Source organism: Arachis ipaensis, chromosome B3, assembly GCF_059453495.1.
Source record: "Arachis ipaensis isolate K30076 ecotype BB chromosome B3, ASM5945349v1, whole genome shotgun sequence".
In the NCBI taxonomy this organism is placed as follows: domain Eukaryota; kingdom Viridiplantae; phylum Streptophyta; class Magnoliopsida; order Fabales; family Fabaceae; genus Arachis; species Arachis ipaensis.
The window spans coordinates 33,182,436-33,239,642 of record NC_142438.1 but is presented as its reverse complement, the minus strand read 5'-3'; the positions used below and the strand labels follow the sequence as shown (position 1 = coordinate 33,239,642).

Below are 57,207 nucleotides of genomic sequence, written 5' to 3'. Positions count from 1 at the left end.
ATTTCACTCCCACGCACAAGGCCCCAATATGGAGTTTTAAATTGGGTAAATTACATAAATAAATAAATAAAGTGAATGCTAAAATTATTCAATTATAAAATTTTTAAAATGGTTACATTTTTATAATATACTTACTCTATATAAAATGTTATAGAGAGTAGAGATTTATGTGAAAATTGATTAAGATCATAAATCGTTAAAGGTAGTAGCGATTTATAAAAAAACAACTTCAACACATAAATCACGACAGACTATAACAGTTTATGAAAATATTTAAATTTTATATCCAGATCTACTAAATAAATACATAAACTAAATAAATAATTTTAACTAGTAAAATCTAAATATTAAAAAATTTATTTAAATTTTAAAATATAATGTTTTAAAGTAATGGATAAATAATACCTATTTTTTTCTTATCCAACTTTATTCAATTGATTTGTCATTGGCTTAAAAAAAGTTGTAACATTTCTTATTCCACTATAAGCTAATTGAACTTTAATTAATTACACTTCAATTTAAAATCTTACATTTTAAAAATATTTTAGTTTTTCTAATATTGAGATTTTAATATCTGAATTATTTTTTATAAAACTAGGAATATGATATAAATTCTTGCCAACCTATATACTCTCTTAACATGTATCAATAAATAATTTTTAAATTTATAAGAATTATAAGGAGTTATATTGTTATCAAATTTAGGGTGCAAAAGAAAAAGATAATTTTATAGTTAATGTTCATGAATAGATACAAACACATCATGCTATGCCTCACCATACATGTCAATTTACACAAAATATAATGTAAAATTTATCCATATATCTTAATCTTAATTTTTTTAAAATTAATATAATTTAGATAAAAATAAATTTTAATATTAATTTAAACATTTTGAAAATCACTTATATATATATTTTTTAAACCACATAATAATATTTATTTCTTAATATTTTGTAAAGTTTTGTACATAAATCATATATATGATTTTTTAAGCCAATATCAATTAATTGGATAAAGTTAGATAAAAAAAATTATATATTATTTACACTTTAATTTAAAAATAAATTTTAAAATTTAAATATATTTTTTGAATATTTAAATTTTAATATTTAAAATTATTATTTAATTTATGTATGTATTTAGTAGATTTAGATATAAAATTTAAATATTTTTGTGAATAACTGCAGTTTATTATCGTAATAACATAATTAATGTGTTGAAATTATTTTTTTATAAATCGTTACTGTCTCTTGTAATTTATGACCTTGGTTAAATTTTACGTAAACTTTTTATATTCTATAACATTTTATGTATAAATTTTAAAATTTTTATATCCTATAACAGTTTATATGAAATAAGCACATAATCGAAATATAACTATTTTAAAATATCGTAATTGAGTAATTTTCACCCACATGTCAGTGATTTGTGTAAATAACCCATTAATTAAGGTTTGGTTTGCTTGAATGGAGCCCGAATTAAGCAAAAGTACAGTTTGAACCGACATATTATTTCTAACAAGTGTCGTGCCACTGCCAACTCCCAACCGTATGAAGCATTTATTACTATAAACGAAAACATTATGATTTAGGTACATCTCCCTCCAGATGTGCCAAGTTTAGCCTTGGAATGCGTATCGCAATTCTATTCTATTCTATTCAATAATATCATTATAAGTTTCTCCTCTCCAAATGCTGTTCAGTAATTGTGTGTAGTCAAGTGTTGGGAGGTATCATATTGGTGGGGAGCTGACAGACGATACTAACTAACTTCAACATTTAATGCTTTTTGATTCATTTAGCCTTATTATAAATCTACATGTTAGGAAGAAGGTGGAAGAAGAGAACACGGGTAATTAAGTCAAGAGGTTGATTGTATTATTAGAAAACGATACTACCTATTACTCTTTCATAGGCCAGTTTCTTTAACCCATTGCTTTCCTGCTTTTTTGGGACTCTCTCTCTCTCTCTCTCCCTTTCGCTTCCTCTTTTTTTCTCTACTTGATCACTTGAATACAATAGGATCTACTGCAGTGTCGACATTTTACAAGGAGATTCCAAAGGAGAAACAGATAATTAAAGGGATATAAACATATACTTTCATGGGTGCTCCATTAACAGCTTGGCCGTGGGAGAATTTGGGGGTACTCAAGGTATGCTATGCTCTTTTTTTTTATCACATTTTTTAAATAAACTACCATTATAATTTATCAACGATGCACAAGAAATCAAATAAACCACCAAATTAGTCATCGGTACAGAATATATATTGAAATATGAAATAAATATTGAAAATGATTCAAATTATAATGTATTTATATAAAAATATATGATCACTAATTTGATAGTTGACAAATCTAGCAACTTTGGAACTGATTTTTTATTATTTTTGTTTGATGGACAGTATGTGTTATACGGGCCATTTGTGGCAAAAGTAGTGTACGAAAGATTTTACGAGGAAAAGGAATCCATCCCCAACATGAGCTGGTGCCTTCACTTGCTCATACTGTGTGGTCTTAGGGGTTTGCTTCATGTCTTCTGGAATTCTTATTCCAACATGCTGTTTCTCACACGGAATCGCAGAATTATCCAACAGGGCATTGATTTCAAGCAGATTGACAAAGAATGGGACTGGTATTTATAAAATGGGCTCTTATTATTATGTGCTATATTTTTATTATTTCTATTGATGATTACTTTAAATGTGTGTTTGACAGGGATAACTTCTTGATTCTCCAAGCACTAATTGGCTCCTTATGCTATTATATATTTCCCTTCTTTCAAAATCTTCCTGTATTGAATGTGAAAGGCCTTGTTACTGCTTTGATTCTTCATGTGGGAATATCAGAGCCACTTTATTATTGGGTGCATAGAAAGTTTCATGGGGAGAATCTTTTCAATCGCTTCCATTCACTTCACCATTCATCTCCTGTACTACAGTGCTTGACCGGTATTAATTAAGAACCACAAAATAAACATTTCTTGAAACATTTTGTTAATATCTTAGATTTATTGTTTATTATTTTGTGTTGCTTCTTGCTGCAGCTGGACATGCAACAGTTCTTGAGCATCTTGTGTTGGCGATAGTGATTGGAATACCGATCCTTGGGGCTTCTATGATGGGATATGGGTCAGCATGTTTGATATATGGTTACATTCTGGTTTTTGATTTTCTCAGATGTATGGGCCATTCCAATGTTGAAATTGTTCCACATCAGCTGTTTCAGACACTACCATTTATGAAATATCTCATATACACACCAACGTAAGTTACTATATTAATTAATTTGGAGTTTGATGTCCTATAAGTCTCAACATATTAATTGTTAGACTTCACATAAGTAATCCGCATTGGGGTTGCTGAATTGGTTAGCAACTTTGCATATTTGGTGAAGATAAGGGTGGAAATAAAGGAAATTAAATGAAATATTTTAATGCGGTTATATAAAATGAATTGTGATGGTTACACTCACCCTTTACTCATTTTCTACATTTTAAACCACCAAACTAATTTAGTGAAACTCATCAATTCTCCAATTGTATTCCCTTTCACAGTGCCCCTAAACGTTCAAACACTGTGAGTGATCGTAAATAGGGGCATGAGGTTTGGTATGTGTTAAGTCAACGTGTTGTAAAAAGAAAAGCAGAAGTGCAGAACACGAAAGCCATGTGGGTCACAGTCTCACAATAATTTATGGAAAGATAACTTGTGTAATTTTAAAAAAAATATATTTTTAATGTTTAATTTTATTTATTTTTTTAATATTTAAGATTTATTTAATTTTATCTTTAATATTTTAAATAGAATTAATATCCAAGAATTCTTAATTTTAACCTAAATAAAAAATATTAAAAATAAATATTAAATATATATTTTTTTAAAAATTATAAATATTAGAGATAAAAAGTATGTCTTACTTTCCAAGATCCAAATATAACTAGGAAAAAAAATAAACCAAGGTGAAGGCCTAATTTACATTCAAAAACAAAACAATGGCTAAAGAAGATTTCTTTGTCACAAGTCTTCTTTTCGTTTATTACTTATTTATTTTTACTTTTTTACTTTCTTTTTATAGTTTCATTTTTATTTGAATACAAAATTGACTTGAAGTATGATTATTTATTATTCATTTCATCCAAACTTTATTTCATATCTAAATTCCATTTTTCCCAAGCTCCAATAACTACCGAAAAAGAAGTACGGAATGGACAAGCATTTTTCTATGTAGTTCCTATGCGAGCAACAAAATCAATTCATATATATTTTTTTTTTGTTCTGTATCTTAGTGTTTTTTTACCCAGTTTAATTTGCGTTGTGTGCAGATATCACAGCCTACACCACACTGATAAGGACTCTAATTTCTGCCTCTTCATGCCTCTGTTCGATGCACTAGGAAACACGCTTAACACCAAATCTTGGCAATTACACAAAACAACAAGTTCAGGTCAAGATGAATTAATATGACACTGTAATTGCTGTTTCAGGACAGCTTTATACAAAGGCAACATTATTATATATAAGACTAAATTGTGTAGTACAAAATTTGCATGTGGTTTTGCAGGAAAAAGTAGTAGAGTACCGGATTTCGTTTTCCTAGCACACATAGTGGACATCACATCTGCTATGCATGTTCCATTCTGTCTAAGATCCTTCAGTTCTTTGGCATTCAGAACAAGGTTCTTCTTGATCCCATTTTGGCCACTTGCAGTGGTGGTTGTGCTATCAATGTGGCTTTGGTCCAAGACCTTTCTACTCTCATTTTACTACCTAAGGGGTAGGCTGCATCAAACATGGGTTGTTCCACGCTGTGGTTTCCAGGTCCGTGTCAATACTAAATAATAATGGTACCCTCCAACATGCTTCCATTTCTTTCTACATAGTAGGAAACATTTTAATTCGTTTTAAAAGCATCGGATTTTAAATCCCATATTTCAGCCGCTAATATATTTTTATTATTTAGATTTAAGAATTGTTTTTATTAGATAAATTAATCTTTTTGTTGGTTTTTAGATAAATTAATTTATTTTATAATAATATTTTTTTAGGTTTAACTATTTTATAATAATTTTTTTAAAATTTATTTGTTTAATATACATAATAAAAATTTTATTAATAATAACAAAAAACTAAGAGAAAAATGTCTGAGAAAAAAATAAATAACTTCCTATTTTTTAATTCAAAAATATATAAGTTATTGATTAATTAAAAATATAAAAATGTCTCTAATATTCTAAAATATGAGATATTTAAATTTTTTTATTCAAAATATATAAAGACATCGATTCCTGAAAGAAATTTAGATATATCATATTTTAAAAAGTAAAAAATATCTTTATATTTTTAATTAATCAAAAATTTATTTATCTTCGAAATAAAAAGTCAAACCTATCTTATCTAATTTATCCAATGGAATCAATTGTTGAGAATTTTAAAGTAGTAAAAATTTGTTAATAGCTAACATATTCGATCTAAAATTCATTAGGAACCAATTTTAGTATTTATTCTTAAAAAAGGTGTAGGATTAATGCTATTTCAACATTAAAATATTTAAAAGTTTGTGATCGTAATAAATACAACAACTTCTAGGAATAGAAAACACGAAGTTACGACGAGGTTACATCAAATTTAAAGGTAGGTTTGAAAAGTAGGTTTTAATTTAAAGTTCTGTACTTAGATGTTGAAAATCATTTTAGAAAATTAAAATATTTTAAATTAAGTTATAAAAATATGATATTTTAAAAATTTTATTAGTAGAACACAATATTTTCTAGATCGCTGTCATTACGTAATGCTTTTCTCAAGTAAGGTCTAATCTAGTGACAACTTTTTGTAAACAAATCACAACAGTTGTTATGTGGAAAATGATAATTAATATTATTTTGATAATTATAAGGGGAATGCTAATTAAACAATGATCATCTTGAACAACATAAAAATATATATCTTAATTTAATACTATTAATTAAATTTAAGATTAATTTACTTTTTTAACCCTATTAATTCACATTGTTCATATATTATTTAAAAATATTGTTGGTCCTATACTTTTCCTATATATATAATACAAGAAAGCTAAGTAAAGAGTGGCATTATCATTTGTTATTTTCATTTGATTGGAGCTGATTGAATTAAAATGTATATGATAAACGATTTGTTTTGAGATTCCGGAACATTTATGAATGATTAGGACATTAATCATGTTTATGTGGGTGGTGGTGACAGTACTTCTTGCCGTTTGCTGGTGATGGTATCAACAAGCATATTGAGCAAGCTATCCTCAGAGCAGACAAAATTGGTGTCAAAGTCATCAGCTTGGCTGCTTTGAATAAGGTAATTGGAACATTAAATGTCTTCATTCTGCTCTTTTCTGATTATGGTTGTTGTGGGTTTAAATGCCCTACATACTACACCTCCTACTGCTTCTTCATTGCCCTCTATTCCTTTCTTTCCATAATAATTGTTGTTTTTCTCTTTCATTAATCATTAATAATATAGCTATCTACCTGAGTAAAATTAGAATTTAATTAATATATGTTCTAAAAATATGAATTAAAATTATTAAGTTTTATTTTGTCTAAAAGTAAAAGCTTGATGATTTTATAAATGTGAAACAATTCTCATATTTTGAGTTAGTTTTTTATCTAAGTTAATATTTATTTAATTTTTTATATGGTATCAAAATCAAATTAAAAGTTATTATTGGGCAGACTATCTCACACCACAACGAATTCAAATTGTCTTTAAATTTTACGTTTTAAATATTTGTTTATTGTCTAAAATTAAAAGCCTAATAGTCTTTATAAATATAAAGTAACTCTTTTTTTTAAACTAATTTTTAGCCTAAGTTAGGCCTATTTAATTTTTTATAAAAATTATAAATTAAAAAATATTTTATAAAAAATATAAACAAATTAAATTTTTAATATATTTATTATATATTTATTGAAAAAAAATTAACTTTTATTTTAATAATTTCAACTTGGGTCGTTAGAAACATATTAGCTAAATAGCTATAGTTACATTAACTTGTGTTTACATAGATAAAAAACATTAATTCAAATGATAAAGGAGCTGAGTTAACATGTGAAAGGTTTCCATCATTAATAAATAAATCAATAAATAAGAAGTTAAAAACTTCAGCTTCAGTTTCTCTGGTACAAATTCTTTGTATTTCATACATTTCCAGGATTATTATTATTATTGAGAAATTCTACCTATATTTGCTAGATCGATCTAAGCGCCCATGTATTTAGAGTCATTCATTAGTCATTACTCATTACTGTAGCGACGACAGCTGCTGTTGTTTTTGTTAGATCAATAATTTAGTAATATTTATTTTCAATGTTTAAATTATTTGTCTTTTTCTAAAAATATTTAAATTCTTTTCTTGTCTTTTTAAATTAGTCTCTTTTTCTATGAATATATGTGTGTGTTAACTGTATATACGTACCTACATACATACAGAACGAATCACTAAATGGGGGAGGAAAACTGTTCGTGGACAAACACCCAGAGCTTAGAGTTAGGGTTGTGCATGGCAACACCTTAACTGCAGCTGTGATTCTTGATGAGATTCCAGAAGACGTTAAAGAAGTTTTCTTAACAGGTGCTACTTCCAAGCTCGGTAGAGCTATTGCGCTTTATCTCTGCCGAAAGAAAGTTAAAGTTCTGGTAATAAACTTTTTCATTTATTCTCAATCTGTTACTGCCTCACATCTTACAATTTTTATTATTAGTGTTTTAAATAAAGGCAAATTAAATTTCTAATATCAATATGCCATTAATTAGTTTTACTTCTTAGTAATCAAAATATGGTAATTAAATAAAATGAAGTTATTAACAAAAAAAAAATAAATACAATCCAAAATGCGTAAAGGTACACATGCAAAATTAGAAGGAAAAAAATATATCAAAATGTAAAACCTCCACATTCAAATTGTGAAAATCTAAAAGGTTATATTAGGTAACTAATAACTTTTTTGAATAACATGAATAACGGATCCTAAAATTAGCCCAATTCAAGTAAACACATACACTATACTCCTAAATTATTCATCTAAATCTTAATATTAGAATAACCATCCACACACATAGTGAAGTGAACATCTAATATATCCATTATTCACATTGTTTAATATTTTCGTTGTCTACCTATATTTTTTCAAATCTAAATTTGAAAAATAAATACATACCACAAATGATATCTCTTTTAAATTTGAAACATTTATTGTTCGGCATATGTTTTGGGAGTACTTTAGGCATTTATTTGCATTGGATGTATCCGGTTTGATGTGAGATGGATGTAACAATATAATGGGTGCCTAACGTGGTTTTATGTACGTCAGATATATATATTATATAGACATACATTCGCAAGAATTTGAGTATATATGTTTAGAGCAACGCTGATTGATTTTCATAATCATAATTCGTATCTAACATGGGGTCAGTTGTATTTATGGTTTGTGCTTTATTTATGATGTAGCTGCCAACCAAATGTAGTTGATAGTTGATACCTCCCATATGATTTATTTATTTAATTTCTTTGGCTCTTCTTAATTTTGGAGTGGTTGTTTGGTTGGACGGTGCTATTTTTGTATCTGAATGAAACACTAAAAGATGCAACGGCATCGTGAGTCTCTAATCTTATGATGCCATTAGTTAGAATTTTCTGTAGCTTATATGCAATTATTATCACTAGTAACTATAATGCGTAATTTGCAGATGTTAACTCTTTCGGCAGAGAGATTTCAGAGAATTCAAAAGGAAGCCCCGACAGAATACCAAAGCTATCTTGTCCAAGTGACAAAATATCAAGCAGCACAAAACTGCAAGGTACAATAATATTTCGGATTTCATTAGTTTGTTATTCAATTATTCCTCAATATCGGTAATATTAGGAAACAAAAAAAATTAAAATTTATTTTATTTATCATTTATTAATTATTATAATAATTAATAAATAATAAATAAAATAAATTTTGATTGTTTTTTACTAAAGTTTTTTGTTATCAAACATTTCCAATTTTTAAATAACTAACAAGAGATTTTAGTTATAATAAAAATATTTAAGAAAAAAAAATTATCTTTTTATTTTGTTAAAAAATATTTTTTCTTATATATGTTTTTTCGAAAATCTGTGACCACCTTGTTGATTAATTTCCTTTTTGTTTTGTTGGGAATTGATTTTTTAATATATATATAAATTGATGAAGATTATTTTATAGGAGTTTACTCCATTATATACGGTAAAACTTTTTTATTATGATTTCAAAGTTTAATAATTTATCTAAAAAATAAAAATAATTATTTGGATAATTTACTATAAAGTTTCTTAAACAAATTACAAAGAATATTTTTATATATTCATCTGGACATATTTTTATAAAAGAAGTCATGAAAATCAATATTCAAGAAAGAAACTGAAATATCTATTAATAAATAGGGTCATTCTAATATGATAATGTTATGGTGATTATAGTGATTATTTTTTAAAAAATGTTGCTAAAATTAAAGTAATATTATTTTTATTTTTAAACAATATTTTCTAAAAAGTATTATTTAAAAAAAATATTATCAAAATATAAAATAAAAGCATTATTTTAATAACACTTATATAATTACTATAACCATTATAGCATAATTATACTAAAATCTATCAAATAAATATTAGCAACTAAAATAATTAGATATATTATTGTCTTCTCACATACTTATATAATAGGCATTTGAGATTATTGGAGCATTCTAACATTTATATGTAGAAATATGTATAATTTTTAAAAAAAAAAAAAAAAGAAGTGATATTCTTTGTAATATAATTTTAAAAACCATAACACCAACAAACCCTTGATTGGTGTTATTGTAGGAAAGAAAATATACCGATTAAAACTCACATATAATTAATTTCACGTAAAATTAATAGTTAAGAGCCATTAGATTATTTAACTATTTTCAACCATCAAATATACCGCCATGAAATCTGGCATGTAATAAGATTTTGTGAATGCGATATTTTAATATATGTTAATACAGACCTGGATTGTTGGTAAGTGGATCACACCAAGAGAGCAAAACTGGGCACCACGCGGAACACATTTCCATCAATTCGTTGTTCCGCCAATCTTGCCATTTAGAAGAGACTGCACTTATGGTGATCTTGCAGCCATGCGGTTACCCGAAGATGTGCAAGGCCTTGGCAGCTGTGAGGTTAGCAATTCATTCTGTCTTTCTGTTACCATAGTTGTTGTACATTTTGTGGTCCACAATGCAATTGCAGTTACAATAATATATCATATATGTTTGTTTGACACAGTACACAATGGAGAGGGGAGTGGTTCATGCTTGCCACGCAGGAGGAGTAGTACACAGTCTTGAAGGGTGGACCCATCATGAAGTTGGGGCCATAGATGTTGATAAGATTGATGTTGTGTGGAAAGCTGCACTCAAACATGGTCTACGACCAGTGTCTTCCGGATCCACCATCAAAGCCAAAGGAAATTAAATTTGTAATCCAATTGATGTATCTGTTTTTCAATTGTTTTCTGCTCAAACAAAAACAATTGGAAACTTTAATTAACTTATTGAAAATTATACTAGATGTCAAACTTAAATTTGAGGGCAAATGGAAGAATTGTGCATCAAAGAAATTCAAAGACACAATGTGTGCATTTTAAGGGTTTTCTAGCTAATTTGTGTGTCATGTGGTATATAGTCTATAACGCTTTCATTTTTACGTTAGTGGTCATCATTGATAAAGCTAAGGTTAAATTCATAAAAAATTATATTTTTTTTTTATTTTATTGTGTACATATTTTTGTACACATTTTTTTATGCTATATATATATATATATTGGTGTTCTAGACTGATTTATTACATAAGATTAGACACAACATTTGTCACCCAATTTCATGGCCACATAGCAGGATTGTCAATTTCTATACCAGATACTTCTAGAGAATGACAGTTATGAAGATTGCAGGAATTTAATGAATAGTGGGATGTCCACTACCTAGGAAGGCCCAATAAGGACAACGGATATATAAGGCAAGGATCGACCTCCTAGCATGTGACATAATTTTACCCTAATATTTTTCATACTGTAGCCTAATTGCTAATTTGGGCGTTGGAGTGATTTTGCAACTATCATCCCTACCGGCTCGTAACCGATCTCCTCACTTAGCCAAGCTCACGTCTCTCGATTTTCCTCTCTCCCTCACAACACCTTCAGGTAACGACATAAGATTTGCATCATCTGTGGGGACTAAAATCGTGGCTGGCAATGGACGAACTCCAGAACTCTCCTGGTGAGTCTGCGGAGGAGAGAAATAATGACACGATAAGGGGTTGTTATGTCACTAAGGACGGCCATATAATGAGCATGGTGAATGCTATGTCCTCCCAAAGCCGACACCAGAGCCCCAAGGGATGAGCGACACTTGTTGGAGAGGTGCCCGTTCGGGGGCACTGGAAATGACAACGCTTGATTCAAGCAAGAACATAGATACCAAGTTTAGAATTTCGAAAGAGAACTGATTGCTTGAAACTGCTATAAACCTGAGTCAAGCTATGAAGCCCACTCCAAAATGGAGCCACAGGGAAGTGATCGCGAGGTCATGAATGCGAAGGAAGCATGAGAATAGGGACAATCATTGCATGACCATTCCTACTACGGGAATTACAGGCCATGAATCGATAGTGATAAGTGTTACTTCTTTTGATGCTAGGATCATCAAAGTATGGTTCACAAAAAATTTTGACAAACCTACACACATGAGGTACGATGGCATAAAGGGACTTGCAATAGCACATTACTAACTTCGATGCAAGGATGAACCTGGTGGGGGTAGCAGATGCAGTTCAATGTTATGCATTCCCGGTAATTCTAGCCAGAATTGTAATCCAGTGGTTCAACTTACTCTTTCAGAGGTCTATTTCGACCTTCTCAAACATCTCACAAAAATTTTTGACCTAATTCACCCCTTAGATAGTAAAATCTAAACATCTAATAAATCTTTTAGGGGTAACTCAACAAAGTGATGAATCTAGCTAGAAGTACTTAGACCATTTTAATGATGAATTCTTAAAATTGACGGCCTAATGAACTCTGTAGCCAGCCTCTACTTAACAAACACATTGATAAAAGAAGATTTTTGAAAGATTTAACCACAAAAATGGTATATAGATGATGCAAGAAATACAAAATGTGGCAAGAGTACATTAATGACGAAGAGGTTAGTATGGTGGTAACGACCAACAAGGGACACCCCACTAGCCAACCGCCTCACTAACCGATGATTACCCAGCTCGGCAAGAAAAGTTAAAAGGAACAGACAGAAAAATTATAACAACCTAACTTTCAGCACGTCATGACCAATGTTAATCATCAGGCATTACTATTCAGTCGACTTATGAGTTCTAGACTCGGAGTGTATTATATAAATTGAGCATGTTGTATGCATTGTAAGCGGCTTTGAATATCTTTATGGGTGAATGTGAGTTAGTAAAATAGATAAATTATGTGACAATCACAGACAAAGAGATGAATAGATTATACATAATGTTGCCAAGGCTTTCATATAGACATATAAAGGGTAATATAGTCACACAGGTCATAAATATCTTAACCTATACATGGACTCTATTTGTCATTAGTCTGGTGGTGGCGGCCAACAGGCAGCACTTCACCCGCCAACAACTGCCTCACCAATCGGTGAATACCCAGCCCGGCAAGAAAAGTTAAAAGGAATAGGCAGGTAAACTATAACAACCCAATTTTCAGCATGTCATGACCAATACTAATCATCAGGTGTTACCATTCAATCGACCTATGAGTTCTAGATTCAGAGTTTATTTATATAATATTGAGCCTGATGTATGCATTGTAAGCGACTTTAAATATCTTTATAGGTGAAAGTGTGTTAGTAAAACAGATAATTATGTAGCAATCACAATTCACACATATAAAGATGAACAGATTATACATAATGCTGCTAAGGCTTTCATATAGACATATAAAGGATAACATAGTCCCACAAATATATATATATATATATATACATTGTACAGACGGTTAAGAACTCTTGAGATTCCAGGTCTCGGCCAATTCAGGAATCCACTCTGGAACTTAGTACTAGCCTAAGATAGAGAAATCCTATCCCCCCAAAGATGTTAATATATAATCAAAGAAAAAATACTCTAAACTGCATAGTTTTATAGAGTGGCCTGTGTCCTCTAAAATGTTCATTGTACCTCGTGGTTTGGGTAACAACTTTAAGACTCTTGATTTTTTAAAATTAAATAATAAGTTATTTATGAACTATAATATTTATTAAAGATTATATTTTCATAAATTTTTATTATTAATTAGACAATTTTTGTATTCAAATTTTAATTTGAATATTTAAATTTTTAAATTTTATTTTATGAATAAAAGAAAATTAATTTCATTATCTCTAATTCTTGAATTAAAATATTTATTTGAGAATAAATTGTAATATGATGAATAAATTGTATTTTATTTAAAGATAATTTTGTTGAATTAAAATTAATTTTTAATTATTATATTATTCCTATTTCTATTAAAAATTACCAACTGATCCTTATCTTTTTTTCCAAATTAAAGGTTCTTTATTCTTTGGTTTAGGATTTTGCTACTGTTAGTGATACTCAAATCAAATTGTTGAATAATTGATTGTTGTACTATATTTTATTGCTTTTTTTTGTGCTATGCTGAAAAAAATGATGCAGAAAGAGTAAAACCTTGATAAACCTTATTAATCTCTGAAAAAGTTTATTAATCTTTGTTAAAATTATGTTAAAATTATGTTAAAATTGTGATCGATATATTGTGTGCTAAAAATATTGCTAATCTTTGTTAAAATTATGTTGAAGCATAAGTTTTTATTTGAAGATGATCAAATATTTATAATTGGTTTAGTTAATTTAATTTTTTTTTATTTCTTGGAATGATCTTAAAGAGTTCAATAGTAATGTAACGACTAATGAGTGATAAATTGTTAATAATTGATGAGTCAAAGGTTATATTAGATTTTAGTTGATATAATGCTTTAAATTTGAAATACATTTTAAAGTTTATATTAGACTATATTTATGTTTTAGAGTATTTATTAATAATTTATTTATTATTTTATTATAAAATAATTTTTTCGATTAGACCACAATATAATTGATTAAATCAATAAATCAATAAATTAATAATTAAAGTGGTCTAATAATCGATTCAGTTTTTAGAACCTTGCTCATAAGAGACCACCATTGATATATTAGACGAGAATGATGCCAAGTGTGGTTTAGCTCCATACGCTAAAGCCACACACGTGTTTCAATTTAGTTAAAAAAATAATTTAGGTATTTAATATATGTTTTATTATTTTAAATAATAATAATTTTTTAAAATTTATTTTTGAAAATAAATAAATTACTAAAATATCTTGTATTATTAATAAAAGTTGTAACATCCTACCACACTAAACTTTATACTTAAGTCGTAAAAAAGAAGTGGTGTAGAATTACGACCTCTAAAATAAAATGAGTTTATATAATAACAGAAGAATTATAATATGCTAGGAGCTTTGAAGAATAGAGGAAATAAAAAATCGCGAAATAAAAGCACAACGCTCAAGGAACGAGTTAACTTGCGTGCTAAGAAAACATTAACTTATTAAACATAAGATAACAGAAGTAGGAATAGAGTGCCAAAGATACAAAATAACAAGCTCCTAACTCAGCCGCGAAGTCAAGACTGGCCGGAGAATATTTACGCATATATACATACATATCCAAAACCCAAAAGTTCATATACACAGTCCTGGCTCTCCATAAACCTCTAAGAGAATAAAAAAGAACAAGTTATGCGGAGAGAGAACTAAGTACACATATATACATCACTGTATAGCAAAACTACCCAGTAACCACTCCGCTTCAAGAGTCCAGACGCCTAATGAGATGTCTCTCAACCTGCATCTGAAAAATAACAACATAGTATGGAATGAGAACCGGAGGTTCTCAGTATGGTAAAGGTGCCACACACATAATATATAAGGTCCTGGAAATGCCAGAGACAATCCTAGAACGCCGACACTCAGATTGTAGAGCTTAAAGTATTAAATAGAAGCCATAAGAGGTGGTTTTCTAAGAATATTTAAACCTAACTTAACTTAACCTTAAAATCTAAGTCACATACTGCCATTTCTCTGTACCTCCAATTTCATCATGCATTTTCACAGACAAACAAACAGATAAAGGCAAGCACAAGAAGGTTACAATTACTGCAGGTAACAAATACACATTTAACATGGCAAGTACATATAGGCACACCCAATTAAAGCACAAGCAAGTAATTCAAGTATTATGCATATGATGCATGCCTGTCCTATGGCTGATGAGGCTCATCTGTCGGTTATCCAGCCAATCCGACAAGTCTGAATTGTACTTAGACTGTCCCCCGACGTGCATTTCCAAGAGTCTATGCATAGCTTTATCTCAAATAATCAATATTGCTTAATGGGGTAACATTACCAGGAATTTATATAGTGCTCGGTCACACTTACGTCGTAGGATCAACAGAGTATCGAGTTTTCAACTTGGTACACGTGGTGGCAAGCCCCGGCACTTAATCCAGGGAATCTTGTATCTCAGATCATTCAAATTCATAAGCCATATAAATAATTCAATTATAATTCATCAACATCCACATCATTCTCAATCGCATCTCATTCATCATCATACATCAATCATATTCAATCCTTATCCTTCATTATCACACCTCCCATTCCATCCATCAATAGTTCCAATTCAAAACATAATTCATTCTTTTCTAAATGAATCAAACTTAAAACATACTCATTTTCTTAATAACTCAAAATCAAACCATATAACCTTTGAATCTAAATCTTTTTAAATAATCATATAGACAAAATCTCTAATTTTTATAAAATTTCGGTAGCATCTCCTCTAAAACTCGGATTTTGCCACCTTTTTCGGGTCCAAACCTGCATTCTTTTCAATTCAACATACCCTTCCTCATCATCATAACAATCACCATAAAAAATCTACCTCAGATCAACAATTATACTCATACAATATTCAAATCCAACAACCAAAATTCAACTAAGAATCATAGTTCACAAATCCTAGGCTTTTAACACAAAATACCTCATTTTTCATTCGAAATTTCCATTCCAATTATTTTCAAACCTATTACCACCAATCCAAATTGCCAACAATAATTCTCAACAAGCTCCATATCTTTTCATCAATCATCATTCAACCAAACCAAAATATAGCCATATAATCAACAATTCAATCACATATCCTTTCAAAGATCTAACTAGCAACCAATATCATCTTACAAACAAATCACCAAACCAAACCAAGCATATTCATCAATCCATTACTAACCATTAAATATACACCTGCATTCCAACTTATTCTATAGTCATCTAACCTAAGTTTTCACAGAACATTATATATTAAATGCAAGAAACCTAAACCATACCTTAAGCGATTCTTAAGTATTATTCCAAGACAATTTTTCTAAAGAACACAGCCCTCAAAACCTCAACTAATCAGCTTCCTCCAAGTTTCAGTATTCACAATTTCAAGTTCCAATTATTTATTCACAACCTAATACACATTTATAACACATATATATCCAATTTAATACTCAAAGTTCAAATTTAATGAAATTAAAATAGAATTATCGTATCCTCACCTTACCCAAGCTTCACATAAACAAGAGTGAACGTTTCTCTCAAGCTAATTGGATCCTAAAACATCAAAAATCAAAGAAATTCAACCTTCCTATTCATAATTCAAAAATTGGGGAAAAAGAGGACTGAGAGTGATTAAATAAGTTACTAGTGAAATTGTTCCGGTACAAATGTAGAGCTCGACGCGGTAAACGCGTGGTCGCAAACGGTGCGGCGATCGGAGCTCGGACGGAGAAGTTACAGCATTCGGGAGTTGATGCAGGGGTTTCGGCGTTCCTCTCTTCTCCCTGGTGCGCTGCTACTTCTGTTACGTTAATGAAGGGAAATGAACTTTTAGGCTCATTTAAATGCTGGTCGATTGGGCCCATGGGCTCGGTTCAATCGGTTCGGCCTGTTCGATCTAATTTTAGGTCAATTTCTTTGAAATTGGTGTCAAAATTCTCGTTTCGACGAGCTCTATCCTAATTTAATATTATTTTTGTATTTCTAATCTTCTTTATTAAAACTAATTTATCAACTAATTATTTACTATTTTAACGGGGTTTACAAAAGTAGCTTCTAAAAATATTTTTTATAACAAATATTTTTTGTATTCATCAAATTACTTATACATTTAGTCTAAATTATTGTTAGAATATGATAATATATATGTACGTAACTATTTAAAAGGTGAATACAAAATATTTTATCAAAATTTAATTACTAGATTTTTATATTTAAAAAAATATTTTTTATTATCGATAAAAAATTGTAAAAAGACTTATTTTGTATAAAATTCTTAAATTTTAAGAAGAAAATTCTCTCTTTTTTAATAATATTAAAAAAATGAACCGCTACAGTTATTATAAGGTTGAATATTTTACAATTGAATACTTTTATAGTATTTTATTATTAACAAATTTGGAAGATAGGCATATTGTAATAATTTAAAGAGAAAACCATAATTATCCAAACAAAATATTTAATCAAGTTTAATCAAATTGTTACAACTATTTTTTAAATCACGTACTTTTTTTTTCGTTCTTTTTTCTTTCTCCGTTTTCTCCTCCTCCTCCTTTTTCGCGCAAGTAGGTTCTTCTTTTGCTTCTCCTCCTCCTCGTTTCTCTTTTGTTATCGTCATCACCAACAACACCAATATTTTACTAACATCTTTATTGGTTCTAATTTTCTCTGGTATTATCATTAAATACTTTCGATTCATTTTTTAGTTTATCTTGGTTCCTTTGTGTGTTAATTGAGGTTCACTTGATACTACTGATAAGTATTGACTAAATTTTTTATTTTTTAAGCAATTTCGGTTCATTCCTTAGCTTAATTGAGGTTTATTTGGATCTAGAAATAAATTCGATGTGTGTTTTATTGATGATGGAGTCTTTTTAACTACTTGTTCAAAACTCAACTAATTTCAATTCATTTGTGTGTTAATTGAGGTTCACTTAATGCTACTGATAAGTATTAACCATAATTTTTTAATAAAGAAGAATGAAATTATTCATTATCACTTTATTCAATTGCATTAGATTCCACTCCATTCCATTCAATTAGTTCAATTTTAAACAAGCACTCAAAAAGACTCAATCATCAACAAAAACAATCAAATTCATTTCTGGATCCAAATGAATCGAAATTACTCAAGAAATAAAAAATTTGGTCAATACTTAACAACAGCATCAAGTGAACCTCAATTAACACACAAATGAATCGAAATTAGTTCAATTTTGAACAAGTAGTAAAAAAGACTCAATCATCAACAAAAGCACATCCAATCCATTTTTGGATCCAAATGAACTGCAATTAAACTAAGAAATGAACCGAAATTACTTAAGGAATAAAAAACTTGGTCAATACAATAGCAGCATCAGGTGAATCTCAATTAACACACAAATGGACCGAAATTAGTTCAGTTTCGAACAAGTAGTAAAAAAGACTCAATCATCAACAAAAACATCCAATCCATTTCTGGATCCAAACGAACCTCAATTAAACTAAGAAATGAACCGAAATTACTTAAGGAATAAAAAATTTAGTCAATATTTATCAACAGCATCAGGTGAATCTCAATTAACACACAAATGAGTCGAACTTAGTTCAGTTTTGAACAAGCAATTAAAAAGACTCAGTTATCAACAAAAATACATCGAATTCATTTATGAATCCATATGAACCTCAATTAAACTAAGGAGAAAAAGAAAAGACGCAGCAACAACAACAGTAATAAAAGAACAACGATCGAAAGAAAACACACGAAGAAGTAGAACGAATGCGACAAAGAAGAAAGAATAACGCTAAGAAGAAGAAGGAGGAATACAAAGACGAAGGAAGGAGGAATGCGAAGAATAAAAAAGAATAATGCGAAGAAGAAGAAAAAGAAACGCGAAAATAAAGAATAATATGTTTGCATTAGTGAAGTACGTGTGTACATGCTGATATAATGAAAGTAGTTTTTGTTAAATTTGGACAAACTTAATTGGACTTAATTGTCAAAAAGACTTAAATGTGTAACTGGATTAAAATGATAAATAGATCTTTAATTTTTTAATTTAAAAATAAATAAATTATTGACTAATTAAAAATATAAAATTATTCTTAATTTTCTAAAATACAAAATATCTATATTTTTTCATTCAAAATATATAAAGATAAATAAATTCTTAAAAAAATTTTAAAAAATTTTATATTTTAAAAAATAAAAAATATTTTTATATTTTTAATTACTCAAAGTAAAAAGTCAATTACACATTTATTTTTTTTCTCCACAAGAATTTTCCTACTCGAGTCCAGGAAAAGCCTAAAGCAAGCGGCAAAGCAACAAAAGACGCAAATCCTCTGTCGAAACCGACGACGGTAATGGCGCTTCTCAGAGCTTCTTTGCTGAAGATGACGTGTCACCGTAACGTTTGGCTTTCATCGGTCACACCATTTACCGTGTACCCAAACTCAAGCTTCCTCCCTCTCCAGCCTCCGATGTTCACTCTCTCAGCTTCCGAATCTCCATCCCCTTCCTCTTCCTCGCACGAGCCTCAATCTCGGTGGAAGCCCATGTGCTTGTACCACACACAGGGAAAGTGCAGCAAGGTACCAACTTCAACTCCTTCTTTCTCACTAACCCTTGCTAATCCCCAATTTCATCCCTTTAGTTAGTTACACTTCTTCAGTTCCGGTCATCATTTGCAAGCTATCGTTGGAATTTTACACATAGTAAATTAAGTTCTAACATTTTAAATTAGTGCAAGCTATGTAGCTAACCCCTAATGTTGTGTTTGTGAGTTGTGATATTAAAGGGCTCGGTTTAAACAGTGGAATGGAGTTCCTTTTATTCTTCAAGCTTTTCCATTCCCTCCTCTTCCAAAATCTCAACTCACAAACACACATGCTAAATAATCAGAGGAAATCGAAGAGACAAGGGTAATACGGTCATTTAGAGGGACTGATCCAGAAGTTACGAACGGGGTGGATACTATCTGCTATTACTTAAAATGTGTTCCTTAGTAACTGACAATTACACAACAATGTGCAACTATATCATTGTGAAAGAAACGTGGAAAAGAGAGGGTAGAAGGGTAGAGTTCGAATGTATAGGTTTTGATATGACATGACAATAACCGAGCACTCGCCACCATACTAATATACTTGATTTATTTGTATGCGAACATTAAATCTGTCCCTGATTATATGATCAATTTGCACATTCTCAAAAGTGAAATACTAAACTACAGATTGCCTTATATAGTTCATGAAGATGAAGTACTCGCCTTCCAATATGTGATTTAAATATTTCAAGATTAATCAATTTGTTCTGAGCATATTCTCTCTTTTACCTGCATATTGCTTAACAAATTCTCTCTAAAGGAATGCATGTAGTTTAATCACAAAACGTAGCAAATTGAGTACCAAAACAGACTACATAGCTGCTCCGGTTCCAGTACCAGCATTTTATTATTTTAGTGAGTATGGTTTTTTACTTTTTAGCACACATCAGAGTAGTGCTGCTTTGTCACCTCAGTAGATTTGAATGATTATATTTCATAGCCCACACTTGTTCAACCTGGTGCCATCACGTCATTATGGGCTTTCCCAAATGAAGTCTCCAATGCTGACATGACACCAGGATGAGGGATTTAATGGTTTAGGGATCTTGGTTCTTGATGCTTATTAAGAATAGGAATGTGGTGTTTGGATGTGATTTTTTTTGTGCCAAATAATCACTTTTTGGGCTGAAATTTTCAGCTTTCAGCTTTTTTAACTTTATAGAAAATTATGTTTGAGAATCACTGTTTCAGAAGTGAAAACAAGGTTACCCTGTCCCTAACAATGCAAAGTATCAGCTGAACTGTTATCAGTGTTCTTGTTCTGAATCATAAGAATTGCAGCTTAGAAGCTGAAAACATATGTCTATTGGATTGCTGTCAATTTTATGTGTGAGTAAAACATATGTAGTTTTGTTGATGTTTATGCTTCTCCAAATTTGCAGATGGATGATCCTGTCCACATTGAGAGGTTCAATCATGACTGCTCCAGGGAGCTTCAAGTGGCATCTGCTGAGCAGCACAAGATATGCTCTCAGAATTTTGACTTTTTCCTTGTGCTTGATTTAGAGGGTAGGGTTGAGATTCTTGAGTTTCCGGTTCTAATGATTAGTGCTAAAACAATGCAAGTTGAAGACATTTTCCACAGGTTTTGATCTGCCACTCTATAGTTATTCATTGAACAAAAATAGTACGTGCTTGAGCTTTCAATCCTCATGGGTAGCAACTGGTTTGTGCATCGTGCAACATATTTGAGTTTAGTATACTTTGACCTCTTAATTATTATATTCTGAATTTAAAAATTAAACTGTTACTATGTGTATATGAGGATTAACATTTTCAAGATTTGTTCTGTTTATAGTTTTACTTTTCCAATGTTCACTTAATAGGTTTGTGAGGCCCACAGAAATGAGTGAACAAAGAATAAATGAATACATTGAAGGGAAATATGGAAAATTTGGGGTTGACAGGTATGCAGTTTGTTTTCTGCCTGCCATCTCTTTTGTTGTTCAATTGTTCATGCTTGTCATCTGTGTAAAAGTCTTCTCAGTTTTTCTCATTTTCGTTTCTCCTATAAAAAGAAGTTTAAGAAGCAGGTAGAACAACTCTTCATGCAGTGCTGCTGCTTTCATACTATCATCTGTACATTATGGTTTCTTGTAAACATTTTAGGAGAGTAGTTTTTGCTATGATTTGATATTTGATTAACAGCAGATTAGATTTTTGAAATATGATCGACTGATTTTAATTTCAGGATGACTGATTGCAAAAAGTCATATCCTTAAGGTGCTTACCTAAGGATTAACGCTGTTGCTACTGCCCACATTGTGTGCCACACTAATACCTTTTTAATTTTTTCTAGGGTATGGCATGACACAGCGGTACCCTTCAAGGAAGTTATTCAACAATTTGAAGCTTGGTTGATGCAACGTCAATTGTGGAAAGGTGGGAGCCTTGTTGGTGCAGCATTTGTAACTTGGTAATATCTCAGTTCCAGAGTTTACCTCTTCCACTTCTTTTACATTTTCTCGTTTGTAGTGTCATTTCTTCTTATTAGTTTCAATGTGTTTCTTTTACTGCATCTCGAATTTAGCAGTAGATGTGTGTAGTATATGGTGGTTTCAGATTTAAACCCTTCATTTATAAGGAGAGACTGAGCTTGGAATTATTTCCTATCTTACATATCTTGAATAATTTGATTTGTTTTTGTATGGAATCCTTTTGCTTTTGCAGTGGAAATTGGGATTTGAAGACAAAGGTACCTCAGCAGTGTCAGGTGTCAAAACTAAAGCTTCCACCATATTTTATGGAGTGGATTAATCTAAAAGATGTATATCTCAACTTTTATAAAAGAAGGGTGAGTTCTTTTAATGTAAAAAGCTAAGGGTATGATTCTATGATATCAAATACTGTTTGCTTTTCCCATGATGACCCATAAAGTCTTGGGTACATGAATTGTATAGCGGAGTGACAACTTGATTTAATACCATTATACCAATATAAGGTTGCATTATCCTGTAGAAATTTGATTTAATCCTAAACCAATACACTACGGGTTTCATAACCTATGTCTTTTTAGAAAATTTAACATATTTCTCGAGATACATTATAAAACTGGAAAGAGAGTGTGACTTGACTCATTGATTTTGCAAGTTAGTTATTTAGTTGGTTATGCCAGCTCATTTAGTTAGAATGATAGCTAAATTAGTTATTCTTTCAGTAGCTTCCAGTAGAGTGTAGCTTGTGTAAATAGTAGCAATGTAACTAATTCGCAGTAGATGAGTTCATTCTCCCAATTTACATCAGCTTCATTCTTCTTTTCTTCCCTTTTTCTTCTCTCCATCAAATTCTCTCTGTTTCCCTTCACTCCATTTCTCATCCTTACACCATAGAGATTGATGAAAGCTCCATCTTCTTAGCATGCAGTTTCCACAGAGTTTATTGGCTTGGTTTTGTCTTAATCTTAGTGGTAAGGGTAGATCAAAGATAGGAGCATGAAAAATGTACGACAAACAAGACAAAAAATGGAAATACTATATAAAATTCATAAGCTTGAGCTTTTAGCAAGTTTCTTCCATTGACTGACTGACAGCATAAAATTATAGTGTAGTAAATATGCTATATATGAAATAGGCTATTTTTTAAAACTAGTTTTAGCATCTGATCCATTTGCACACTGATTTTCTTATGTTTTGTTTAATGCTAGTTTCTAAACTTAAAATGTTGTATCTTTTATAATGGATGGATTATAGGCCACAGGAATGATCACAATGATGAAGGAACTGCGAATACCATTGAGAGGAAGTCATCATCTTGGAATTGATGACACCAAGAACATAGCAAGAGTATTGCAGCACATGCTACTTGATGGTGCACTCATCCAGATTACTGCAAGGAGGAATCCGAAGACGCCAGCAGAGGTTAACTTTCTCTTCAACCACCGTATTAGATAGCGGCTTTGTCTTTTTCAATGTATTATGTAACTTCTATGTGATTTGTGTTTATGTTCTGCTGGGTTATCGAGTGTAATGATACTTGCATGAGTTGTCTACACTCTCAATTAATCCGAACCCAGGTGGCACAGTTAACTTGGTTTTGTTGACTTCATATAGTCGTGCTTGGTTAGTTAGTTATGTACAATTTGTAAATCTTATACATGAAGCATTTTTTTAAAAAAAGGGGTTAATAAATGCTTGATTGCGTAGGATTAGCAAGCTAATCATCACTTGATTGGTGAAACTGTTAAATAACCCAAATGCAATGCAATCCTTTAACGTCATTTAACTGCGTTTAAGTTTTCTTTTTACATTTCTACATTAGTTTGTCATTTCAAGGAATGATTTTACTTTTTTGGGTGAGATTAAAGGCAAGCACAAAGAGATAGTGGGGATGTGGGGTCTAGCGAGGTGTGTAAGTACTAAGTGGTGTGTAAGTTTCATTTTCTTTTAAAAACGAATTGAGTGTCTCTAGTTTTGTATCCTGAATGTAGTTTTGACTAAATTCCTGCAGTGGTTCTTAAGATTCACAACTTTTATTATTTTAGTCTTTCAGATTTAAAATTCACTATAATGGTCCCTGAGATCCAGTTTCAGGCACCATATTGGTTTTTGGACCCTTTTTAGCGTTGAGTCAATAAATAAAATGCTGAGCTAGCACTTGCAACACTAGACACATGATTAAATAGTGTCTTTTCGTTTTAGCTCTTAAATAACACAAACCTGATGTTGTTTTGGAGAATGAAAAGAGATATGATTTGCACATCATGTAAATTCTTCTTCTTCTTTTTATTTTTGCCTTGTTTAAGTGATAACAAAATGATACTATTTAGCCATGTGTCCAGCATGGCAAGTTTGAGCTAATTCAGCACTTAGTGCTAATTCAGTACTAGAAAGGATCGAGAGATCAATATAATGTTCTGTTGGGTTTTTTTAGCTCCATTTGAATTAAAAAAAAAAAAAGCAAATTGAGTGTTATATTCACTTATTTAGAAAAAAAATAAATTAGTTTCATTATAGAAAAAAGAACAACTGACCAAGTGGCTATTGACCCAACAACGTATCCAGAAAAAACATATATTGCAGCATATCTCATTCAATTATTCAACCCAAATTCTGACCAAAAGAAAAAAAAAATTATTCAACCCAAATATATAATTTTTTAAAATATTTTTATTATTTATTATTTATTTTTTATGTTGATATACTTTATAATATTTTGTTCCTCTTTGTGATAATGTTAAGTTTTGTAGCAAAATGGTTTCTATATACAACAGGTGGATGTTGTTATTAATTGCAATGCGAAGGTTTAGGTTTTGAAATTATGTATGAATTATCTTAAACTGAACAAAATTAAGTATTCTCTTCTTTTTTCCCCGGTAACATTCCAAATTCATTTAAACATTATGACTGTGACTTTTGGCCCTTCTTTTTCAGAAGCGAAGGATATTTTTATTATTTTTTTCTACTAAAAGCGTAGTGGATAGCCATAGGATATTTTACATGTTCACATACGTTCCTTTCAATTCCCCACTAAAAATCCATCAGATATTTTGCACTCGAGAATAATAGATCAATGATCGTATTATTTTTAATGTACATCTCTTTTATACTTCTTTATGATTTTTTATCAATTATTTTTAATATCAGAGAAATGTTCCACTCCTCCAAGTCTCCCACTCACTATTATTGCTGAGGGATCACTGAACACTTAAAACTCAGGAACAAGAACAATCATTAATTCATTACCAATATTATAATGTTGCATTCTCAGAGTCACAAGCTTCTCTTCCCAAATCTCCCAGTTCCTCTCTCACTGACCCACCAATACCAACACCATAACCACTCCCCTGTTCTTCATTTTCTGAATAGACGCAACAATAGTAATACTCTTCACGTACTCTCAGCTATTCCTCCAGAAGCTTCACCAGTGCTGATTACTCACTTAGCCCAAGAACTCACAATTACAGGCACCATTCAATTCCCTCTTTTTACAGCCACAAATGACACACTGCAGGTTGCTTCTAGTGTTCTTCTCACAGGGGCCACCACTGCCTTCTTCTTCCGCACCGTTGTGCGCCGTATCAAACGTGTCAAAGAATTGGTACTCCTCTGTTTCTCTTGACATTTGATTCTAATTGTATATGCAACCAGTGTTTGTATTGTAGTGTTCATGTTCTGCTTCATGCGGTCATGCCTATGGGATACGTATAACATCATGTTCTTAACATTCTTTTAAAAAATGAGAAAAACCTAAAACAGTCCATGATAATTACCTCGAAAGACCACGAGGCCCTTGACAAAAAAAAAAACCCAACCCGACCCCTGATAATTACTTCGAAAGGACGAGGCCCCTTGTGAAAAAAAAAAGTCAATGTTATTTTTTTGGCACAAGGACTAATCAGTCCAAAAAAAAAGATTAAGGACCGGATTTGGTGTTTTTTTTTTCTTGGGGGTCTCGTTGTCCTTTCGAGATAATTGTTAGAGGCCGGATGAAGTATTCACTCTAAAAATAAAGTAGAAATAGGTTGTTTACCATTTTTTTTCGAGTAACTATAAGTTTTAACCAAAATTAATTATTTATATGTCGTGTTTTTAATGATAGGAAACTTTGATTAATTAATTTTAGTTGAAATATTTTATTATTGCATGAAAAATGATCATAGACCATTTTTTTTTCTCCCTTGGTTTTACTGTTGGAAATATTTAAAGTTTGATTTTGGTCAATAATATATGGAAGATTTTATGTACAATTTATGTTTAATTCATTTTTATAAGAATAATTTCAAAAATTGTATACATAGGATGATTGATTAATGAATAAAAAGATGTTATCTAGTTAGTATGTTAAAACCAAGGCCCAAACTAAATCATAATATGGCCGCAATTATGCAAACGAGAATAGTCCAAAAACGGGACTTCGTTACTTTAATTATTCTTAGTGTAATTAACAAATACAAAGTGAATTATATATTTTTGGTAATCAGTTGATTAAATAAATTAATGAACATACATATTCAAGGGCTGATCTAAGGCAATATATATATATATATATATATGATGTTAGGCTGTTAGCTTCTAGAAATATATATGGAGATGATTATTGGTAGAGTTCATGCTTTAGTTGTCAAAGTGATAACTGAGTCAAAAAGATGGTGGATTGGTGATAAATACCAATTTACTTTATCATTAAGAAATAATATTTCAAGTTATTCTATCATGTAATTGTACTTATAAATAGGTAAACCCATGCATGATGTTCTTCAAGTGAAGTTACAATAGGTGCATATAGCTTAGATTGAAAATCTTCATTTATATTATGCGAATATAATTGAGAGTAGTTATCTGTATGTATTATGATTATGTTTCTTTTCTTGACTTAGCAATTAGTATCTACAATTTATTTATTGCGATAATTTCCATTATCCAATAAATTTTAAGTTTATGAATGATCTCATTAGTATCCTTTTTTACCATTGGTGAAGAATATTTCCTATTGTGCTCCAAACTTTATATTAATTTCTGAAATGTGATTTTGGTTCCAGAAATTTAGGTCCGCTGGAGTGAATAAATCACTAAATGGCTTGAGAGCTATGCAGTCAAATTCCATTAAAGTTAAGGCTCCACCAGCACCTGATCAAGCATTGTTGGGAGCAGTTATAGCAGGCGTTATTGCTCTTATTCTCTTCAATCTGACCTCAAATGTAGACACAGCTCTAAGTCATCACACGGTTTCAAATAATTTCTCGGTTTGTGTCTCTTACTACTTTTTGAAACAATACTTGACTTATTATTTTTTGTCGTGTTTTTATTTTTGAAAGACTTGTTTTTGTTCATTCATATTTTAGTGAAACGAATAAAACTTACAAATAAATCAAAGAAACTATCTTACCAAGAGTTACACAAAAAATTAGCATATTCCAATCAAGAGAGTCTAACGGAAGAAATTTTATCTTTTCCAGGCCCGCCAAATTACAATCACCATAAGGTAGTTGTTATTTCCAATCTCTCATATATACCTTAACACATTTTCATAACGATGCTAAAAACTAGCTTATATTTTGTGACAGGACAATGATAACGGGTTTGTGCTACCTTGCAACATTTATCTACGGTTTCAGTTCTCTTGGTCTATTGCTTTATTCTGGCCAGCTTGCCACCAATATTAGCTTTATGGGAAGGTCAGTTACTGGAAAGAAAATTGACAAGAAGAATATCACAAGTGATGATAATAAACTGAGCACCCCCAAGGAAGATCAAAACCAAAGCAAGTCAACATAATTGAATTCCATAGTATGGAAGGTAGTGAAGATGTTATTGTGCATCTTCATCCAAGGAAACTGTCCATTAGTTGACATGTGTTACTACTTTTTTCAAAGTTGTTCCCACTTTTTGGCAAAAGCTACTATTCAACCAGTTGTGTTGGATTGTTTCAATAGTTGATTAACAAAAGGTTTAGCTATAATGTAATGATCAATATTTTTATGAAAATTATTTTAGATATGATAGTGGGTTGGATTATAGTACCCAACTTTTAGGCTACAAGACTAATTTAATGGTACGTCGAAAAAATTATACATGTTTAGCACTTGTGGGCTTGGAAGGTTAGATCCAATTAATTAACTTCAATATGAACTACTGGATTAGGGTGGAACCAAAATGGAAGAGGAAAGTATAGTACACAGATTGAATTTCAAGTTTTTACCATAATGACAAATTTCTTGAAGGTTTAGTAACCCTGCACCCACACCCAAAGAAGATTACAAGAAGAATATAAATGGAAAAAAAAAACCATCACTTTGTCTGTCAATTAGTGGCTAATAGATATTTTGACAATTTTTTTTTTTATTTTAAAATTTTAATTAAATATATAATATTTTTAAACTTATATTTTATATTTTTTTAAATAAGTCTTTTAATTAATAATTTCAAAATATCTTTCTCAAACACATATTAACCGTTCTATTAATCCCATAATATATAATCAAGATCAATTATTTATTTAAAAAAATTATTTTATATTTTTATTTGCCATGTTACAGTGACATGCATTAGTTACTTTAGATTGAAAACATTTTTTTTGCCATTTTTCATCAAATTAAGCGGAGGCTTTAATTTTAATAATAATTAATACACTATTTTTATTTTCAAAATATTTTATCTCATCATAATATCTATAGTACTTATAATCTTATATATTGAAAACAGTATTTTATTATTAATAATAATAATAATAATAATAATAATAATAATAATAATAATAATAATAATAATAATAATAAATATACGACTATATATACATATATGTGTGTATAAGAATGATCAAAATATTGCTAGAAGTTTATTAGTATTTTGAAAAATGTGTACTTCTAAATTCTAATATCATGTTAGAGTTATTTTTGACAAGTCAGCGATTGGTGAATTAATATTTTACAAAAAAAAAAAAATCAAATTTTAAATTTAAGTTAAAATCAATTTTGCACGGTCAATTAGTTATTCATTTGTATTTCGATTAAAAAAAAAAGTTAGATTCTAATTTTATGTTAGGATCACTCATGTTCTGATAATTATTGGCTAATAGATATTTTGACAAAAAAAAATTTCTAATTTCTTGTTAGAGTCACTATTGTACGGCCAGGTATATATATATAATTTTACAACCAAAATGTGTCATAAATCATTCTCTCATTGTAATTGAAATCAAAATTTTCCCTTTAAAATTAAAGAATTCTCTCTCCTTCCTCTCCCTTTATCTATCCCTCTCATTCCTTCAACCACTTTATCTCTTTTATATATCATTATCAATAAATAATTATAAATTTGACAATCAAAATGTGCAACATAACATTCTTTAATTATATTAAAATTAAAATATAGTTATATTATATATTGTATTATATTATATATTATTATCAAATTTAATAATAAAATATATCACATGCCACTCTTATTAAATTTGAGAAAAAATATTTTCTTCTAAAATTAATAAACTCCCTTTCTAAATTCTTTCATATACCTCTTTTCTTTTTTTCTATTTCTCTCTACCTTTCTCACTCTATATATAATTCTGATATATTTATATATTATTATCTAATTTAATAACCAAATGTGTGACATGACATTCTTTTATTCAAATTGAGAAAATATATTTCCTTCCAAAATTAATAAACTCCCTTCTTAAATTCTCTCATCTATTTCTCTCTATTTTTCTATTTTTCTCTACTCTTCCCACTCTATATATAATTTGTAATTTATATTTTATATTAGTAATTTGACAAATCAAAATGTGTCATCAGATATTTTTTATTATAATTAAAATTTTTTTTTTTTTAAAATTAACAAACTCCCTCTCTCAGTCTTCATCTTTATCTTTCTCTCTCTTTTCTCTCATTTTTTACTTTTTCTATCTTTTTTGTTCTACAAAAAATAAAATTAACAAAATAATATAATTCAAATAAAAAATATTATTATTATTATTATATACATATTTTTTTAATTTTTTATTTAGTATTAAATTTTCATTGTTTATCTTTTTAATCTATATTTTTATTTTTTTCTTTCAAATATTTATTAAATATAATTTGGAGAGAATGCTAATGTTACAATTAAAAGTTAAAATTAAGATTCAATTGTTTAAAAAAATTAATTTTGATTTAATTTTATAACTATCAATATAATTTTTTTCATACTAATATCTAATTATATTTTTATATACATAGAGAGAAAAAAAATATTATTTTTAAATAGCAAGCATAAAAATTAATTATTTTTATTTGTGCAACAGAGAACAGACTTAACACCTAATCAAAAGTATACAAGTTAAATCATTTCAAATTTTAGATAACGAATATTAAAATTAATTATTAGTAATAAATCAAACTCTTTCACATGAAAATAATAACTAAAAAACTTATTATTTAATTTTTTATCCACGGAGATCCTGGTCTTCATAGCCAACGAGAACTTTTGTCTCCTACAATCTTTTTGTAAAAGTAGTTTGATTCTATAAATTTTTTGTGCTATAATCTATAATGTCAGAACAAACTGACATAATTTTAAAAGATTTATATTCCCGTAATGTAATTACGGGTAAAAATACTAATTAGTTAGCTATTAGTGTTTAGATAAAAAATTTAGACTCTAATTTTATGTTAAAATTACTCTTGTATTATCAAGTAATTGTTGATTAGTGCTTTGACAAAAAAAAAAAAAAAAAAACCCATAATCTAATATCTTGTTACTTGTTAGGATTACTCTTGATCTTCCAAAATTAAAGCTGATTTATAAGTATTTTAACAAAAAAGTTATACTCTAATTTTATGATAAAATCACTTACATACAAGTTAGTTGTTTATTGCTTTAACAAAAGATTATACTCTCATTTCGTTTAAGATCACTCTTGTTCTTCCAATGATCAATATGTGTTTTGACCAAAAATCATTGATTTCGTGTTAGAATAATTATTGCACTACTAGCAGTACAGTTATTGGTTTATCAAGTGTTTTGATGAAAAGGACAGATTCTAATTTTATATTAAACTCATTCGTATACCACCAATTTTAATTTAGGTATTATTGATAACTAGGAACCCAGCATGCACGTTACTACTGTTTTAACTTTTAAGTGCTAATATAATTTATTAAATCAAAATATTAAGACTATCAAAAAAGAGAAAAAAAATTATACAAAAATTTTTATAATTAATTCTGTAAAAAAAATACAAAATAATTATATATATAAAATAAAAAAGTTAATAAATTTTTAATTTTTAAATATAGTATTTTTGCCACAAATTAATTGTCTCATAAAAAAACGAAAAATAAAATATACAGCAGTAGAAACAAAAAGATAATGATAAAAGATAAAGAATAGTTGTCTTAGCTTTCTACTAGATTTTTAAAAAATATGTTCTTAGCAACTAAGATTATCGGAAGAATTTTTTCTACTAGATCTTTAAAAATGTCTTTAACAACCTAGATTAAAAGGATGAAATTGAAAGAACAAACAATAATAGTTGCCTTACGCTGGATCATTCAATTTTTTATGCAACAAGCAAACCAAATAACTCACCTCACTTGAATACACAGAAAAAAAAAAAAAAAAAAACGTGCATAAAAGAAAACATAAAACTTATTTAAAAAAACTGCTTAAAATGTCTTACAAATTTATTTAAGGGCAAAAAACGCTAATAAGCCAACATCACTTCATATTTACGTATATCAGCCAAAACGAAAATCGTTTCAGCAATAAGCCAAATTGTATTTTAATGTAATTCGAACCAAGTTGGTTCGAACTGCATTTAGGTATAAATCGAACCAGGACAGTTCGAATTACCAAGAAAGAGATGCACATAATTCGAACCAAGGTGGTTCGAACTTCACTTGCTCATAATTCGAACCAGCCTTGTTCGAATTATCCATGTAAATGCGAACCAAGTAATTCGAACCACCCTGGTTCGAATTACTCAGTATTTGGCTCCAATAGTAATTCGAACCAACCTGGTTCGAATTACTCATTATTTGGCTATATAAGGAGTTCGAATCAGCCTCATTCGAACTATTATTCCTCTTCCCTACCCCACCAAATCCCAGAGAAAACGACCCAGATTCGATCCGACAAAGACCTGAACGGAATACTCAGCCGATGGGGGACGATCCGGCAAGGTTATATCGGTTGGACGGAGTTGCTCATATAGCCGGGGTCATCAACGACGAGGTTAGTACAATAAAAACTTATTGCTAGCGGTTTATTTGAGTTAGTGGTTTTGCATGTGGTTTTAGTGGCGGTTTATGTTAGCGGTTAATCGTAGTGGTATTGCTAGTGGTTTAGTAGAGAGGTTTTGTATGCAAGTTAGATGGTGGTTTAGTTGGTGGTTTATGTTAGTGGTTTATGTTAGTGGTTTATGTTACCTGTTTTATGTTAGTTGATTATGCTGGTTCTTTTATGTTGATGGTTTAGTAGGTGGATTTTGTTAGCTATTTTTTAGTTAGTGGTTTACGTTAGTTGTTTTATGTTAGCTGTTTTATGTTAGTGTTTACGTTAGTTGTTTTATTTTAGTGGTTTAGGTTGGTTGTTTTATCTTGGTGGTTTATGTTAGTTGTTTTATGTTAGTGGTTTGTGTTAGTTGTTTTATGTTAGCTATTTTATATTAATGGTTTAAGTTTAACTGTTTCATGTTAGTGGTTTAGTTGTGTGGTTTATGGTAGTTGTTTCGCATGTGGTTCTCGTTAATGGAATTTTATGCGGTTTTATTTTGGTATGATTTTTTGTTGATAATTTATCGTCTGGGGTATTTTTGTCATTGGTTGTGAAGCTGGTTCTAACAATGTGGTGCATGTAATGCGCAGCCACAACGATGCATCAGGAGCATGAGGCGGCAGCAGGGCATGCGACTCGATGACAGATACGTTCCTTACTTGCAGATGGCCGGATTATACCATCTTGCCAGGCTGAACGACAGATGGTTCCGGTTAGATGAGGCCCTTGTCAGTGCCTTTGTCGAGCGATGGCGTCCGGAGATGCACACGTTTCACATGCCGTTCGGAGAGTGCACGATCACACTTCAGGACGTGGCGTACCAGTTGGGTTTGCCAGTGGACGAGCGTTACGTGAGTGGCTGCCTATCAGAATTCCAGATATACATCCAGGGTGGTCGTCCAGCTTGGGTGTGGTTTCAGGAGTTGCTTGGAGTGATTCCTCCTCCCAGCCAGGTTCAGAAGTACGCAGTAAACTGCAGCTGGTTCCAGGAGACTTTTGGAGAGTGCCCCGAGGGAGCCGATGACGAGACTGTGCGAAGATATGCCCGTGCGTACATCATGATGTTGTTGGGTACGCAGCTGTTTGCCGACAAGAGCGGCAACCGCATTCACATCAGATGGATTCCCTACGTAGCCAGGATTGAGGAGATGGGTACCTACAGCTGGGGATCTGCAGCACTGGCATGGTTGTACCGGTGCATGTGCCGAGTGGCGAACAGACATGTGGTCAAGTTAGCGGGCCCACTACAGCTACTTCAGTCTTGGATCTTCTGGCGATTTCCTCGGTTTAGGCCTGCAGGGTATGAGACGTTCAGCTGGCCATTGGCCTCGAGGTACTCTACACAGCCTTTTCTATTTCAATTTAATATGCATAACTCCATGTTCATTAATAATGTATTACAAACCCTAAACCCACATTTAAGTAGCCATAAGACACATGTATGATGCAGGTGGTCAGGTTACAACCCTTCCGGTAGCAAGAAGGGTCCTAGAGTGCAGATGTGGAGGCTGAGGATAGACTGGTTACAGGATAGGGAGGTGAGTACGCTACTTAATAAGTTTCTTTATTTAACCACACTTTATGAGTTGGGTCCATGAGTTGCCCTGACAATGGAGAGTTTTCCGTGCAGTTTATTTGGATGCCGTACAGCAGCCCCGACGTACTTCAGGTTGTGCATCCGGAGGCTTTGGAGCCTCGGCATATGGCGTTGTCGTGGTCTGTGACGTCGCTGATCTACTTTGCCGTCATAGAGTGGCATCAGATAGATAGGGTGCTTCCGCAGTTCGGAGGTGTGCAGCCCCGTCCGAATCCCGCCCTGAACATCGACTTTCTGATGTCGAAGGACGGCAGAGGCGGTGATCGATGGTTCCCATACCATTTGCAGAAGTGGCATCTCTATTGGGACTCCCGTGTGGAGACCGTGCTGAGGTTTGATGTTGTTGCCGACCCTGGACCGTCGCATGAGTTCCTCGAGTGGTGGAGTCAGCATGGAAAGAGGTTCTTGTCTGCGGAGATGCACTTGGGGGATCCAAGAGCCGTTCCTATTCCAGTTGAGGCCTCACAGCGGGGTGCTGGGCGAGTTCTTGACATGGATCGTCCTGAGGACGTGCCGGACAGGCGGCGGGTTGAGAGGAGAGCTCGTGTTGGGACACGACGGAGCCAGCGTGACTGGAGGTGGCTAGAGCATGCTATGGACGAGGACGACGATGCGGGTCCCGCTGGAGGCGGACGACGAGGCCACGGAGGGAGACGGAGAGGGCGTGGTGCGGCAGACCACCGTGGTCGTGACCCTGACGACAATGACGACGATCAGCATGGGCCCGTGGGCGGGGATGGTGCAGGGACTGTTGCAGTTGCTGGTGTTAGTACCCACGATGGCGGACATGGAGGTGAGTGATATGGGTCAGGTATGGGTGACGGGGCTAACCCTGGTGACGCTGGACTCGGGTCAGGGCTTCTTGGAGATTACTTCGTTGGTGTACCCGCCCATGACCAGACTCAGCAGGAGGGTACCCCGTGGGTTATTCCGGGATCGCAGTGGTTAGACTTCCTTGCCTCAGATACGCTTGATGCGGACTTCGGGGGTCAGCATTTTCTAGAGGAGATTACCGCCATCATGCAGGAGGACGTGCCGGCCCGGAGACGTGGTCAGACCTCCAGAACGCAGGCAGCTTTGGATGTTGATCTGAACGAGCCTCCTACGGCATCTGTTGGTGACCATTTCGGTATGGGAGGTACCCCACCATCCGCCTACACTGGTGAATCAGAGTCTGTTGCCGGGCCGTCTGCGGCACCCATCCATGTTACGCCACCTGCACAGCCTGCCCCGGATGAGGACGCGGATGAGATCGAGGATGAGGAGCCATTTGTCCGCAGAGGTCAGAGGGCACGGGTACCCCGTCGTTGCTTTACGGGCTCGCATCTGTTTAGATGATCCACGTTTCATGTATTTTGTTCCTTAGGGTTCATTCATGTATGATAGCCATGTGTACTTTTGTTGTTATTTTAGAGCTGTTTCATTTGTTGTTTGTTCATTGTATTGTACTTTGAAAACGGGTGTTTACCGGATTTATCAGTGACTATCCGTAATCATTGCATCATATAACGGTTTAATCTGTACATTTATTTATTAAATTTAGTATTTAGGGTTATTGTAACAAGACTCAAAGTGAAACATAACATATTCATTACGTAACGCAGCTTGCACAATACAATGTAGAAAGATCAACAAATTACATGAGTGCTCAATAACAACATCTAACAGGAAAAGTTAAATAAGATAAGTACTAACACTAACAACATGGCTACTAATGGCCCCCTGTGTGAGACGATCCTCCAAGCTGTGGGCAACTCCGACGTGTGTGCCCGGGTTGCCGACAGAGGCCACACCTCTTTGGCCGGTTCGGATCTGCCTCGTCCATATTCGTCCGTATCCTAGTGGACCACGGACGACCCTCCCTCGCACGCCTCTTATCAGGGTCCGGTATCACTGTGGGCCCGTCGTATGGTGGCCAGAAGCCCTCCGGGATCGGAGGTGTGAATCCCATCTGATACACACTGAATACCGAACTAATCTGATACACGCTGTGAACATAAGAGGTCCAGGTAACCCGCGAGTAGGCACAGCATGCAAGTGCGTGCTGACACGGGAAATGAAGCGCCTGGAAGTACCCGCAGTCACATGTCCGAGAGGCAAGCGATACTCCGTAGCTACCCAACGAGAAAGAACCAGTCGGAGTGGTCTCTGCTATGGTGAACTCGGAGTTATCCCGGTCATACAAAGTCACCGTGAAGCACCTGACCGTCTTTAAGTTGGCCTCAATACACTTCACCAAGTGCTGACTGAATTGTTGTCCGGTTCCCATCTGGGCCTCAGCCTCTCTCCCCTTGCGAACAAAGAGTTCCGCAAGCCTTCCATACGTTGCCTTCACCAGGGAGGATACAGGGAGATTTCTGACACCCTTTAGGATTGAGTTCACACACTCGGAGATATTCGTCGTCATGTGACCGAATCTCCGCCCCTCATCACGATGCTGAGTCCACAAGGAATAAGCAATCCGGTTCGCCCACTCACACATCGCCGGGTCCTCAGACCGCAGAATATCAAACCAGTAATCAAACTCAACCTCGGTCTTTGCATACGCCGCATTCACTAGAAGCCTCCGTGCGTCCTTGCCCTTGAAGGTAAGGGCAAAATTAGCCGCTACGTGTCGAATGCAGAATGTACGGTAGGCAGATGGAGGTAACCAACCTCCGTCAGGAGCCTCAAGCGCAGCCTTGATGCCGTTATGCCTGTCCGATATAACCAGCAGATCCGACTGTGGTGTCATGTGCTGTCGAAGGTGGGAGAGAAAGAATGTCCAGAACTTTGCATTCTCACCCTCTACTAGTGCGAATGCAACAGGTAGAATGTTGGAGTTCCCGTCCTGTGCAATCGCGATGAGCAACGTTCTCCCGTACTTGCCATACAGATGTGTGCCGTCAATGCTGACTAGGGGCTTGCAATGACGGAATGCCTCGATGCACGGTGGAAAAGTCCAGAAAAGTCTGTGAAAATATGCTTGAGACTCGTCTACCTGTCCTCCAACTCGAACGGGGCTCGTCCTTAGGACTGCAACAGTACCAGGCATCGTCAGCTGGACTCCCAACACCCACCTAGGCAGCTCGTTGTATGACTCATCCCAGTCACCGTAGATGAGGGCAATAGCCTTCTGCTTCGCCATCCAGACCCTCCTGTAAGTCGGCCTAAACCCAAAGTGTGCTGCCGTGGCATTCAGGAGCACCTTGATGCTGACGGATGAATCAGCCCAAACCATTGGCATAATGAACGCCGAAATCACATGATAGTCCAAACTCCTGTGGTCACTCGAGATGGATGTGGCAAGACAAGTGTGAGGTCCATTGTACCGTTTGACCTCCCAAATGCCCTTGTGCTGCCGGAGACTCAGTCGAATCAACCATGTGCACCCATTCCCAAACTCAGAACACTTGCCCACATACCGGCGATAATCAGACTCCACTACCTTGTACTGTACCCCTCGCCGGATGCTGTAAGTCTTCACACTTAATAGGGCCTCATCTTTATCCTGAAATTGCTGACCAACCTGGAACTCTGTCAGACCAGCAGTCCCTTCCGCATCTCTAGCTCCGAATCCAACAGAGTGCCCAGAAACCCCCTCCTGCCTTATGGCATCCAAGTCCAAAGAGGAAAAATGTGGTGGATACTGCTGTGTGCCAGAACTAGAACCACCGACCGCCAATGCAGGCTCAGTCGCTCCAACCTCGTCGCCGAGCGGCAAACACAATCATATCCGGCTCGACGTCATCATCCTCTGCATCACCCAACAATCCGTCTCCGACGCCAACCGGTGGAACGCCCTGTAAAGTGTTCGGCAGAATATCAAATAATCCTACCTCGTCGCCTATGCCGTCATTGAGATCAACAGCAAAAGACGGGGAGGCGACAGGTTGGACCGCTGGCTCGTACACAGGGACGGAGGAAGAAGCAATGGCAGGCCTGGAACTGGAACCGGCTGCCGTGGCTACAGTGGTGGTATTCCGGTTCGAACCCCCTGAGCTGGATACTACATCAACCAGCTTTGCCAACAATTCTGGTGTCCTCACCTCCGAAAACTGCCTCCGACAAAGAAACATGACTTGCAGGTCCTCATCACTACCAATCGTGAAACAATCATACTTCATGGTATCCTGCAGGACCGTGATTGGAATGCGATAGAAAAACTTCTTAACCCGCTTCGCACCTTCCAGACCAAGTTTCATCAGCACAGATCTAACAAGGTCATCATAGCTCGTCGTTGGATTCACGACAATACAGAGAGGATCCTTATCTGTGAACTTCACACCGAAATGAGTTTTCCTCTTAATGGATCCTCTGTGGTGAACCAAAATAACAAAACTCTCCTCACTAGCCATCTTACACCCTCTAATGAGAGCAACTTACGTTTACAACCATATATATACTGCTCTGTCTACCACTAAATCGAACCAGCCTGGTTCGAATTAGGGATTGTGTAATTTGAACTAACTTGGTTCGAATTACTTGATGCAGCTTCTCTCTCTATATTTCGAACCAGCCTGGTTCGAATTACTAGCATTGCTAAATCGAACCAACCTTGTTCGATTTACTTGAACCAGCTTCTCTCTCTGTAATTCGAACTGCTTTGGTTCGAATTATTCATGAATGCAGTTCGAACCATTGTGGTTCGAATTATATTAATATATGGTTTGGCTCATTACTGAAACGATTTTGGTTTTGGCTTATTTACGTAATTTCGGCCTGGCATTGGCTTATTATGGTTTTTCACCCTTTATTTAAATAAGTCCTTAATTGATTATCATAAAAGTGGGTCAAATCTTCCTAGAATAAAATTATGAAATCAAAAACTAAATAAAAATTATGACTCCAAAATTAAATTAACTCTAACTAATTTAAAATAGATTTGATCTTATTAGATTAAATCTGATTTGATTTAAATATTAAACACTTAAAGATATGATAATTAATTTAAACTAAATTTAATTTAAATTTTAAATACCAAAAGATATTACTAAACAAATTAAACAAACCCAAACAACAAATCAAATTTAAATCTAACTAAATAAATTCGAATTTAATTATGATGTATAATATAGTTGTTCTCACTTGAATGCTTGCACTTTACTTTTTGAATCTGAACTAAATCTAATAAGCTTAGTTAGATGTGGTCTAGATTTAATAAACTCCTCATGGTTATTTATACTCCAAGTAACTCTAAAAAATCTATATTTCTTCTTCATCAAGTCGATGCAATTGTATTTAAGACCAACTCTCGATTTTTTTGATCTCTAAGATCAACATAATGAAATTCTCCTAGTAATCAAATTCTTAAATATGACAAGATTACAATTTTGCTATTTGGCTTTAGAATGATAAAAATACCCTTTTGAGTCTCCCTCTTTAAAAAATTTTGTCCTCAAATCTGCGTGTATATCAAAACGAGAAAAAGTAGATACACTAAATACAATTGGACCATAATACTTAACAAAAAAATTTAATCTTGTTAAAATTGTCATAGATATTCCTAATACTTTTAATGGACCATCTTCTCTAGCGGTAGTTTTTCTCTAAATAAAAAACTCATCTTTTATCCAACAAATCCAAACCAAATCTCCTTATTCAAAGACCATGTTTAATGGATTTATCTTCTTGGCTAATTGAATTGTGGCAATGCCCTTCTTGTTAACTATGTTATGAGTCTTCATTTATACAAGTTTAACCTTTTTAACCTCACTTTCACCATCTAAACATTATTCAAAGATAAAAGCATTAAATCTAAAATAGTCAAAGAGTTAAAATCATTTAAAGATTCACAAGAATAACAACTAACAAATTTTTAAGTTTCAGAGTTATAAAAAAGCTCAATGTCTCGCAAATAATTATCTAAAATATTCTTAGCATGTAAAATATAATCATCCAAATAACTAGCATAAGTTAGCACATAATCAATCTTTTTGAGAAATAACTCAGTAATATGTGTGAAATCTTTAATAGTTTGATATGCAATTAAATATGCTATTATACTAAATCTGTCTACAATAAGAATAAGGGTAAAGTATATTTTTTGTCCTTGAAGTTTGACAAAAATTTCAAAAATACCCCTAAGTTTTATTTTGTTTCAATTTTGTCCTAAAAGTTTTCGATTTGCATCAAATATACCCTTGACAGCTAATTTTTCAAAAAATTTAAGACCAATTCAATAACAATTTCATAAGAAAAACTCTCAACATAAGCAAATTAAGCATAATTTTCATGCATTATTGTTAAATTGGTCTTAAATTTTTTGAAAATTTACCCATCAAGGGTATATTTGATGCAAATCGAAAACTTTTGGGACAAAATTGAAACAAAACAAAATTTAGGAATATTTTTGAAACTTTTACCAAACTTCAAGGACAAAAAATATACTTTACCCTAAGAATAATTATATATTTATGTTTTTTTACCCTATGCAAGCTAAGTAAGAATCTATAGAAATGTCTATTCAACTATGAACAGGAATAAGCAAAGGGATGCACAATATATTTGACAAAACTTAAGATTACATAAAATACAATCAAAATAAATTCTTTCAATACTCTTATGTCTTTGAAGCCAACAAAAATATATAAATAAACATATCTGAGATTCTTTTTATTTTGATATGCCCATTTAAATTAATATTCTCACAAGCAATATATACAAAAAAAAATTAGAATTAATTGCATAAAAATTCTTCATATATTCAAATACTAACAAGTTAAAGGTTTGAGTAGTGAATAATACATTTTGAGCAAGTCATCAATAATCATGTTCTCATTATCTTGTTCAATCATATATGGAGAATAATCAAGCAGCTCGGTCTATTTTGCATGCCTCTTGTTAAAATTTCTTTGAATTATCAAATGCAAAACATACATGTAACATTCTACCACACAAAATCTTATGCTATAGCCATAAATTAGAGGTGGTGAGGTATTACGACATTTAAAACAGAAAAGTACATACAAAATATTCGAAGAAATATAATTTAATTAGGAGCCTGTGAAAGAAAAGGATAAAACAAAAGCGATAAATCGTCATCACACACGTAACATAAAGATAAAAGAGTCGATATATAGAAACAAAAAAAAGATATATATATATATATATATATATATATATATATATATATATATATATATAAAATTTAGAAGGAGATACATAGCAAGAACTAGTCTCAACCTACGAAGAAAGGTCGGCTAAAAAGAATTACAAACCCGAAGTATACCCAAAATATAATCCTGTTTTTCCAAAATAAAACCTCTAAGAGGGATGTACAAATATATATTCAAAAGTGGAGAATAAATATACTAAGCACAAAATATAAAATACAAAGGAGTCTTCATTTTTCAAAGAGAATTCAGCACGCTCAGCGAGGTGCGTCACATCCTGTATCTAAAAATAAACAAAATTTGCAACAGGTGAGAACTTAAAGGTTTTCAGTAGGGTAATAGTTCTAAATAGAGACGATGTAAAACCATATGAACCCGTCAGGCAATCCTAAACTCCAACACCCAAAATTCAAGCCTACAGTTATACTAAACCGAACAGGGTCAGAATATACTAAGTTCTCATCTATATATCAGTGGTCCATAACCTCGGTTCTCCACAATATATCTCAACATCTTTCTTTTCAATATCACAGTTGTTTAGTATTTAATTCAGTAATCAGTTTAATAGCAACAAACACAAGTAATAAGATTCAAATACAAACAAGATCAATTATAACAAATATGGCAATTAGCAGTTAAACAGAGTTATTTACATGGGCAATCCAAGTACAATATGTACACCCAAACAATAACAGAAAGATGTACATGATGCATGCTTGCCCTACTAGCCATGAACTCACACGTTGGTCATATTGGCAGAACTCGACTCAAGTAAGCAGGATTAACCACCATCCTACCTGAAGGTTCCACAAATAAATATGCAAGCGGAATTCACCACCGTCCTTGCCAATCACAGTAAACCATGAGTAAGCGGGATTAACCACCGTCCTTACCCAGAAAACGACGAACAAACGGATTAACCACCGTCCTTCCTCAGGACAAAACTCAAATCAATTTGCAAGCGGGATTCGCTACCATCCTTGCCATTTCAGTCATTTAAATCTCAATCAGTCAACAGTAATGTCTTTAATAAGTTCATAATAATTAAATTCATTAGTCACAATTCTCTGCCAGTAATCAATTCCATTTAATTCACTCACATTCCTTTCAGAGCCTAAATAATAGCTATCAGACTTCATTTAGGATTTACAGGGGTTTACAAGCTTGTCGGAAAAACTAAACAGTTAAAAATAGAGTTTCTTCAAGAAAACAGGACCTGTGCGTGCACATACCTCTGTGCGCATGCACAGAGCCAGAAGCAATTCCTGACTCGTGCATACACATCACCCTCGTGCGTACGCATAACTTGCGAAACTTCCTTGGTGTGTGTATACACACCCTCGTGCGTACGCATGAGCACTTACACTTGCCCTGATTTTCTGCATAATCCTGCGTATACGCAAGCCTGTGCGCGCACACGCAAGCCAAAAATGCTGATTTTCTGCATAATCTCATATTTCAGATTTTTATACTTGTTTTCAAACGTTCATAACTTTCTCTACAAAATTTTATTTTCCTCTGTTCTTAGACGTTTTTAAAGATCTTTTCACTAGCTTTAATTTAAGATAGATTTCATACAAATTCAAACTTCAAGCACCAAGTTATGACCACTCAAAGTTAGTTAAAATTCTGGTTTTACCAAAAATCTACATAATGTCATTTTTACAATTCTCTAATTTACTTCATTCCAAACCATCACAAACCATTACTAGGCACCATCAACATACAATTATCAATACGCAATCACCTTCTAATCTTTCAAGCCTAATCAACCCAATTGCAACTTATATAACATAAGCCATCAAAATATCCATTCACAACAACACCAATTATCTATCCAAACTCATCATTTCGACTACAATTCACATAACATGACACTTACACAACTTACCATAACTTACCAAATAGGGGATACCTTACCTTATCACGGCTTTCGACCTAATTTTCATATCAAAGCCTTAATAGGCAATTAATCACACATTATATCCAATCACAAATTATATTCAAACTGAAACATACTCATTTCTCAAATTCACACTATATCACAATAATTAGTCAATCATCAACCAACCATTTCCATTCAATCTTATCCTAGGGCTTTTAACTTAGTTTTTCACATAACTTTACATAATGCCAACCCAAAATCAAAATCCGTACTTTAATGGCGGCGGTTTTTAACCCTTGAATCCTTCACTTTCTGGCCAAGCCAAGCTTCAACAAAAGCTCCGCAACTACACCGAACACCCAATCATGTACCAAAACTACCAAACAAGCCAATCTACTCCATATAATCTAATTACATCAATTATTCAATAATTACACTAGGGTTTTTACTCAAAATTAGGGATAATGAAGGAATTGAGATTTCTTACCTTGTACCACTCAATCTTATGTCAAAACCTCGCTAGAGATTGTTCTTGAACTTCTCCTAAAGCATCAAAATCACAATATTTCAATATTCGCATACCCAAAATGCAAAAAAAAAAAAAAGAGAAATTTTGAAAATGATTCAAGGTTCTTGGGAGTACTTACTGCAAAAGAGTATAGAATCGAAGAGCACGACAAGAGCGATGCGTGACCGCAAATGGATCTTCGATCGGAGCTACGATTTGGAAGTTATGTGAATTTAAAGATTAAAGTGAATAGTGACTTAAAGATTTGCTCTTCACTCTCTTCTCTCCTTCATGTATATCTCTCTCTCAATAAGGGAGAATGTGTGTTGAATTTGCTACGTGTGGAGGGTAAATGAGTGTGGGCTTGGGCTTAGTGAGGCCCATTTGTGAATTTTTGTATGTTTAGCCCAACCTAGGGTCAAAATCTTTAAGATAAGTGTTTTAATTCGTATCTTAAATATTTTTATTTTTTCAATTATAAAAAATTTAAAATTCTTAACCATTTTCTCTCATAATCAATTTATTATTTATTTATTTATTATTTAACTAGATTTTACACAACACCTTATCATATGTTGAGTACTTGAAACGTATACCATGTATCTGCTCACTTAAGTATGGAATTGGTTGTTTTCTTTCTTTCTATCCATATTAATGGCTTCAAAACTTACCACAAAACCTGCAAAACCTTGAAAAACTGACATAAAAATACTAAACAATTCATTATTAGATATATGAGAAATTAAATATTCTTTGAACTTTAGTGACATTAATACACTCTTGTCTAAACTAGCATTTTTTAGATCTCTTTCATAAGTGTGTTTATTGTTTTGAATTTTTTCTCCTCATTGACTTTTCTTTCTCACTATGCTCTTTTTTTCTCTCCAAACTCACTCTTTGACTTAAATATTGACTCTTTTCACTCAAACACTCACTTTTTTCTCTCAAATTCTTTTCTTTTATCTCTTGTTTTACAAAGTGCTCACATCCTAAGGACTTTGAGAATTTTTGCACATTTGATTCCTCCAAGTACACATCTTCACGTATAGCATACTCAACAAATTTTTTTACAACTAGCCTTGAAGGAACATTAAAGATGGAATTAGAAGAACCATTTTTCTTATGTTGTTCTATATGATTCTTTTTGAAATCTGGAATTTTAAATTTTGTCTTATCTTCAAATTTTGTTCTTATAAAAACTCTTATAGAATTGGAGTCTGAAGAGAGTCAAGTCGCTAATAAATTGTTGTTTCTTCTCCACCTTAATGCTCAAATTTACTAAATTCTCTATTACTGCATAATAGTGCTATTCAACCTCATCTGCAATTTTTTCGGTTTAATCTTACCAAAAATTGTCCCATAAGAACCTTGGTACCCTTTTCAACATTAGCCTTGTTCTTCATATTCAACAACTCCTTGTGGTATTTTCTTACAGATTTTGAACTTTGTTTCAACTTACAATACTTTTCAAGAAACTCCTTGTAGTACGATGATGACACAAACTAGTTCCTCATATTTTTTCATCTTTTTCAGGTGCAAATTGGTCTTTTTTCGTACTTTCTTCTAGATCTTCCTATCTCATTCCACCAAATACGACTATCGTCAGAAAATTTGGGTTTACCAATCTAATCTTGTTTTTCTCTAAATGGTTACAACATGCAAAAATTAACTCTACCTTCTATTCCCATTCAAAATAAGATTTAACATTATTTCTTCCTTTAAAAGCAGGGATTCACATTTTGAAAATATTTTCTTCATATAAGATTCTTTCATCACCACTATTATCATCCTCAATTCTCATTGATTCTAATTTAGCACCATATAAAAAAATAATAAAGATGTTAGAATACTCTTCTCACGTGTAACACTTGATATTTGTGTTTGTACTCATTTTGTGGCGTTTTTTCTCTTTTGAGCTTACTATTCTTGTCTTTTTTCACTCTTAAATTACTTTAGATAAGTTACACTTTAAAAATCATGAAAAAATCGAGACCAAACTAAGATAATCTTAATATAAAAACTTTAAACTTGATAAAAAAAATTAGAATATATGATAAAGACACAAAATAAAGATAGACATTTTTCACATTGGTGAATTGAGGCTCTGCAACTAGCCTCTCATCTTATCTTCCTCTCGCTGAACCTTTTTCTCTTCTTTACTCTCAACCCAGCACACCCTGAGACCACAACCCAGCCCCAACCCTCCATCCGACACCACCGCCGTTATTACCACCGTCGCCTACCCCCTCTCTCTTCCCTCTGTTCTCTTTTTCTTCCCTCTTTCTCCATTTCTCCTGAATCCCCTGTATGCTACCCCTGTTCTCTGTGCAAAGCCCAATTCCGGCGAGAAACCCTGGTGCAACCCCAGCAGCGGCGGAGCTCTGTGCCGCTGCAACCATGCATCTGCTACCCCTCTCTTTCCATTCTTCTCCTTTCACCAACGCAGGTTCCATGCTTCCCCCTGCCCATGTGTTTTTTTGTTTATTTATTTTAACTGCTTTTTAATTTTGATTTTATTGTTTAGATTAGGCTTAGATTAATGGATTGATACTTTCTGGATTACAAAATATTTGATCGCTGAATTTTCTGGGTTGATTGCTGCTTAAATTGAGTTCAAAATTCCTGTTTACATATTGTGCACACCATATGCTCAATGAAATGCCTGAGTAAAACTTTTTGTTTAATTCTTATGTTTGGTCAGTATTTGTCTTAAATTTTGTTCTCTTTAGGCATTATAATTCAGAATTGTGCAGTTTTATGCTATTTTTAATGATGTTTGGATTGAATTTGACAAGGCACTTAATTATTATTTTTGTTTGAACACTAAATTGGTTTAAAATTTCAAGTTTGATCATGTGATTGGTGTAATTTAAGAATTGCATATCATGTTTAGTTAAGAGAATTGAATGAAACTACCTATTCATGTATGTTTTAAATATGAATGATCACATACATAGTCACTTGTTCTTTGATTTTTTTGAGCAATTCAACTTGATTTTCATCAAGTTTATCACATCTTTAAATGTTTCCCCAATTAAATATTTATTTGCTTTCTTGGCTCTAATTTGAATTTTAATTAATCCCTCTCTTGCTTTTATGCCAATTATCTATTTTTTCTGAGTTGTATTTTGATTTTTCTTTATCAGGATGCAATGTAAAGGCAAAGGAGCCGGCTTCATCATTGGCTCCCGCCGAAGTTCGTCCAAGTAATCAATCAGACATTATGGTAGACAATGAGAATGGTTCTTGTTCCTTAATAATGGTAGGTTTCTTTCATGTACAGTAGGCAATGCTCATAAAAGTTATAAAGTAGTTGTATTAATTGTTAAATACCTAATCTGACCATAAGACTTTCGTCAAAGGTGATGTGTGATTTTGCTTATTTTTCATGTTTGACAAAAGAATCACTTCTTTTGTCGAGGACAAGTTCCGAAGAGATGGCATTGATTTAAAAACTGGATCCATGGTTGTGAAGGTATCTGATAAATAAATTTTAACTAAAGAAATGAAAAATGGAGGAGAAATCACTACAATGCCATATGGAATGGCTGTCTGGTCAACTGGCATTGGGACTCGTCCATTTATCAATGAGGGTGTTGAATGATGTGGGAGAGCTCAATAACAACAAGTTGCATAGGGATTGAGATACATTATGTATTATACTTTAAGCCATTTAAACGAAGGCGGATGTTCATTTAACTATAATTACGGATGGTTATTTCCATTCTAAAGTGGATGGTTATTTTGTAGTATGAGTTATTAATGGGCAGATTTATATGAAACTGATATTTTGTGTTTGTTTGATTGCTTTTGGTTTAACCAGTTACCGTTTGAGAGGCTCTAAATGTTGAATTCGCTAGGTAACCAGATAGTTATTTTGTAATGACCTTGGTGTGGCATGTATAATTAGTTACAAGTATTTTAATCTGGATGTTCGATTCAATAGGATAGTTGATGGTTATTTCTATTGGTACGCAGATGGTTATTTTGTAATGGCCTTGGTGTGGTGTGTATAATTAGTTACAAGTATTTTGTTCTGGATGTTCGCTTCATCAAGGTAGCGGATGGTTATTTCTTCTGGTATGCAGATGGTTATTTTGAATAGGCTGGGTGTATTGTGTTTAATTAGTTACAAGTATTTTAATCTGGATGTTCGATTCATTAGGGTAGCGTATGATTATTTCTATTGGTACCCAAATGGTTATTTCGAATAGTCTAGGTGTAATGTGTGTGATTAGTTATAAGTATTTTAATCTGGATGTTCGATTCAATAGAATAGCGGATGGTTATTTCTATTGGTACCCAGATGCTTATTTTGAATAGTCTGGGTGTAGTGTGTTTGATTAGTTCCAAGTATTATAATCTAGATGTTCGATTCAATAGGGTAGTGAATGATTATTTCTATAGTTATCCATATGGTTATTCTAAATAGTTTGGGTGTGGTGGTGTGATTAGTTACGAGTATTTTAATCTAATCATGATATGGGATTAGATATCATGTGATCATTATTTGTTCATTATTTAATTAAATAGTGTAGTTGACATCATCATGAACGCGACATAATAAATAACTTGGGGAATTCACACCCTGAAACTTAGTAATGTGAAATATGAAACTAATGAAAGCACAAATCTCCCAGAACCTATGTTATTTCTTCATACTTATCACCAAACATAGAAAAGCAAAATACCATGTGATCTTAGTTTCCTATATGAGATAACTTCATCCAATGGGCTAACTTGTCATACCAGAGTTCCTCACTTCGGCATTCATATTATCATATACAATGTTTAATATGTAAACCATGTAAGTAGACCAATCATTTCTTATGGTTTATATTATTTATTGCGAATTCAACATTTACAACAATAGAAAAGGTCAATAAAAGAAAATAAATAAATTACAAGATGATGTTTCCTATACATAAATAGAATTTGACATATTCATCTTTTTGGGTAAATTACACTTAAGAATATAAGGTTACATTCTGTACATAAAATAGTAGTGATAACACTAATAAATTAAGAATCAGCACTTAGGCATCGATTTTTTAGAGCACTCCCCAATTTTACAATTTAATTTGAATAGTTGGACTTGTAATAAGCAAGTTTTTAAGGCTGTCCACAGGAACTCTTGTTCCCCATATATTCATTGATTTCAACTTGGAGTATTTATCAACTAAGGCAAAAAGACCACTCATAGTTACTTGACGGCAGCTCCACAGAACAATATTCTGGACAAGAAGCAATCATGTATGACAAGAATCAAGAGTTAACAAAATAAGCAAGTACTCATGTGTAGAAAAAGCATATTATAGTTTCAGCTGTGAATAAAAATCTAACAAACAAACCCGGCCCAGCTCGAAAAATATATATACAGATAGGTGTTGCCACATTACAATTTGGGTTGCAGATTATTCTGAAACTAAACAAATGAAACCACGTAAACCATATTTTTACAAAATCAAACATACATAACGTGTAAATTGAATAACAATTCACATTTGAAACAAAGGTAGGATAACTAAACACTTTTGTGAATATCTAATAAGTAAAAATACAGATAGCCTTTCATTGACCTAAGAACGCTGCGAACAGGGAGACGGAACACCAGCAGGACCAGGCCTTCAGCCGGGATGCGGGCAGCGATGGGCGAGGGACCCAGTGCGAGGAACGCAGGTGGGAATGGGGTGTCTCCTACACGACGAAGATTGCTCGATGGCTGCTCGAGGAAGGCGCCATGGATGACGCCAGCAGCGGAGATGCGTGACGACTGAAGGAGAAATGACTGTTCACGTTGCAGAAGATCTATGGCGGTGATTACTCTTCTCAGTGAATTCACGTACAATTTTGGGGGTGGGGGAAATGGTTTGACTGCTAGGTCAAAAAGGGGTAGCTATTTAGGATTGGTAAAAGTTGGGATGGTTAAAATTGGGATTTGGGAGAAAAATAAGGTGGAGGGTCTTTTAATTAAAATGTGTCACTTTTAAGGCCCGTTGTTCATGTTGGTCAGATAAGTCATCGGTTACCTAAAGTTTCCCTTCTAGTAGGGGTGTACATGGGCTGGGCCACACCGGGTTTTAGCTTGACCCAGACCCGACCCAAAATATAGACCGGGCCTAATTTTTAGACCCTAACCCGATCCTAGATCCGACGAAACCTATGCACTTTCGGGCCGGGTGAAAACCCGGTAAAAACCGGGAGAAAACCGGGTCTTTAGCATGTAAAAATCACCTAATCTCCAACCATTATTTCACAATTCACATAGTAAAATTCACTTAAAAAAATATAACAAGAACCAACCCTTCTCTAAAATTAAAGCATAACCATAATCAATATTAATATTGTCTAATAACACCAAATATTTAAATCAATACAAATAACACAATATTATGCATTAGTCTAAAGTCTTATGCATTTTAAACATAATTAACTTATAATCTTATAATGACTAATAACACAAAATATTAAGGTTTACAATATTTAAATTCCACATAAGAATAGCCATCATCCATCACTAATAACACAAAATATTAATTGTGTATGATAACCGGGACACTGGGCCGAGTTCGGGTGACCCGAGCTATGGCCCGGACCCGACCCGAAATAATGATTGGGTCTATTTTTGAGACCCTTACCCGGCCCTAGACCCAATAAAATCATACTAAATTAGCCCCTAAAGTGTTCGGGGTCGGGCCAGGTCTTCGAGTTGAGCCGGACCATGTACAACCCTACCTTCTAGAATATATCAGATGCATAAATCGAGGATTTGCTGATGTGAAAATTCTATAAAAGTTTAGCATGTAGCCCTTAATTACGATGTCCAGCCTCCATTTCCATAGTCTAGTTTTCATATTCTGTTTCGTTTGCAATGCGGCTCAATTTTATCGAAATGGAACCTATACATGTGCTTTTCTTGGATATGGAAGCATGGGGACTAGATGTATATGTGGGACAGCTTTTTGTCAGTGTCACAGAGAAGAACTCGGACCGTGCGTTTTCTTTGTTTATAAATTTTGCCTATCAAATCGCACGGTCCGATTTGTATGCTAATGAGAAATAAAATTTGGGGTGCTATAAATCGGACCCTCCGTATTACCTTAATGTGGTTTTTAATATGCAATGTAGTACAAGTCGCATGGTCCGAGTTCCATGCTTTGATTTTGAAAAGAACTCGGACCCTCCGTTTTGAGTACAGATAGAAATTGTTTTGGTGAACTGAGAGCTGAAATCACATGGTGAATGAAATCGGACTGTCCGTGTGGATAGTGTCAACTCGCAGGGTCCGAGTTGTTCCCTCCTAACACCACAAACATGTTAAGCACACCCCTTCCCCATAATGGAGTCCAGCACGTACTCTAGCGCCATATGTAAATTAAAAAGCGTTGCAATGCTGGCTACACTTTTCATGCAAGAACGAAAGTCGAATTCTTGTCCCCAAGATATAACCATTTCGTCATGGATTTAATTTTTGAATATTCTTCGTCAGCACTATAGCCTTGAAATGATTCGTTCAGTTCAGCATAGAGCACAACACTATAACCTTAAAATGATTCGTTCAATTCAGCACAGAGCATCATTAGAAGCTAGAACTAAACCCTCATTTGGTAAACGTAGTTTTTCTTTTTGTGTTTATTATGGTGTCTAAAAATATTGCTTAATTACTAAAATAAATAAATAATTAATCTTAAATTTAAAAATATAAAATTAAAAAATTTTAAATATTTTAAAATTACTATAAAAAGTACTGTATTCTGTACATTATTGAACCTTCAGTCTGTTGTGACCAAACTTCTGTGACAATTTTATTAACATCCTCTAACACCATCTCTCAGGTCACACCAGTACACCACCTCCGGGTAGCTAACACTCACTCTCTAAGTGATAGACAGTGGCATTTGAATGAGTACTTATCCATTCTCTAGAGACTAATCCTCCAATCCAACCTTTCCCTCATTAGTTTCCCATCATAATATCTATCACCCTAAGTAAACTGAGTACCAATAAAGCCCAGGTAAAAAAAACTACAATATTCAATAAATTAGCAAAAGAGAGACAGAATTTGGTGTCGTGGTTCTATCTCCATGGTTTTTGGCGAATGATTTGAAAAGCAATATTCTTAGGAAGGAGGTGGAAAAAAAAATTACAAAAATCACAGAATGACAAAAATGGCAGAGAAAGGAGAAGAGAGAAAGTTTTGCAATAATATACAGAGCATAACAATTACATTATTTTGTTGACGTAGAGAGATTGGAAAAAGAAAAGAAAAGAAAAGAAAAGAAATCAAAGGAAAAGAAAAAATTGAGATCAAAATCCAACCCCCGCTGCGCCGCCAACTCCAACCGGTGCCGGAGGAGGTGGCTCCGTCAGCTTCCTATTGTTCCATGAACACGCTTCCGGAGCTAGCTTAGCCGCTGACCTTCTCGGCTCCGACTTGCACCGCTTTAGAGCCGAACCTTCTCCTGCATTTGTCCCTACCGCCGACGCCACGGCGGCGGCCGGAAACGAGAACGATGACCTCCCCGGTTGCACCTGCTGCGGCTGAACAGCCGCCGTCGGCGGAGGCGGCGGCTTGTTGTCCACGGCGGCCATCCGCTTCTTGTGTTGACGATCTCCTCCACTGGATTTCGCCGCTGGCCTCGGCGGCAGCCACCGTACGAAGTCGGCGGTGCAGATCCACGTCTCCCTGGAAACCTCCATTGACAGCTTCGGTTCGCACATCATCAAAAGCAAGCATTCTGGTAATGCTCCACTTTCTCTCTCCTTTGACCTATTTTCTTCTTCCATGGGTTTCTCCTCTGAAGTCATTTTCACTGAAGGTGCAGAGTGTGCAGTAGTTGAAGAAAGCTCAGATCTCTGTGCGACGTCGTTTTCCTCACCATAATTAGTCACTTCTCCAATAGCTTCCTCTTCTTTTTCAACATCTCCTTTCGCTTCTTCGATAACCACTTGATTGCCTTCATTATTTGCTGCCTCTGTTTCTTCTTTACTAACAAAAGCAAGTGTACTTTTTCCACTCTCATCATGAATCGCAACATTGTAATTGTTTTCCACTTCCTTGTTAGAGTCCTCTTCCATTTGCACTTGGGCCTCTTCAGCTTCTCTATCTTCTTGTGTTGCCTGAACACTTGGCTCCCAAAACCTGTTAGCGAGGGCAGCCATTTTGACAGGGTCAGATCTGCACCTCATCAACAACAGAGCATTCTTTGGAGGGATGCATATGCTAACTCTAGCTTTCTCTTCCTCCTCACTCTTGAGATTGTCTATATCGATGTCAATGTCTTCAAACACGTGCCTCCTCCTTCTGTTGCTTCTCTCAGGGCTGTTATTGTTGTCTCCTTGGGTTTCATCTTCTTCACTACCTCCCATTATAAGTTCAATCTCCCTTCCCTTATGGGGATCACTCCCTTCTTGAAGAGTCACCAGCCAACTTCCAACTGCTGTCCCTTCTTCTTCTGCCTTGGCCGAATGTTTTTCCCTTCCGCAAGAAGACCTGCAACTGAAGAAGCAGCTGAATTCAGAACCAAACGCTCTCAGAGCTTCGCATATTGCTGAAGGAACATGAACCCATCGTTGGTTCCGTTGAGACAAACACTCCTGCTGTAAGCTCTGGCTTCTTTGTGATTTCTGTCGGTTGAGATCTCCACCGTGAAAGCTTTGTTCGCCTCTGCTCCTGAAGCTCGCTTCTCCTCCTCCGCCTCCTCTTCTCTTAGATCTCCCTCTCATCTTCTTCCCCTGTTTCAACACTCTCACTTGTCCAATGCATGTGACCTTCGGGGTTTACGTATCCCGGTCCTCGCTTTCTACCACCGGATCGGAACATCGCTGGGTTCGGTGAGGCCTGGCTGCCGCCGCCACCACCTTTTGTGCTGCCCCTGCTTGCTAGCTTTCTCGTTAAGTGAGGTGCGTCTTTGCTATGGCTTGGGCTGAGAATGGATTTTGAAGAGAGCTTCATAGATTTGGAATAAAATGATGAGAGGAGAATGGAGATAGATGATGTGATCCGGTTTCGGGTGCTGTATTTTGATTCTTGAAGCTACTTGTGGTGCATTGGGGTATGGGTGGGGTTCTCTATGGCCATTGTGGTTTTCTTCTTGGCTTTCTAGTTTCAACGAATGCAGTCAACTATGAAATGTGGACATTGAAAGTGGAGTGCGTGAATGAGAGACGGGAACGAGTTTTGTTGGGGGATCCTAAGCTCGCTAGCTAGGTCATCACTCACTCAGTCAATAAGGCTTTGAACAGAAAAGAAAACTGACAAATGAATGAAAGCCTTTGCTTAGTTGTAGGGTACAGATTGTAGGGCATCATTTGATAGAGAGAGAGAGAGAGTGATGAGAGAACAGCTGAATGGAACATGACAAAATACTGTCTGTTGTTTTTTATTTTAAAATTTTGAAACTCGACTGTAAAATATATCACTGTATCAGTGCATTAACGTGTTGTGTCTCCTTTGTGTCTCTCAACGTTTTCATGTTCAAAGTATATTAATCAAAGAAGATACATGTTCATGTGCAAAAATCATTTTCATTTTCCAATGCAACTTAAACTAAGGAGAGGGAGAAAGAAAAGAATTGGACTAATGCTTGCTCTAAACATCACAAGAGAAGTCATGAATTATTTTAGTCTAAGGTTTTTTACAAATTAAATGTGTTAAATTAATTATTTAACATAAGTTAAATTAGTTTCTTAAGAAACTAAAAAAAAAACTAATTTAACTTATATTTTTCAGTTATAAGAATTATTTTGATAAATGCAAACTTATAGACATCAAATAGTTTACTCATATAATAACCTAGAAAAATTCTATTTAAATACAGCACACTAACAAAAATATGTTTCTTTTTTTGTATGTGTAATTTAATGTGGTTGTAATTTTTAAAAACTTCATGCCAAAATATATATGTACGAAGAAAGTAGGGTCTGGGAACTGCTTACTGGTCATCACAGCTGGTAAATAATTGTTTGCATGTCAAATAACAATAATACCCTTGCTTTAGAGCAACGATGATACATATGCTTGACATTCAAGTATCCAAATCCCGAAGTTCATCTTTCGTGTCTGCACAAAAGAAAGGATCATGCACCAGTGTGCACGAGTCCTATGCAGAGCATCAGATATTCAGATCAGTACTGTTCTACTGCCAGAACCAGAAGGAGAGTGGAGGTAAATTATAGATAATAAATTACTTTTTTTTTACCATAAAAATTGAAAATATTAATAAAATTATCTATAAAACAATAAAATTTATCTTGTATTTATAAAAAATAGATTCTTACTCAAATATTAAATTTACATTGACTATTTTAAAAATTTTGCTTTTTAATTTTCATATTAGGACTATAATAATATTGAGTAAATATCTTTTTTGGCTCTGTCTTTTTTAAAAATTGATAAGCCGCCTCTCAACGTTTAAAAAAATGATAAATCGGCTCCTATTTATTTCTTCCGTTAGCTACATCGACCCTTTCGTTAGACAAATTGACCCTTGTCTATTTCTTCCGTTAGACACATCGACCATTCTGTGGTCGATTTGTCTAACGAAAGAAATAGATAGGAAGTGAAAAGTACAATACCTAAGAGTTAGGAGCTTTGAATAAAGGGGTAAGCAAAACAAAATAGAAATTGCCAAAACATAAGTAAAAGATTAATGCAAATCCTGTTTTCTCCAATCAACTTCTAAGAGGGACAATACAAGTTAATATGCAAAAGTGGAGAATATATATACATATATATAAACTAAGTACAAAATGCAATTTTCCAAAAGTAAAGCTTTGCTTCCAAAAGAGCATCCAGCACGCTCAGCGAGGTGCATCACGCCTTGTATCTGAAAAACAACAAATTTTCGAGACGGGTGAGAACCAAAAGGTTTCCAGTAAGGTAAAAGTTTTAAATAGAGATAATGTAAATGTTACACGAACCCATTAGACAATCCTAAACTCCGATGACCCAGATCCAAACCTAGAGTTCTTACTAAACCAGAAAAATGGCAAGCTACTTAAGGAATTCTAGTCTATCTCTTCATTCACAGTTTTTTGCAAACCTCCCAAACACCACTTTAGGAACAACCCTCAGCGTCACCTCCACCAATATAAGAGATCCCTCAAATTTCAAACACAAACAAAGCAATACAAAGAATACACAAGTAAAGAAAACAGATAAAGCATTTAAGTCAAGTAGCATATAGATACAGTCAATCAATAAGGCAAACCAAAACACAAGGTACACACTCAATCAAAACATAAAAATGCAAATAATGCATGTCTGTCCTATGGCCAATGAGCTCATCTGTCGGTTATACATCCAAACTCCACATGTCCAATAGCAAACCCTAGACAGTCCCTGCGTGCGCGCATCCCCAAGCTCATACTCTTATTCATATTTGTTTATCAATAGCATTGGAAAAATCATCTGAAAAGGTATAAGTGTCCGGCTACATCTTGCGATGGAAGGTCAACAGAATCTCAAATCTCAACATGGAACCAGTGGGAGCGAACCACTGCATCTACCTAGGGAGACTGATGACTCAGATATTTTAATTCATATATCATTTGGATCTTTAATCACAATTCATCATAATCATTATCGTCATCAATCATACATCTACATCTCAAACATTCATAGTTATACATATGAACATCATCTCCATCCTCATCATCTCATTCAACAATATCAACTCATATCAATTTAACTCTAACAACATGTTCGCACTTATTCCAAACCCTAAAATCTAGCTATTAGACCTTAAACAGGGGTTACAGAAGTTCACAAGCTTGTCGGGAAGCCTAAATAGTTAAAAATAGGGTTTTAATATGAAAACAGGGCATCGTGTGTATGCATCATACTGTGCGTACGCACGCATCAGAAACGTTTCCCAGCTTGTGTGTACGCATGACCAGTTGTGCGTTCGCACAAATTGTAAAATCCCATTCATCCATATGCGTCATCCTTATGCGTACGCATGATCGTTGACACTCGTTTTGGTCTGTATGTGCGCATGATAGTGTGCGTGGGCACACATACTATAATTTCTGATTTTCTGCAACATCTCATATTTCAAATTTTTGTACCCAACTTTAAACTCTCATAACTTTTTTTTCTACAAAACTCCGTTTTTAATTTAAGACAATTTTTACCTAATTTCAAACTTTGAGCGCCAAATTATGGCCCGTCAAAGTTGGTTAAAATTCTATTTTTTTACCAAATTTACCTAAACACGCATTTTGACCAATTTCTCAATTCCATTCAATTCAAACCACTTACTTGCCATTTCTAACCCTTCCAAATATTTAATCATTCACTTTTAACTATTCCAAACACACCAAACCTACCCAAACTAATTCCAATTCATTTATCATATCTCACCAACTATATCTAATTCCATAAAATCAAGTCATACATATCTATACACATATATACTCAACTAATCACAACAACATCCAAATTCATTCAATCCTATCCTAGGGGCAATTAGCCAATGCAATCATATAATTTTACATAATGCCTACTTGAAACTAAAACCCGTACCTCAATGACGATGGTTTTTCCCCAACTTGAATTTCTTCTGGCAAACCCAACGTCTGTCAAAGCCTCACCACTTTGATTCT

The 57,207-nt window shown here is 33.5% G+C and overlaps 5 protein-coding genes and 1 pseudogene across 6 annotated transcripts; 4 read left to right on the top strand and 2 right to left on the bottom strand.

Moving 5' to 3' along the window:
- The first annotated feature begins 1,837 nt into the window (after positions 1 to 1,837).
- Positions 1,838 to 10,664, top strand: LOC107630218 (very-long-chain aldehyde decarbonylase CER3). Its single transcript, XM_021118646.2, has 11 exons — positions 1,838 to 2,155; positions 2,407 to 2,636; positions 2,720 to 2,952; positions 3,048 to 3,267; positions 4,326 to 4,447; positions 4,565 to 4,821; positions 6,226 to 6,333; positions 7,468 to 7,674; positions 8,728 to 8,838; positions 10,039 to 10,212; positions 10,319 to 10,664. The coding sequence occupies exons 1-11, from the start codon at positions 2,105 to 2,107 to the stop codon at positions 10,505 to 10,507; spliced, it is 1,902 nt and encodes a 633-aa protein (XP_020974305.1). The 5' UTR covers positions 1,838 to 2,104; the 3' UTR covers positions 10,508 to 10,664.
- Positions 10,665 to 19,503: 8,839 nt separating this feature from the next.
- On the top strand, positions 19,504 to 25,538 carry LOC107630219 (putative exonuclease domain-containing protein At3g15140). 2 transcript variants are annotated; one of them, XM_088508884.1, is made up of 7 exons: positions 19,504 to 19,812; positions 21,209 to 21,411; positions 21,653 to 21,733; positions 22,126 to 22,242; positions 22,497 to 22,620; positions 23,516 to 23,683; positions 25,409 to 25,538. In XM_088508884.1, the coding sequence occupies exons 1-7, from the start codon at positions 19,585 to 19,587 to the stop codon at positions 25,463 to 25,465; spliced, it is 978 nt and encodes a 325-aa protein (XP_088365010.1). In that variant the 5' UTR covers positions 19,504 to 19,584; the 3' UTR covers positions 25,466 to 25,538. The 2 variants fall into 2 exon arrangements, with proteins under 2 accessions (XP_088365010.1, XP_016188788.1); XM_016333302.3 differs by lacking the exon at positions 25,409 to 25,538 and having other exon boundaries at positions 23,516 to 23,953.
- Positions 25,409 to 28,223, top strand: LOC107630220 (uncharacterized). Its single transcript, XM_016333303.3, has 4 exons — positions 25,409 to 25,862; positions 27,304 to 27,507; positions 27,721 to 27,746; positions 27,829 to 28,223. The coding sequence occupies exons 1-4, from the start codon at positions 25,518 to 25,520 to the stop codon at positions 28,037 to 28,039; spliced, it is 786 nt and encodes a 261-aa protein (XP_016188789.1). The 5' UTR covers positions 25,409 to 25,517; the 3' UTR covers positions 28,040 to 28,223.
- A 5,931-nt stretch (positions 28,224 to 34,154) lies between these two features.
- Positions 34,155 to 35,115, top strand: LOC148570250 (uncharacterized; annotated as a pseudogene).
- Positions 35,116 to 35,703: 588 nt separating this feature from the next.
- Positions 35,704 to 36,381, bottom strand: LOC148570249 (uncharacterized). Its single transcript, XM_088506927.1, has 2 exons — positions 35,906 to 36,381; positions 35,704 to 35,716 (listed from the first exon to the last, which is right to left on the bottom strand). The coding sequence occupies exons 1-2, from the start codon at positions 36,379 to 36,381 to the stop codon at positions 35,704 to 35,706; spliced, it is 489 nt and encodes a 162-aa protein (XP_088363053.1).
- Positions 36,382 to 51,768: 15,387 nt separating this feature from the next.
- LOC107630222 (uncharacterized) lies at positions 51,769 to 54,047 on the bottom strand. Its single transcript, XM_016333304.3, has one exon. It carries the CDS (start codon positions 53,323 to 53,325, stop codon positions 51,907 to 51,909), a length of 1,419 nt encoding a protein of 472 aa, XP_016188790.1. The 5' UTR covers positions 53,326 to 54,047; the 3' UTR covers positions 51,769 to 51,906.
- Positions 54,048 to 57,207: the final 3,160 nt, after the last annotated feature.

Excerpts from the sequence above, each read along its gene's own strand:
- LOC107630218 (XM_021118646.2), top strand. The coding sequence starts at position 2,105 with ATGGGTGCTCCATTAACAGCTTGGCCGTGGGAGAATTTGGGGGTACTC. Across the intron at positions 2,156-2,406 it reads AGAATTTGGGGGTACTCAAG|TATGTGTTATACGGGCCATT; the intron begins GTATGCTATGCT and ends TTTGATGGACAG. Across the intron at positions 2,637-2,719 it reads ATTGACAAAGAATGGGACTG|GGATAACTTCTTGATTCTCC; the intron begins GTATTTATAAAA and ends TGTGTTTGACAG.
- LOC107630219 (XM_088508884.1), top strand. The coding sequence starts at position 19,585 with ATGGCGCTTCTCAGAGCTTCTTTGCTGAAGATGACGTGTCACCGTAAC. Across the intron at positions 22,243-22,496 it reads GGTGCAGCATTTGTAACTTG|TGGAAATTGGGATTTGAAGA; the intron begins GTAATATCTCAG and ends TTGCTTTTGCAG. Across the intron at positions 22,621-23,515 it reads TCAACTTTTATAAAAGAAGG|GCCACAGGAATGATCACAAT; the intron begins GTGAGTTCTTTT and ends GATGGATTATAG.
- LOC107630220 (XM_016333303.3), top strand. The coding sequence starts at position 25,518 with ATGTTGCATTCTCAGAGTCACAAGCTTCTCTTCCCAAATCTCCCAGTT. Across the intron at positions 25,863-27,303 it reads TCAAACGTGTCAAAGAATTG|AAATTTAGGTCCGCTGGAGT; the intron begins GTACTCCTCTGT and ends TTTTGGTTCCAG. Across the intron at positions 27,747-27,828 it reads CAAATTACAATCACCATAAG|GACAATGATAACGGGTTTGT; the intron begins GTAGTTGTTATT and ends ATTTTGTGACAG.
- LOC148570249 (XM_088506927.1), bottom strand. The coding sequence starts at position 36,381 with ATGGGAACCGGACAACAATTCAGTCAGCACTTGGTGAAGTGTATTGAG.
- LOC107630222 (XM_016333304.3), bottom strand. The coding sequence starts at position 53,325 with ATGAGAGGGAGATCTAAGAGAAGAGGAGGCGGAGGAGGAGAAGCGAGC.